Source organism: Sorghum bicolor, chromosome 5, assembly GCF_000003195.3.
Source record: "Sorghum bicolor cultivar BTx623 chromosome 5, Sorghum_bicolor_NCBIv3, whole genome shotgun sequence".
NCBI classification, from domain to species: Eukaryota; Viridiplantae; Streptophyta; class Magnoliopsida; order Poales; family Poaceae; genus Sorghum; species Sorghum bicolor.
In genome coordinates, this window is record NC_012874.2 from 15250044 (window position 1) to 15321737 (window position 71694).

The 71694-nt window shown below is 44.8% G+C and overlaps 4 protein-coding genes across 6 annotated transcripts; all 4 read left to right on the plus strand.

Annotated features, from left to right (window-relative positions):
• On the plus strand, positions 21348–25158 carry LOC110435587. Of its 2 annotated transcripts, XR_002453350.1 has the most exons (3): positions 21348–21928; positions 22053–24121; positions 24680–25158. XR_002453350.1 is itself a non-coding variant. In XM_021461279.1 (2 exons), exons 1-2 carry the CDS (start codon positions 21617–21619, stop codon positions 22074–22076), a joined length of 336 nt encoding a protein of 111 aa, XP_021316954.1. In that variant the 5' UTR covers positions 21348–21616; the 3' UTR covers positions 22077–25158. The 2 variants fall into 2 exon arrangements, 1 of the variants encoding a protein (XP_021316954.1); XM_021461279.1 differs by having other exon boundaries at positions 22053–25158.
• LOC110435586 lies at positions 43394–47203 on the plus strand. 2 transcript variants are annotated; one of them, XM_021461276.1, is made up of 2 exons: positions 43394–46187; positions 46733–47203. In XM_021461276.1, the coding sequence occupies exon 1, from the start codon at positions 43672–43674 to the stop codon at positions 44323–44325; it is 654 nt and encodes a 217-aa protein (XP_021316951.1). In that variant the 5' UTR covers positions 43394–43671; the 3' UTR covers positions 44326–46187; positions 46733–47203. The 2 variants fall into 2 exon arrangements, with proteins under 2 accessions (XP_021316951.1, XP_021316953.1); XM_021461278.1 differs by having other exon boundaries at positions 43394–43998; positions 44123–47203.
• On the plus strand, positions 53507–55466 carry LOC110435284. Its single transcript, XM_021460708.1, has 2 exons — positions 53507–54146; positions 54271–55466. The coding sequence occupies exons 1-2, from the start codon at positions 53811–53813 to the stop codon at positions 54292–54294; spliced, it is 360 nt and encodes a 119-aa protein (XP_021316383.1). The 5' UTR covers positions 53507–53810; the 3' UTR covers positions 54295–55466.
• Positions 60915–71226, plus strand: LOC110435885 (skin secretory protein xP2-like). Its single transcript, XM_021461981.1, has 5 exons — positions 60915–60950; positions 61027–61532; positions 61621–61955; positions 70800–70925; positions 71027–71226. The coding sequence occupies exons 1-5, from the start codon at positions 60915–60917 to the stop codon at positions 71224–71226; spliced, it is 1203 nt and encodes a 400-aa protein (XP_021317656.1).

A 71694-nucleotide genomic window follows, 5' to 3' on the forward strand; every position in this document is an offset into this window, starting at 1 on the left:
GGGTGCTATCTCCTCTAGCTTTGAGCAGGTACCTCAGTTCACGCCTCTCCGCTCTGGATTCACGCCTCAGTCAGCGACAACGTCTCAGCTTGAGTTGGACTCGTCGACAGACCCGCACCTTAGCTTCTCTTACAGTGCTCTGACTGGTGACCCTACGCCTCCACCCCTTCAGGCTCCTGCAGCTTTTACGGTTCCAGTCACCACTACAGAGCGTCTGTCGTCGTCCGTAGCATCGTCTGAGCAGCTAGCACCTTCTTCTACCGTGCCAGAGACTTCAGCTACAGCGACCGAGTCCGCGCCAGCCTCATCAGCAGGACTTGAGCAAGCACAGCCTGTGATAGCTTCAGTGCCTCCAGAGCAGACCCAGACTGCTTCGCCAGCACGTGCAGCTTGAGAGGGTCACTCCACCTCCTCCGCCTCGACGGCCGATGGTTCTGACGATGCAGCTCGCTTTGAGGCCGTGCCAAGGGACTCCACTGCTCCGCCTCCACCTCCGTCTTCTTAGATTTTTGGCGGTTGATGCCAAAGGGGGAGAGAGTCGTGAGTATGAGAGTTAGGGGGAGCTAGAGGCTAGAGAGAGTTTTTGGCTTTGATAGTTATTTTGATATACTCTTATGTGTGCTACTCCATCATGCATCACGTTTATCTTTATGCATTGCATTTGTGTGAGATACACTATGGTTGTGAGACATGACTTGTGCTTAAATTGTAATATCTTTATGTCATGTGTTTGGCTCATACTACCTTTGCTTCCACGTTTCACTCCGATGTTCTTATGAGCCATGTGTTTATATCCTGTTGCACTTCACTTACATATTTGGATGCAGGATGTTAGACTTGGCTGATATAAGCATGCCTAATCCCTTTGTTCTTATTGTTTCATGCTTATTGAAACCAAGTCATTTGAAAACCTCAACTTTTTTCATACTCGAGGTTATTGTCATCAATCACCAAAAAGGGGGAGATTGAAAGAGCATCTAGGCCCCTAGTGATTTCGGTGATTAATGACAATGTTGATTACTATGACTAACGTGTGTTTTGTAGAGGCAAAGTCATAGGTAAGGTCATGGTAATAGGTACTCGATGGACAGGGACGTACATGCCTACTTAATAGTGGAAATCGTTTCGGTTTTCAAAGGATGGATGGACATCGTCAAGACTAGACTAGGTCTAAGTGCCATATGGTGAAGAAGGGCACTTAGAGTAGTTTAGGACTTTGTTTTCCTTTTACCGTACTATTAAGAGGGGCTTTGATCTAGTAGCTTGACTTAGGCAAGGCTTTAGGTTTAGGTGTGGTGCACACTTGGTAAACCTAGCACTAGGCAGCTCAGAGATAGTCCTTAGATCGAGAGGAACCAACTTCGTTTTGGAGCGATCGCGTTTCGACGAAGTTAGGGTGCCCAAGGGGGCACCAGACGCTGCACCGGACGATCTGTGAGTGCGTCCGGTGAGGTCCTTAACCGTTGGGAGTTCTCGGTGCTTAGGGTTAGGCACCGGACGCTGGCACCGGACTCACCGGGCAGCGTCCGGTCCCACACCCAGGGAGGATGTAATCTTCCCCTGAGCACCGGACGCTAGCACCGAACGCACCGGGTAGCATCCGGTCTCATACTCAGGGAGTATGTAAAACTCCCCGGAGCACCAGACGGTGCCACCGGACGCTGAGAGTTAGCGTCCGGTGACCTGTCAGACGCAGGTACAGTTAGCCGTTATGGGGCACCGGACGCTCAGTGCAGAGCGTCCGGTGCAACATAAAGAGCATCCGGTGACCCCGTTTTCAGTGGAAAACGGTTGGCTGACCTTTGGACTTCGTGGGGAGTATTTATACTCCTCCACCTCGTCCATGAGAGGTCTCTTGCCCATTTGAACATCTGAGAAACTTGTTGTGGAGCAAGAGAGTAGCAAGAGCCTAGAGAGGATTGAGATTTGAGTGATTTCTTGAGAGAATCCTTCTCTAGTGAATTCCAAGAGTCAAGTGTGCATCCACCACTCTCTAGAGCCTTGTTTGGGTCAAGTGAGAGTTCTTTGCTTGTTACTCTTGGTGATCGCCATCACCTAGACAATTCGGTGGTGATTGGAGGCACGAAGACCGCCCGGAGTTCTTGTGGGTGGCTCGTGTCAAGCTTGTGAGCGGTTTTGGGCCATTCACCGCGACGGAGTGTCGAAGAATCAGCCCGTAGAGAGCACTTGGTCCTTGCGCGGACCAAGGGGGAGCAAGACCCTTGCGCGGGTGCTCCAACGAGGACTAGTGGAGAGTGGCGACTCTCCGATACCTCGGCAAAACATCGCCGAGCACTTTCTTCCACTACTCCTTTACATTCTAGCATTTACTATGTGTTTTTACATTCTTAGAATTGCCATGCTAGAATAGGATTCGAACTCGGTTGCAAAACTTTTATCCGGTAGCTCTCTAGGTCACACTAGGCACAAGGGGTTGAATTGGAGCTTGTAGGTTGCTTAAATTTTTGGAGAAGCCCAATTCACCCCCCCTCTTGGGCATCTTGATCCTTTCAGAGACATTAGCATTAATCATGAGGGCTTGTGTTATCATGCATAACATGATCATCAAAGATGAAGGATTCGTGGTCAACCATAACGAGCATTTTGATTATGGAGGTGACAATGTTAAGCCTGCTCGTGGCTGGCCAACTCGCACACTTGAAGAATATATTCAAGCGCATCAGTAGATCAGAAACAAAGACACACATATACAGTTGAAAGAAGACCTCATCGAACACCTTTGGAACCATCACCCAGATTTGTATTCGTACAATATTTGAAGTGTTAACCAAGACAAGTGCTAATATTTCTTAAATAATTAAACTAGGTTTCTGATGAATAAAGAATGTACTGAAATAAAATGATGACTAAATTAAACAAAGGTTCAGCTGAATGAAATATTCGTGAACTAAATATTGAAGCTCAAATGACATGAACTAGATTTAATTTCCATGACACCTAGCGAGAATATCCTTCTACATAATGTCAAGCCATTCACGCTGAAGCGTGTTGAGGGAGGTCATGTCCGCAAGTATAATTTCTTTCTCTTGCTTCATCAAGTCGGCTTCAGCTCTTTTTTCCTCCGCTTCAGCTCTTTTCTTCTCTAGCTCTAGCGATTGCTTGTCTAGCTCATATGACAACATAAACCTCTCATTCTTTGCCTTCTTCTTTTCATTGTCGGCCACCTCATTTTTTGCCCACATGTTGTCGATTGCTTCCAAGCAAGCTTTGCCACCCCCTCGCCTAAGGTTTGCTTTAGCCTTCTTCACTCCTTCGCCCCTTTTGCTTGCTCCAGTCTCTGCAGCAGCAGCAGCGGTGGCCTCCTTCTCATTGTTGGTTCCTTCCTCTTCCCTTGGCCAGGACACCTTGGTGGACTTCTTTTTGTTCTTGTTTCCTATTGCTGCTGCTTGTTTCTCCATCTATAGAAGTTCAATCCTCCTTGTTTTCCACTTGTCTTCCTCCTTAAGTATGTTCCAACAAGGCACAACACTGCACTTCTTCCCCTCCTTGTTGTCTACTCCCAAGAACACCTTGAGGGCAGCGGCAATCTGCACAAGTATGTAAATATAAATAGCAGTTACAAACAAACCAACCATGAAGTTAAAAATTCAACACATAGTACCTTGTCTTGTATAGTTGTATCACTTTGATTTCTATGTTCAATCCCTTCATAACACGAACAAAACTTATTCACTAGAGTTTGAATTGCGAACCATCTATGCAGAATTGAACTCTCCGTCCTTGGAGTTGTACCCTTATTGTGCTTCTCAAAGTTAGCATGCACCTTACCCCAGAACCCAGTACGGTTTTAGTTGGCCCCGTGGATGGGATCTTTGCTAGCAATCAACCATCCAGCGCAAATAAGCTCGTCTGCATCAACATTAAAATTTTTAGACCTCTTGGTCCCCTTGTGACCACGACTAGCAACAACTTCCACCTCTGGACTAGACTAAGTTTCTTGCTGAGTAATTGAAATGTTAAGGTCATCCAAACCAGAAACATGGTCATGTTGTCCGTCCAAAAGAATCCCCGACAAGAACTCTTCTCCTTCATTCTCCATGACTCTAACAACAAAAGAAAAATTACATCAAGATACATACAATCTTTCAGCAATATCATCACGGAATAAAAAAGTGCAGAGTCCTATATTATCTTTCAGCAATATCATGACGGTAATCGAGTGAAGGCAACAAGAACAGCAAATATGTATTACCAAGGAACTATATTATGGACTGCCATGATACAATAATCATCTACGGCAGCTGATCGCGATGGGACGAATCAAAATCATCATCAGCACTCTTCCTAGACGGATCAAAATCATCTCGGCAGCAGCTCATCAAGAGCTGATCGTGACGGGATGGGAGATCAAAATCATCCTTCTACGATCTAGGAACTGATCTCGTCACGAGCTGATCTCGTCAGCACTCTTCCTTAAACACTAATAGCGCCATGGCAGCAGCGATTAAGGAAGAAGCCCGCCTAGAATGTCTACGACCTAGGCGGTGACGGGATACAAACAAGGAAGATGAGTACCCTAGACTTCCAGCAGAGAACGAACATACCTATTCGCAACCTAAGCGGCGATGGGCTACGCCTCGGAGTCGTGGCTTGTGCTCGTCAATCGCCAGTGCCAGGACTCGCGTTCTGGAACCACATGACGAATTGATCTGGTCGATGGCAGGAGCTATCGATGAAATATACAGCGGCGTCGCGTGTGGGAGGGGATAGCTCGGGGAAATTTCACACAGCGCGCGGGAAGGAAGAGGGACGATGCGGGAGGCCAATGTGCGATGGAGTACACGCGTGTAGAAATACGCGCGTGGCACCCGACGATGGCAAGTGGAGATTTTTGGCAAACATGTTTAGCAAACTGTTGGAGAGGGTTTTTCTATTGATTTACCAAAATTTGTGGGATGGCAAGTGATTTAGCAAACTATTGGTTTAATTCCCAAAATTTTTCAAGATTCCCCATTACAACAAATCTTTGGACGCATGTGAGAGGTCCAAATGGCTAGAGAGGGTTTAATAGCCTATTTAAAATTCTACAAACTTCAATAAGCAAGTGTGTTAGTAAAATAAATGGCAAAGCTGTTCTAGCACTAGCACAACTAAGCTATGCAAGCCACCTATACAAGTCTAGCAAGAAAGCTAAACACTAAGTCACAACAAGAAAGCACAACTAAAAGTTATCTACACTCCTAAACAAGAAAGCTAAGCTAAACAGCTAGCAAGGTATGCAAGTAAATAAAGGGGTATGGGGTGATTGTTATACCGACGTTGTAGAGTAGCGATTTGACCAATCAATCACAGTCACAAGAGAGAATCGTCCGCAAGATATGATACAATATTTTTTACCGAGGTTCACTTGCTTCCCGGCAAGCTAGTCCTCGTTGTGGCAATACACCCACTTGATGGATCACGAGCTAATTGGCAATACAAAGCCAAACCCTCAGCGGGTGCCGCACATCCACTCACAAGATGGAGATCCTCCAAGCCACGAGCAATCCACTAGAGTAGCCAATTACGATCTCCCGCGAGGAAGGCTCAAGAACCCGTCACAATTCACTTGGTAAGCTCGAAACAATCTCCAATCACGAGCTCAACACCTCTGCTGCTCCAAGCCATCTAGGGCATCGGGAAACACCTAAGAGTAACAAGAAATCCGCAGAAAACTCAAGGATCAAGTGCCACTAGATGCAACTCTCAAAGCAATGCACTTGAATCCCACTCAATCTTACTAGGATTGGCAATCAAGCAAGGAGATGAGTGAAGGGAGTGTTCTCTAGCTCAAGGTATGTCTCTAGTAAACAAAAATGCAAGAGAGAGCCCCCCAAAGCCACCTCCTATTTATAAGCCCTCAACAAATATAGCCATTGGCTCTTTCACTGGGCTAAACTCGGGGGCACCGGACACGCCGTAGGGAACCACCAGACGCTCGAACTCTGCGTCTGGTGCTCTGATGATAGCCACGTGTCGTCCTTTCGAATCTCACGCGTTGATCTCTAACGGCTACTTGCAAATCACCGGGCACAGTCAAGTGAGCACCGACGCGTCCTGTGCTCACTAGACACGTACGCAGAGAGGGTTGCAAAACGCTTGATCACCGGACGTTGAGCACCGGACGCTCTCTGGCGTGTCTGATGCTCTCGCAGACTTGCTTGCTGACACCAACAACCACCGGACGCATGAACAGGAAACACCCTGCGTCCGTTGCAGTGCGTCCGGTGCGCTCGACTTACAGCGCCTGAGACTGACACCTCACCGGACGTGCAGGTACAGTGTCCAGTGCTGCCAACACATACGTCCAGTGCTCCCACAACTTCCCCAAGATTTCCACCGGCGCAATAGAAAATAAGTGTTTCATTTTCTCAAAGGCGCCGAACCCAAAACCCTCTCTACCCTAGGAACTCCACCTCCTTTGCGAATGTGCTAACACCACCAAGTGTCCACCATCAATATGCATGTGTGTTAGCAATTCATAAACATTTTCCCAAAGGAGTTAGGTTAGCACTTTACTAGATCCTAATGCATATGCTCAAGATATAGACCTAGTAGCACTTGATTCGAGAGATGACCGTGATTTCCCCTCTTGATAGTCGACTATCTATCCTAAACCCGGTCAAACACTTCTCTACTCATCTTATACCGGCAAAAGTAAAACTCTATGTTTATACCTTTGCCTTGATCTCTGTGGACTCTATGGAGGGTTTGACCCGCTCTAAACACGCCAACTTTATACTAGTGGTCATCGATTCCTTCACCAAACACGACCACTTCATTTGTCTCACCCATTTAGGGCGATGGATGTTGCTACGAAGTTGGCTCTTGCAAAATTCTAGTATAATTCATCTTCTCATTTGGCCTTGTTTAGATCCAATTTTTTTTTGATATAGCACTTTTGTTTGTATTTAACAAACATTGTCGAATTATGGACTAACTAGTTTTAAAAGATTTGTCTCGCGATTACAGGTGCAATTAATAAATCTTTTTATCTATATTTAATACTCCATGCATGTGCTGTAAGATTCGATATGACGAAGAATCTTGTAAACTTTTAGGTTTTTGAGGGCATCTAAACAAGGCCTTAGCGATTGGGCATTCATCTTTTGAAGCTCTATATGGATACCCTCCATGTCATCATCCCTTTAAAGCTATGGCCTTGTTTAGTTCTAAAATTATTTACAAAATGGACACTGTAGCACTTTTGTTTGTATTTGACAAATATTATCTAATTATGGACTAACTAAGCTTAAAAAAATTGTCTCATAAATTACAGATAAACTATGCAATTAGTTATTTTTATCTATATTTAATGTTTTATACATGTACCGTAAGATTTATTGTGATGGAAAATTTGAAAAAAAAAATTGCAAAATTTTTTAAAAACTAAACAAGGCCTATGTACGGATACCCTCCATGGTCTCATGAAGTTATGCGTCCCAAGTTCCCTAGATCCGTGACGCATGGCACAAGGGTCTCAGTCACCCACCTGCTAACACGAGGTTCCTAGCTCCCTGCCATGCTTGGTCCGCAGCGTGGGCTTACTAGACCGCCTGCATTGTGCACTCGTAGCTCAATCGCCGAGACTTCTGGGGCTTGTTTAGTTTAAAAAATTTTGCAAAATTTTTCAGATTTCCCGTCACATCGGATCTTTAGACACATACATAAAATATTAAATATAGATAAAAATAAAACCTAATTGTACAGTTTGCTTGAAATTGACGAGACAAATCTTTTGAACCTAGTTAGTCTATGATTGGATAATATTTGTCAAATACAAACGAAAAAGCTACAGTGCCGATTTTGCAAAATATTTTGGAACTAAACAAGGCCTAGGTCTTGTTTAGTTAGGCCTTCAGTTGGCATTTTTTTTTGAATTCTAGGTATTGTAGTATTTTTTTTTGTATTTGGCAATTATTGTCTAATTATGAACTAACTAAGCTTAAAAGATTTGTCCTGTAAAATTATAGGTAAACTGTGTAATTAGTTTTTGTTTTCGTCTATATTTAATACTCCATGTATGTGCTGCAAGATTCGATGTGACGGAGAATCTGAAATTTTTTTGGGAACTAAACAAGACATTACAATTTTTTTTACAAAATGGACATGAAATTTTTTTTGGAAGTAAACAAGGCATTACATTTTTTTTACAAAATAGACATCGTAGCACTTTCATTTGTATATTACAGATTCGTCTCGTAAATTACAGGCAAAGTGTGCAAAATCTGTTGAGCTCAAACGCCGAGACTAGAGCTTGTTTAGGTCTAATCATGGACTAACTAAACTTAACAAATTCGTCTCGTAAATTATAGGCAAAATGTGTAATTAGTCATTTTTTATCTATATTTAATGCTCCATACATGTGCCGCAAGATTTGATATGACGGAGAATCTTGAAAAATTTTACAAAGTTTTTTAGAACCAAACAAGGCCTTAGTTTGTGAAATTTTTTGACTTTGGCTACTGTAATATTTTCATTTGTATTTGATAATTATTGTCTAACCATGGACTAGCTAGGTTCAAAAGATGTGTCTTGCATATTTACGGACAAACTGAACAATTAATTATTTTTTATTTATATTTAATAGTTTATACATATATCTAAAGATTTGATGTGACGAAGAGTGTTTCTGGCCGCATGAGGCCCTTGGCTGATGTGTACTTGTATATTTCAACTTTTATGTATGAAGAAATCAACCTTTTTGGTTTTTGTGGCAATGCACAAAAATAATTACTCTCTCTATTTTAAATTATAAATTATAAGTCATTTTAAAAATTTTGAAGATTTAAAGAATCTAAAGTTTGACCAAAATTATAGACAAAAATAAAAAATTTGTGACATCAAATTGGTATAATATGACGAAATTTATGATATTAACTAAGTATAATGTATCATTAGATTATTAATTATATTTTTATATTATACCTATTTGATGTCATAACTTTTTAAAGTTTTTTTTATAAATTTAGTTAAACTTGAGATACTCTAACTGTTCAAGATTTTTGAAACGACTTATAATTCAGGACGGAGTAAGTACCTAATATACTTTAAAGTCTAAAATGTCATTTTACTTTATATATGCGTTGTTAAAAAATCCTAAAAATATACTAAACCATTGTACTAATACATCCAGCTATTCTCAATTCTCAATATCAATATGCCATTGTGGGGGTATAAACCCCTATACCCTTACGGCTGGACTTGGGCCAGGAGGCTTGGCCCATTACGAGACGAGTCCAAAGCTTGATCCGACAACCTGGAGTTCCGCGCAAGGAAACAAGATGTGGAGATCAAGCAGGATTCTGGTCGGTTAGAATAGGAATTGATATCGAATTATCCATGGCAATTGTAACCGACTAGGATTAGTTTCCAGATCTGTAACCCTGCCCTCCAGACTATATAAGGAGGGGCAAGGGACCCCCCTAGGACACATCATATTCTCTCAACACAAATCAATACGACCAGACGCAGGACGTAGGTATTACGCCAACTCGGCGGCCGAACCTGGATAAAAAGCTTGTCCGTGTCTTGCGTCACCATCTAGTTCGTAGTTTGCGCACCGTCTACCGATAAACTACTACCGTGGGTATACCCCAAGGTAGACTGCCGACTAGCTTTCGTCGACAGTGGCGCGCCAGGTAGGGGGTGTGCGTGCAACTTTTCCGGCGAACAAGATGGTCACGATCCCAGCTTCCGCGACCGTGCCCGAAGGCCTCACGTTCACCGTCGGCCAGATCACGTGGACGACGTGCAGCGGCGGCTTCGCGACCACGGTTCCGAAGGAGATCCAGATCCAATCTGAGATCACGCCGTCTCCGACCACACGCATGACGGCACCAAGCGCCCGACCACCGTTCCCACTCTACAAGGAAAAGGAGATCGACTGCTCGGACCTCCTCCAAGCGCTCGATCGCACTGACTCCAAGCTACTCGAAGTCTCCCAACTAATAGATGGAGTTCTGCGCCGGCCCGACCAAGCTGCTCGAGCGGATTTTTCGAAATCCCGCCGGCCAACTCGTGTCGCCACACACGAACGGCTGGGAACGTCCCTGACGATAACCTCAACCCCCTCAGGACGATCCGTCGAGCTCAAAAAGGAAGACTATCCTCGCGGCCTGAACAACTCGGCCTCTGTTTACTCACAGCATGTCCAATCCATTTTCAACAAGGCGGGTTGGTCGCCGACAAGGAACAATCGTCACCATGTCAACATGGTGACAATCCGAGAGCTACGGGACGGCCAGGTTTCCAGCACCAACTCAAGCACCGGCTCCGTCCCCACCGAGGTTATAAACACCGAAGACGAGGGCTACGACCTGGATTTTCCTTCACACCCTCCGGGTTTCGACCGATTCCCGATATTCCCCCCCCCCCGGCGAGGGGATATTGTGTTCAATGTCAGCGCCGACGAACCGGCTGTTGACGGAGAAACAGATGACCAGAGGCAACTCCGCGAACAGCGTAACGCCGATCGCGCCCGACGGCGTGCGGACGAGCAACGACAGATGCCACCAAGTAACCTCAACGATGCCTTTGACATGGTCGGGGACCAGCCAGTCTACAAAACGCCAAGCGCCAACGTGGCTGTCGCCATGGCCAACCTGGATCGGCTTCCTGACACCCCCGAATGCCAGGGAGTCCGGACCAGCATCCGAGCACACCTGATCGCCGCAATGGGACAGACAGCCACTCTGCTCAAGAGAGTCCAGGACGTCTCTTATACGGAAGCCGCCTCCGACCAGACTAATCGTAGCCAGGTCTCACCCAGCAGGCGTCACCGCAGCCGCTCCCCCGACAACCGTCGAGGGGACTCGCGGCGCGACGATGGTGGTCGGGACGCCGATGGCCGCCGCAAGCAAATTCATGGCATACGCGGCCAAGAAGAAGATCAACACAGGGATCTCCGCCACAACATCCCTCCCAAAGATGCCCGGGACCGCATCAACAGGCGCGCCGCAGAGAGAGCAGTCCACGAAAACCTGCGCCGCATCGAGTACGATGCGACCCACGGTCCTCCAGGCCTAAGACAGTTCTCCTCACACCTCCGCCAGGTCGTGTGGCCCCGCAATTTCAAGCTCGAAAAACTTAAAAAATACGACGGCAAGGAAAATCCAGAGAACTGGATCACTCTCTATGAAATCGCCGTCCGATCAGCGGCAGGAGATGAGCACGTCATGGCTAACTACTTCCCCGTAGTCCTCGACCAGGCTGGTCATCAGTGGCTTCTCGGCTTGCCCGAGGACTCCTTCGACTCTTGGGAAGAGCTACGCCAGGCTTTCATCGACAACTTCATCGCCACATGCGAGCAGCCCGGAAACAAGTATGACCTTGAAAGGATAAGAGACAGGAAGAATGAACCTTTGCGCGATTACATCCGACGATTCTCGGATATGCGCCTCAAAATCCCGAAGATTTCTCATGACGAGGCCATATCAGCCTTTATCAAGGGCTTGCGTTTCCATGAAGCGCTGAGGAACAAGCTGTTGCGTAAGCGCCCATCAACGGTAGCAGAGCTCCTCGCCACGGCTAAAAATTACGCCGATGCTGATGACGCAGAAAAACTAATCCGAGACGATGCGAGAGGCCCCGACCAGCCTTCCCGGCGAGATGACGGTCGTGGTCGCTACGACAACAGAAATCACCGCCGCTCTGACAACCGCGACCACCGAGAGGGTTGGGATCGGCGGCGCGACAGCCGCGACGACTTCAGAGGAAAGCGCCCTCGCGAATACGACCACGAAGTAAATACGGTCAAACGTCCCAATGGACGACGGGACTACCAAGACGACTACAACAAAACGTTGAAGGGACCGTGCCAGCTACACCCAAAGTCTAACCATACCATGGAAGAGTGCCGCGTCCTCAAAAGTATCTATACACGGCGGGCCGCCCAAGAGGACTCCGCCAAGAAAAATAACAAGCGCGACGGGCACGACCACGAAGATGAGGATGAGGACCAAGACAGGGACCCCCGACACCAATACGTCAGCCCCACCGACGTTGTCCACTCCATTTTCGGGGGCAAGGTCTCCACTGAGTCCAAGCGAGAAAGAAAGCTGTTAAAGAGAGCCTGCCTCAACATAGACAGCACGGACGGGCTGATCGCAGATCCGAAATTTCCCGCGTGGTCCCACAGGGAGATCTCGTTCAGCACGAAGGACCAGTGGGCCGCTATCCCAGAGCCGGGTCGTTTCCCACTGATTCTTGATCCCTGCATCAATAGCATCAGATTCGAGCGCGTGCTCGTGGACGGGGGAAGCTCCATCGACATCCTCTTCCGCAACAGCCTGCCCGCCCTCAAGATATCACCGACACAACTAAAACCTTACGACGCCCAATTCTGGGGGGTTTTGCCAGGTCAAAGTTCGGTGCCCCTCGGACAGATAACATTGCCTGTCCAATTCGGCACACCCGATCATTTCCGGACGGAGTTCATCAACTTCGTAGTCGCGGATTTCGACGGGACCTATCACGCCATACTGGGCCGCCCATCGCTGACAAAGTTCATGGCAGTCCCGCACTACTCATACCTAGTCCTTAAGATGCCCACGGAGAAGGGTGTCCTAACCGTCAGAGGCAACGTCTACACCGCGTACACCTGCGAAGAAGAAAGCTTCAAGATCACCGAGGCAATCGACCTCTCAATCCGCATGGCGGAAACAGCAAACCAAGCCGCACAGCTGCCTCCCGATCAGCTCCGATTACCTGAGCAGGAGACAGCCAGAAAGAACTCAAAATCCAAGGAATACAAAGAAGTGCGGCTGGTCGAAGGCAACCCCGAGAAGACAGCCCTCATCGGGGCTAACCTGGATCCAAAATAGGAAGACGCGCTCGTCAGGTTTCTAAGGGACAACGTGAGCGTTTTCGCATGGAAACCCGCAGACATGCCCGGTGTCCCACGAAACCTGATCGAGCACTCCTTAAATGTCTCGAAGACCGCAAGACCAATCAAGCAAAAACTGCGACGGTTCGCTCGTGACAAAAAGGAGGCTATTAGGACAGAAATAACACGGCTTCTAGCAGCCGGATTCATAAAAGAAGTGTATCACCCCGATTGGCTCGCCAATCCGGTTCTTGTACGCAAAAAGAATAATGAATGGAGAATGTTCGTTGATTACACCGATCTCAACAAACACTGTCCTAAAGATCCTTTTGGTCTTCCTCGCATCGACGAGGTGGTCGACTCAACGGCCGGATGCGAACTACTCTCCTTTCTAGATTGCTACTCTGGTTATCACCAGATCTCGCTAAAGGAAGAAGATCAGATCAAAACATCCTTCATCACACTCTTCGGCGCATACTGCTACACTACCATGTCTTTCGGACTTAAAAACGCCGGGGCCACTTATCAAAGGGCCATCCAGCAATGCCTCCACGACGAGATTCGCGATGACCTCGTCGAGGCCTATGTGGACGACGTGGTCGTAAAAACAAGGGACGCGAGCACCCTAATCGACAACTTAGACCGAACCTTCAAGGCACTCAATAGGTACAAGTGGAAGCTCAACCCCAAGAAATGCATTTTCGGCGTTCCTTCCGATCTACTGCTCGGCAACGTCGTCAGTCGCGACGGCATACGACCAAACCCTTCAAAAGTCAAAGCCGTACTCGACATGCGACCACCGAAGAACGTCAAGGATATTCAGAAGCTAACCGGATGCATGGCCGCCCTCAGTCGTTTCATCTCAAGGCTGGGAGAAAAAGGCCTCCCTTTCTTCAAACTATTGAAAGCGTCAGAAAAATTTTCTTGGACAGAGGAAGTCGACGCTGCGTTCACTCAGTTTAAGACCTTCCTCACTTCACCACCTGTCCTCACAGCGCCTCAGCCCAATGAAGACCTACTCCTTTACATTGCTGCAACCGACAGGGTTGTTTCCACGGCAATAGTGGTCGAGCGAGATGAACCAGGTCACGTCTTCAAGGTCCAGAGACCCGTTTACTTCATAAGCGAAGTCTTAAACGAGTCCAAGGCCAGGTACCCACAAATACAGAAGCTTATATACGCCATCCTGATAACGTCAAGAAAGCTGAAGCACTACTTCGACGGCCATCGAGTCCTGGTGACAACCAGTTTCCCTCTCGGGGACATCCTGCGCAATAAAGACGCCAATGGCAGAATCGTGAAATGGGCAATGGAATTATGTCCATTTTCCCTGGAGTTCCAGAGTCGCACCACTGTCAAGTCTCAAGCCCTGGTCGATTTCATTGCCGAATGGACGGATCTCAACGAGCCTTCCGTTCCCGATGTCTCAGACCACTGGTCAATGTTCTTTGACGGGTCCTTGAACATCAACGGTGCAGGCGCTGGGATATTGTTCGTATCACCCAACAAGGACAAACTCCGTTACGTCCTTCGGATCCTTTTTCCGGCGTCAAACAACGTCGCCGAATACGAAGCATGCTTGCATGGCATACGACTAGCCGTTGAACTGGGGGTCAAGCGCCTCTACGTCTATGGCGACTCCGCTTTGGTCATCAACCAGCTCAACAAGGAGTGGGACACAACCCACGAGAAGATGGATCTCTACTGCAAAGAAATTCGCAAATGGGAAACTAACTTCTATGGCATAGAGTACATCCACGTGGTCCGGGATAAGAACCAAGCAGCAGATGCGTTGTCAAAGTTAGGCTCATCTCGGGCCCAAATCCCGCGGGGTATTTTCGTCCAGGACATCCATGAGCCGAGCGTAAGCTCCCCCTGGTCGAAAAGCAACCCACCGAGGCAATGCTCATAGATGACGCCACTCCGACAACCGGCGGGCGTGACTGGCGTACCCCGTTCATCAAATACATATCAGACGGGACAGGCTTTCAGGACAAAACAGAGAACGAGCGCCTCATCCGACGATCAAAGAACTACATCCTGGTCGACGGAAAACTCATGCGGAAAAACGCAAGCTCCGAAGTACTGCTCAAGTGCATACCCCAAGATGATGGTATCAAGCTCTTGGAGGACATACACGCTGGATCCTGCGGCAATCACGCCGCATCTAGAACGCTGGTCGGAAAGGCTTTCCGAGCAGGTTTTTATTGGCCAACCGCGGTCGGCGACGCAGAAAAACTGGTTCGGCATTGCGAAGGATGTCAGTTTTTCGCTAAGAGGACCCACGTACCTGCCCATGAAATTCAAACCATCCCGTCGTCTTGGCCCTTTGCTTGCTGGGGGCTTGACATGATCGGACCATTTAAACCAGCCCCGGGCAATTTCAAGTTTGTCTTCGTGTTAATCGACAAGTTCTCCATGTGGATTGAATACATGCCCCTGGTCAAGGCAACCTCCGAGAAGGCTGTGGAGTTTCTCAATCAAATCATACACAGATTCGGCATCCCGAACAGCATAATCACCGACCTGGGCACCCAGTTTACTGGCACCACTTTTTGGGATTTCTGCGATGACAGAGGCATAGTCATAAAATATGTGTCAGTGGCACATCCACGTGCCAACGGTCAAGTCGAACGTGCTAACGGAATGATCGTTGACGCCCTAAAGAAAAGGCTGTACACCGAAAACGACAGAGCACCCGGTCGATGGATGAAAGAATTGCCGGCAGTGGTCTGGGGCCTCCGAACTCAGACCAGTCGACACACAGGGGTGTCTCCCTACTTCATGGTATACGGTGCAGAGGCGGTCCTGCCGTCTGACATACACTTCGGATCCCCTAGAATCGAGCACTTCGACCAGGCGACCGCCGACAACGCCAGAGAACTCGAAATCAATTGCATGGAGGAAAAGCGTTTAGTTTCATGTCTCCGAACAGCAAAATATCTCGCGGCAGTCAGGCGATACTACAACAGGAACGTCAAGGACCGTTCCTTCGTGGTCGGCGATCTGGTGCTTCGATGGAAAACAAGCCAGGAGGGAATGCACAAGCTATCCACTCCCTGGGAAGGACCCTTCGTGGTGACCGAGGTCACACGACCTACGTCCTACAGATTGGCATACCCAGACGGAACACGAGTGCCTAACTCTTGGCACATCGACAAACTGCGACGTTTCTATCCATAAAGTTTTAATGACTTTCTTTTGTAAGTATCTTATAATTTTTGATAATGAAATTCTCTATTTTTTGCCTATACCTTGTCACACACAGCACTCGGCAAAACTCCTGCAATGGATGCTCTTAGCGACAACCAAGACAAATACGGTGACACGTCACTCAGATATTTTTACAGCGCTCAAAACAACAGTCATGACAAAAAGTAAACTTTATTACAAACTTTACATACAAAGTTTACAATAAATACCCTGACGGGCAGACACTAGTCTATTCCTACAGACTACTTTATTGGCCTAGCTGCTCGGGCTGATCACCCGCCTGGCCCTGCTGCCCGGACGAAGGGGTCGGGGCCACCGGCGCCTGGCTGGTCGAGACCGCAGGCGTCGACCGCCCATCTCTAGCAACGGACGCGCCCGACAACTCCCTGGCCGACCTATCTGAGCTCGGCTGGTCTGGAGGAGTGGCCGTTCCGCACAGATTGATGTCGCCGATCACTGTCGACGACAAGTCCAGCAGACTACTCCGAAGCTCGTCCGCGTCCTGCGGGCCGACTTCCTTCGGGTACCCCTTCTCCAGCCTGCTCAAGTCGACCAGGGGGTAGTGGGCGCGCACCATGCTGAGGACGTGCGCGCCGGCAAACTCCCCGGCGTCTTCACAAACTGCTGGAGCCAGTCCCACGCCCGTTGCGCCTTCTCGACCGGGGTCAACTGCGGCGCGCGGGGCTGGCTCTCCGGGAGCTCGGGACTGATCAGGTCTAGGACCGGGGACACTCCTTTCCAGATCCTGCAACAGTTGACCTTCCAGGAGTCCCGGTCCTTGGTCAGATCGTCCAGGTGCTTTTTGGCGTTCACCTTGAGCACTGCAAACGAAACGAAGCGTTATTTTCGGCATAAAAAAGGGGCAGGCAGTAACCAACAAGGCGGCAACCATTACCAGATAGCTCCCGGTCTTTTCGACCCAACTCCTCTCCTGCTCGCTGCCCGGACTCCAGCGCACCGGCGAGCTGTTGGCTGAGCTGCTCCTTCTCTTGTTGGAGGCTCGCCACCTCCTCCTCCAAGTCTGCGTGAATCCTAAACTGGTCAGCAAAGCAAACTATACAAGTACGCGAAGCTGCTCGGAGCGTGTGACTAACCTTCTTGCAGCCGGTACTGGTCGGCCAAACGACGAGCGAGGTCGAGACGACGCTCCTTTTCGGCACTCATCTCGACCACCTTCTCCCCGACCTCCGCCCGCAACCGGTCTACCTCCGCGGCAAGGGCCTTGTTCTCGGCCATGACGCCTTCTATCTGGTCAAAGCACCGTTTCCGGTACTTCGCCGTTTTCATTGCGTCCTACAAAGCAAGCATATAACGACCATGCAAGACAAGGCAAAAGAATGTGCAGCAGTGCAAAAAGCCGCTTACCTTGACTTCGTCGACAAGGCGCTTGGCCGCGCGCTCCACCCTCGCGGCCTCTTCGGTCTCGGCGAGCTCCTCATGCCCGATAAAGTGATCCCCGCGTTGGCGCCACACATACACGTGTTGGCGGCCATCACGGGGACGACCCTCGATCTCTTCCACCTCATCATCGGAGGCCGCCCGGGTTTCCACCTCCTGTGCTGCGTCACCCCCGGTGGTGGTCCCAGGTATTACTGGCCCTTGGACCAGACCTGGGGAGCCCGCAGCAGAAGAGGCTCCTGCTCGGGGCGGCGTGGGGACTTCACTCCCCCCGGCAGGAGGAGCGGTCGGAGACCTTCCCTTCTCTGAGGAGTCAGTTGGGGGAGCCTCTCCAGCCCTGTTCGGGCTGCTTGTCGTAGTCGGTGCCGCGCTCGGGAGCCCCTCGGTGCTCCCAGGCGCGACTGCAGCTGTTGGCTGCTCTGTGGTCTGGGGGGCCGCATCCCCAGAACCGCGGGCAGGCTCGCCCGTCCCTTGGCTGGCAACCTGGCCGGGGTCGACATCCGACGCCGTACTACAGGAACAAAAGTCAAATTTCAAAAAAAAAATCAAAGAGGAGTCCAAAAATACGTAAGTCGAACACTTACAGGTCTGATCGACGGTGGGTGGCGGTGAACCTCCTCCTCGCCCGGCCGGTCGGCACCTGCGCCCCCGTCTCGACAACTTGCGGTGCAGGGGCGTCGCTGGCCACTCGATCAGTAGCGGCCGGCGCATTATCTGGGCGACCCCGGGGCCGTCGGACCAACGACGGCGCAGCCTCCTCGTCGTCGTCGTCGTCAACGATCCGCACGAGCCGACGACGCTTCGGTGCTTGGCTGCTCTCCGCCGGAAGATCCGCCGGCAAAGGATCTGCCGGCAATGGCCTCTTCCCCGCTACCCTCTCCTCGGAGGTCGGGATGGGGCGGGCTTGGTCCTCTTCACTGCTGGTGTAATGAGTACACCGAGCAGCGTCGTCCTCTGGCGGGTCTTCTCCCGCAGGATTTTCCATCCCCGGTGCCAGTGATACATACACTGTGCACCGGTCGACACCGCCGATCTGCAAAAGCAACAGAGATGAGTCAACTGCCGACGATATACGAATGCTAAAACAGAATCTGTTACATACCTTTGGTGCTGGTCGTCCTAACTTGAAGGCTTGCACCCGATCACTGCCACGGATGAAGCCTCCGTCCGCGAAGTTAAACAGCTCGTTCAACAGCTGTTGTACCTCCGCTTTCTCCAAGATCTCCGACCGCATCCTGGTCGGGTCTGCGCTTCCGGCATACTCGTACGCCGAGTGCACCCTCTTCTGGCAGGGCATCACCCGGCGGCAAATGAAGTTGCCGACCACGCCAAGCCCGTCCAGGCGCGACCAGTCGATCAGCTTCATGAGATCCGCCACTGGACCGTCGAACTCCGGGCGGTCGGTCCAGCTCGTCCTCTTCTCAGGAATGTATCCCACGTCGCAGAACGTGGAGCTGCCTGGTTCCTCCCTGATGTAGAACCACTTCCTGTACCATTCGGTCAAGGAAGTGTTCCATGGACAGTGCAGGTAGCGATTCTTCATTCCATCACGAAGGTTGAGGTATACTCCACCTGCAACCTTGGAGCCTCCAACTGCTCCCTTCTTCCTCAAGCAGAAAAGATACCGGAAAAGATCAAAGTGCGGCTCTATGCCAACATAGGCCTCGCACAGGTGGATAAAGGTGGAAATGAGGAGAATTGAGTTCGGGTGCAGATTGCAAATCCCGATCTCGTAATACAAAAGAAGACCTTGAAGAAAAGGATGAACAGGAACACCAAAACCCCTCTTAATGAAATCTTCAAATACGACGATCTCACCGGCACGAGGGTCGGGGTAGCTCTCCCCCTCCGGTGCCCTCCAGCCGCCGAGCTCCGGGCCGTGCAGAAGCCCCATATCGACGAGGTCACCAAGAGATTTTGTGGTGCTGCGAGACTCCTTCCACTCCTTGGCCATCAGTTCGGCCCTCTTCCTGGAGTCGCTCTTCGCCATTAGAGGTGCGAATGTGGGCTTGAGTTAGGAAGATGCAGGAGATTGGAGAAGATGAGAGCGGAAGGTTTGAAGGCAATGGCAGGGTAAGTGGTACAGGCGGACCTATTAGGCTCTTATCAGCCCGCAACTCCACCTCTCCCACTTCCTGTATTCTCGGGAAGTGGGCAGGCCATGCGGCGGACGCGGCGTTTCGGTTTACAATGATTATAGACAATTAATGCGGCGGATTTTTCGTACCAATTGATGGTTTCCTTTTCTCAAACCATGCAAAGGCGGTTGCACAAGTTGCCAGGCGCAACTTTTCATGCATCCGTCTGACACCCCGTCAGGAGGCCTCGTCACGTCAATTTTAACTGGGAAGATCTTTTCAAAAAAAAAACAAGACGACACATACGCCAGAAAGTCAACAATCCGGGGACTGCACCGACCATCGGGCATTCGACGCTCGGGGACTGGTCGCCCAGTCTATCAGCTCGGAATTTCAAGGACTGCGCCGACCACCGAGCACTCGACGCTCGGGGACTGGTCGTCCAGTCTATCAGCTCGGAACTTCAAGGACTGCGCCGACCACCGAGCACTCGACGCTCGGGGACTGGTCGTCCAGTCTATCAGCTGGAAGCTTTAAAGGACTGCACCGACCACCGAGCACTCGACGCCCGGGGACTGGTCGCCCAGTCTATCAGCTAGACGCTTTAAAAAACTGCACCGACCACCGAGCACTCGATGCTCGGGGACTGGTCGTACAGTACAGCGACACAGGATTCTAAAAAACACTTGGTGCTTGGTGACTGGTCGATTAATCTATTCAATTGCAGTCAGACTGGTAAATTCCACTTTTTAGACCTTGCTACAAGGTTCATACTTCGCCTTCCAGCAAGCTCGGGGACTACATCGGTACGATGCATCTGGCGATGCATCTCAGTTACAGAATTTCTTTAAGGACTTTTGTTTTGACCCTGGCACCACGTGCCTGCGTCACCTACTACGAGGCTCGGGGACTAAGTGGGCACACTTCACCTTGCGGTGAATTTGCTTGCTTTTTTGACGTTTATACCTTTCAAAAAAGTAAAGTGGGCACACTTCACCAGGAAAGAAATCTTTTTTGATTTAGAGCACCATGCATTCTTCGAACAACCTGCTTCTTTGAACCTGCTTCTTCAATATCAATGTTGATCAACTGTCTTTTGAGTTGGTCAAAATACCGTTGCAACTGTTCGGGCAACTTTCCTGAAGACGTCAAGCCTCACTGATCGAAGAAGCTCAAGACGGCGTGTTACACCATAATACATGGTGCTCGGGGACTAGCTGTGGGGGTATAAACCCCTATACCCTTACGGCTGGACTTGGGCCAGGAGGCTTGGCCCATTACGAGACGAGTCCAAAGCTTGATCCGACAACCTGGAGTTCCGCGCAAGGAAACAAGATGTGGAGATCAAGCAGGATTCTGGTCGGTTAGAATAGGTGATATCGAATTATCCATGGCAATTGTAACCGACTAGGATTAGTTTCCAGATCTGTAACCCTGCCCTCCAGACTATATAAGGAGGGGCAAGGGACCCCCTAGGACACATCATATTCTCTCAACACAAATCAATACGACCAGACGCAGGACGTAGGTATTACGCCAACTCGGCGGCCGAACCTGGATAAAAAGCTTGTCCGTGTCTTGCGTCACCATCGAGTTCGTAGTTTGCGCACCGTCTACCGATAAACTACTACCGTGGGTATACCCCAAGGTAGACTGCCGACTAGCTTTCGTCGACAGCCATACGATGATTTATTTACGGGTTACACGTGCACCCATTTAATTTAATTTATTTATTTTTGTAAAAAAAGACTCAAGGGGTAAAGACGGTAATGAAAAAAAAGCCCTCCCCTCCTTCCACTTCCCGCAGACACCAGCCGGCGCGTGCGTGAAGGATACGCCAACGCCACGAACCGACTCTCCATCTTCCCGGGCAATAAAAACCCAGGAACGCATCGCCGTCTCCTCCCCCGCTTCGAGCAATCGATCCCCAGAGTTTTGGAGTCCCGCATCCTGATCTCCATCTCCCACCGCATCTCCGCGCGCGCCCCATCGCGATTTCGGCTCCGCGGCTGCCTCGATCGATTCCCCCAAGGCCGCAGGTGCTCCCTCCTCGCTCGATCCCCACTCCTCTCGACTCGTCGCCCCTTCGGATCCCGTTGCGATGCTGAGCCTGCCTCCTCCGGCCCCACCCGCGGCGGCGGCGGCGGCGGCGGCGGATGAGAAGCGTCCCTCGCCGCCGATGAAGGTGACGCTGCTTTTTCCGTACGCCGTGGACTGCGTGTTCGGCGGCATGCGCCGCGCCTGGGGCATGGCTCTCGTGGGGCTCCACGTCGTGACCCGTGTCGTCAAGGTCGTCTCCTTCACGACAGACGCAGAGGAGGTCCGCTTCTTGGTACCGATCTTCCGCGGCTGGGTGTACCTCGGCATCGCCGCCGTGGTGCTCGTGACGTGCGTCGACATCGTCTACTACTTGGTGAGTCTGCTCTTTCCGTACGCTGTGTTCTGCGTGGTCAGCGGCAGAGGCCGCCCCAGGGGCATGGCTATGATCAGCCTCCACATTGTGCTCTGTATCGTCAAGGTCCTCTCTTTCCCTACAGACCCTGAGGTGGCCCGCTTCTTGACACTAATCTTCCGTGTGTGGGTGTACTTTGGCATCACCGCCATGTTCCTCATGACGTGCGTGGACATCGGTCACTACTTGTATGGTTTGTACGCCTTGATGTTCCATCCGCCACAGCAGCAGCTGGTAGCGGCAGAGGTGCTGCTCCCGCCTCCACCTCCGGAGATGGACATGTGCTAAATTTGGTCTGTGGGTTCGGTATGTGTTTGATTGCTGGCAACAGGTGCGTTTTCTAACCCGTTCTTCAGTCTCTGTTTTAGTTGCTTACAGGTGTTGCTGCTCTCCTAGCTCAAGGTACATGCCCTCCCCTTCCCGGCCCTATCTTTGATTCAGCACTTATAATGACGTATTGCTTAACTATGCAGCTATAAGTATCTGAAACATTAAGTGTTGAAACAGAAAATATCTTGATTTTAGGTTCCATATATAGTGTAGTTGTCTGTGGCCCATATGATTTGGTGCAGATTTCGCTGCTTGTGCTAGACATTCTGTTTTCAATTTGTTTAGGCACTACTAGAAATTGGAAGATGCTTCAGGTGCTTCTTGTTTAGTAGCTATTAAATGGTATGTTTTTTCAAGCCTCAATCTATCTTTTGTAAAACAATGAATCCACAATGTGTTCATACTTCAGTAGTTGCAAAGTGGGAGCACTCCAGTGAATTTATTACTTAATTGTTCTGGTATGTCTTTTCCTTGTTTATTACTTTCTGTATTTTGTGTTATTTGTGATAAACAGGCTTTCTTGATGAAAGGATCAAGTGGCAAGCATCAGTGAGAGCACATCACTTGATGGCCCGATCTGGACGTGATCATCACAGGGAAGTGGAGTAAAAGATCAACCTGTTGAGTGCCATGACAACAAAAATGCCAGCGTGCTAAATTAGGACAGAACTAAGTAGACCTGGAAAATACTGCGAACGAAGTGGGAGAAGAACCAAGTTTGAAGCTTTTAACTGGAATAGCTATTACTTTTGTGTAGTTCGAAGTTTCTCATTTGCAATAGCTACTTTTTATTTCATAGTTTGTTCAGTATCTTTAGGAAATAAGATATGGTTTTTTATATCTCTAAAAGAATTTCAGTTGCCATTGTCTGTCCTGGAGTAGTGCTAAAAATAAATTTGTTTGATTTCACATGGTCTCTTGTTACTTGGGTTTCTTTTGTTCTCTGTGTTGTTTCTGCTGGGTCTTTGTCACTCCTGGTCACCCAAGTGTGACCTCTGTAGTATATGCACAAAAATATTACTAGTGTTGAAAAAGGTCTGAAATTTTTTAAATAAATGGTACAGAACAATGGTTTGTATATATAGTTTAGTTACATGTTTTTTAGTATGTGACTGTACTGTGAAAATCGGACAATAGGCAACTAGCATCTGGTACTTCCATTGCAGGCTGATTGGGAAGTCTAATTGAATTGTGGTGATTGGCCTGATTGGTGTTGGGTCTCACACAGAGGCCATATGCGGCATGTGCCAATGGTTATGAGTTCCCTTTCTGCAAAATGGAACAGCTAAAGGATTTTGTTTTCCCTTTTTGTGCGCATAATAAAAAAATGAAATGAACTGACTATTAATACTGTTGTACTGTGTCACACTAATTCTGTTTTATGTTTTGGAATTAGCTAGTCACTTGATATATGTCAAAACTGCTAATCTGATAGGATTTTCTTGTTAGTGATATCGATAGCTAATCTAACATTTTGTTTGTGTGACCTTTTGAATTATTATTCAAGTCTCTGTTTATTTTTTACATGCTTATAGGTGTTGCTGCTCTCCATGCTCAAGGTACATGCCCTCCCCTTTTGGACCCTTTCTTTGATTCAGCATCTTTAATGTCGTAATTGCTTAATTGTGCAGCTATAATAAGGATCTGAAATCTGAAATAATAAGTTTTGAAACAGAAAATGTCTGGATGTTAGGTTCCATATATAGTTGTTTGTGGCCCATATGGTTTGGCACAGATTTCTTTGCCTGTGCAAGACTTCTGTTTCCAATTTGTTTAGGCACCAATGGAAACTGGAAGATCCTTAAGGTGTTTAGCTATTAAATGGTATGTTTTTCAAGTTTTGTTCAATCTATCTTTTATAGAACAATGAATCCACAATTCTTAGTGTTGTGGATGATTGACTTGCTCCTTAAGGATCTTCCTGGTGTAGGTTATCCTCTCTTCGTTGCTAGAATGAGCATTTTGATGTTGCTGCTCCTTGCGTTGCATTTCTGTTGGTGTTATATTATAGTGTGGATAGTTCTGTTTACAATTCTACTAGTGTATATTGCTTTCTTAGTTTCTTTTGCTAGTACAGTCATTGATTGGGTGCATTGCGCTATAGTTTCACTGCCATTTCTTAATTTTACAGCATGTAAATTCTTTTGTCACATGACCCATCTTTTAGCTGTGAAATTAAATGCGAGTGTGTTGATATATATACTCGGAAATGTACTTCATATATTTAACAACCTGACTTGACTACAAAAGATCATGAGTCCATGTTGAATTAGCACTAATAATCTGAACATTGTTAGAAGTGCAATCCTTTTCTAGAAATTATTTCACTTGAGAAGGATGCATTTACTTGCACCATTTACTTGGACCTGTCAACATATGTAGGATATCGAACGTCATAATGTTCAAGTGCACATTATGTTCAACAAGGATGAATGACCCGGTTCAGGCAGGTCTTCACCAACTACAACTGGAAGACAGATGCTCAATCATATACATTGTGGACATAGCATTGATGAAATACAGAGGCTAGATTCTTTGCTAAGACAGCCTGAATCCTATGATACAGATTCATTTTCTTAGTAGATTGTTCCCCTTTTATGGGAAAGCTAATGATTTCAATGTTGCTATGGGCATCAGAGGCCAACCATTGTACTATAGGGCATAGACATATTGTTTGAACCGCTTAATAGTTTTATCAGGCTTCAAAAGCCTCAGCTTGGAATGGTAGTATATATGTATATACCTGGCTCAATGGGCTTGCAGTACCATATAAATGGGAATTACAGCCGTACATGGACTGAGTGTGTTGTGTAATAAAAAAGTACTCCACATGTTATGCGTTGGAGTCTCTAATTAACTATGTGTATGACTTGAATTATGTGTTTGTTTTAGGAGATCCATTATATCAGTCTGCTGCTGCCTGTCATGCATAGCAGTGGCTAAAGATGAGGCAGAATCGATTGGTCTTCTTCTTGGGAGTGCTTATGATAGCTGTTTACACTAGAGTTGTTTGTATACAATGTACTTAATCTGGATGTACTTGGCTTGTATGTAGCGCTTCTAAATAGTAAATACTACTGGAAACAATTTCAGTCTTATTAGCATTTTATTTTCAATATGCGTATCGAATTCAGAGACCAAATTACAAATCAGTATGTACAGATTGTGTGTGGCCTACCTCTGAAAAACAGCTTGTCTCTGTCAGTGTGTCCCAACACACAAGTTAAGCTTGATCAGACTGAGCTTCCTGTGTATTGTGTACTGCTACGACAGTGTCAATAGGTCACAAATCTGTGTTTCAGGCCTCAAAAAGTAGTTTTCGCCTGATAGCAAGTGTTGGCATATGAAAGCCATATGGTTTTAGGACGATGGCACTGCACCAGTAGATGAATCCGTTTGAGTTAGGTCATAATTTGTTTTCAGAGTTTGAACAGTAACTATTGGTTTATATCACATTTAAACGTTCATTAGTGTGCTAGTGTGTTCTAGTATCTGATCCGAGATGCTTGTGGCTTTTTTTCAGCCAGACTAAAAAAAATTCTAGTAGTGACCTAGGTCACTTGTTCTTTCAGGGCTTTTAATATACTACCTCTGTCCTTGAAAGTTTTAACTTCTAGAGTTGTTTTAAGGTCTTGTTTAGTTCCGAAATTTATTAGTACGCTGTCAATTAGAATAAAAAAGCGTAAGGATAGGAGCATGGTCATTGCGAAGCATTGGAAGATAATATATAGTCGTCCGAGGATAAGCCATATATCATTCTGCGTTGGCAAGACATTGATCAAGATGTTCGAAAGTTGGAGCAGAGCTGAATCTCTTATTGATCCATGTGTACGCCGGTCCGCTATATCCAAGATCAATGAAACCATGCTGTTTGACAAAATCACAGAAAACATTAATGCGCCTAAGATCAGGTCTACCAGGACCTAATTTTTCATTGGGTACATAATATCATTCATATCTCCCATAGAGAACATAGACAATGTGCTATGACTTACAACAAAATCCAGCACACGCATCCATATGGTAGTAGTGTTAATGTGATGAGAGTCACCGTAAATACAAACTAGCCCAAATTGTTTCTGGTCTAGATTATTACTACACAAGGCAAAAATATAGTTTTGAGACTGATCAACTACCGTGAGACTGGCCTTGAGCAGGGATTACCAGCGCATTTATGGCATTAAAACGATTAATTAAAGAAGTACGAGATGTGTCATCTAGTTTAAAAAATAAAACATACCTATGACTTAGTAGAGGTAATTAGGCGGGCAAGATGTGTCATCTTAGAACTGCTCGGGGATCCGCCCGATCCCCGACAGTTCCATGCCAGGAGTGTCATGGCGTCCACGACGCCTATGCGGCTGGTGCTGGAGCCTTTTGAAGATTGAGGTCGATAACAAGCTGAGTAGGGCTGCGAGCCGTACCCTCGCTTTTACTAGTGTCACTTCATGGCTAAGCTGTAGAGTGGGGTTCACCATGGGGGAGAGCATGATGTTTTTCGTCACCCAGATCTAGTTCGCCGAGAGGAAGCTGGCGATGATCAGGAATGTGAGCCGTAGCCATAGTGTCGGTGCCGTGGGGCGACGTATGGCAAGGATGCATTGAAGTGAGAGATTGATGTTGCTGGGATGGCGTGGTGGTATGGCTTATTGGAGACGCGGGTTGAGGCCGAGGTGGAGAGGTGGGTATGGGGGTTGAAACCATTGGTGGATGAGGAAGCGTCTTGGTCGGGTGGCTTAGGCTCCATGGTGAGGGGGACCGGCAAGGAAGTATAGTCGCTTGCCATGGTGGAAAGGGATAGAAGAAGACGTAGAAAGGGGAGTACAAACGTGAATGACGAGGGCTCATCAGTAAGATATAGCATACCTCCTTCAAATCTAGATCTCAGGCTATTGATTGCCACCAATTGAAGCTACAGACAACCTAGAGCAGACACATTGAATTGCATGATAGGGAGATTGGGAGGAGATTTGGCGCAGGGGATTCAGCTTCCGCCACTACACAGGTCCTATTGTGTGGTGCCCACTGAGAGAATCAGCGGAAGGAGCCAGACCGCTCAGATCGGATGAGGATTGGCACACAGGATGATGATCGGAAGGATTGGGATGGATTATAGCAAGGGGAATCAAGGATTGCGGGGGGGGGGGGGGGGATTGAGTGGTAGGAAGGTAACTCATGGCATAACGGCCAATGCTACTCAGAGTTCTCGTGGTCTAGTTCATAGCCCAACCTAATATAAATCATCATGGGAAGAAAAAAGTACCGATACATAATAGAAATACAGTCAACAGTGACTACACACAGACAGGAACAAACATTGATTTGAAATGAACAAATTATAATGTTCCTTTTTTTAGAACACACTCTGCATTAAATCTGACAAAATAGAAGTTAGTAGTAGCAGCACTACAGACTCTGTCAGAAACTAAGCGAGGGTGCAAAGCTTTAGCATTTCGGAGTGATCAAGGGGGAGAGTTTAACTCCATTGAGTTCAAGCAGTACTGTGATGAGCATGGAGTCAAATATTTCACCACAACTCCATATACACGGTAGCAAAATAGCACTATTGAGCGATAGAAATGCACCGTAGTGGGAATAGCTAGATGTCTGTTAAAGAGCAAGAGTGTCCTTGTGAGTTTTGGGGAGAAGCGGTGTCAGCTGCAGTCTATTTACTAAGTCCTTGTTTAGTTCGTAAAATTTTTTGTTTTTGGATACTGTAGCATTTCGTTTTCATTTGACAAACATTATCCAATCACAGAGTAACTAGGCTCAAAAGATTCATCTCACAAATTACAGGTAAACTGTGCAGTTAGTTTTTATTTTCATCTATATTTAATGCTCCATGCATGCGACCAAAGATTCGATGTGATGGAGAATCTTGAAATTTTTTGCGAACTAAACAAGGCCTAAACCGAGCCCCAACAAAGAGCCAGCAAGAGAAAACTCCATGGCACGACCGCAAGCCCAAAGTACATCATCTTCGCACGTTTGGTTGCATTGCCTATGTGAAGATAGTTGAGCCTGGTAACTAAAATGGTGTTTGTGAGCTATAAAGCAGAACTAAGGGTTATGATGCCTAGCCTTGTTGATGTGGCATAGCTCGGCGCCATGAAACATAGCGCTGACATCAGTGCTAATGTCAAACGCTGTCCTCGCCATCATCAGCTTTGCTTTCGAAGCTGCATGCGCTTTCGAAGCTGCATGTCGTCTCGTTATACCTGCTCGTGTGCTCTGCATGCATGCACCACCTCACTCAATTAATGTTCACGTGCAGTGCATGCATGTAGGTAGCTAGCCTCATGGCAACTAGGCCTTAGTTCCAAATGTTTTTCTAAAATAGACATTGTAACATTTTCGTTTGTATTTGACAAATATTATCAAATCATGGATTAACTAGACTCAAAAGATTCATCTCGTAAATTACATGTGAACTGTGTAATTAGTTTTTATTTTTGTCTATATTTAATGTTCCATGTATGCGTCTAAAGATTCGATGTGATGGAAAATCTGAAAAATGTTGCATTTTTTTGCGATGAAAGAAGAATCATATTAGATAATAGTTGGGTACATGAATACATTACAAGCACTCTGGATTACACAAATATTCAGAAAAAATCATCTAAGTTATACCCAAGCTGTGAATAGCTTTAGATCTCAAAACCAAAATTTTTTGAGAACTAAACAAAGCCCTAATATGCTGTAGTGCATGTGAGAGGGTGGTATGGCACATGGAAAGCTGTGTTTTTTTTTGTCTCGGTGAAAATATATTGATAGAGCCTTGTATAGTTACATTTTTTTTGTATCTGATTACTGTAGTATTTTTATTTTATTTGACAACTAATATCCAATTACAGACTAATTAGGTTTAAAAGTTTCATCTCATAAATTATAGGCAAACTATGTAATTAGTTATTTTTTAATCTATATTTAATATTCTGTGCATGTGTTCAAAAATTCAATGTGACGGGAGAAAAGAAAAATTTTGGAACGAAACAGGGCTCACGTGACCATGCTAGAGGCAAGTTTGTTGCCGATTTTTTTTAAAGGGACGGTGGATTTTTCACAAGAGATGAAGAGACTTTTTACTGCAAATAAAAAGATAATACCGTGTGATTGATTTTTCTATGCGTGGGTCCGTTGGTTGATCAGAATTTTTTTCTCAGTACTGAAATTACAAATTGCGTCTATAGAAAATGTAATGAACAAAATCTTCTATTTTGATATAATATATATGCAATAATAGTCGCCTGCAATGACCTTGGTCATGTGTTGCAACTAGAAAAAAATACTCATGTGTTGCTACTGAAAAAAGTAATATCATAATAATTTAAATTTCAACATGTGTTGTACTGTAAACACATATTTTCAACATGTGTTAGTTCGCGATTTTTTTACTTTGGCTACTACTGTAGCATTTTCGTTTAAATTTGGTAATTATTATCTAACTATAGACTAACTAGGCTCAAAAGATACGTCTCGTAAATTTCAGGTAAATTATACAATTATTTTTTTATTTATATTAAATGTTCCATGCATGCATCCAAAGATTTGATGTGATGAAAATCTAGAAATGGCTACACTGATGCCCACGGGACGCAAGGCTTGCGTGGCCGCATGAGGCCATTGGCTGAGCTGTATTCCCTCTATATAGGGTCTAGATGTCGTTTAGGATAGCGATACGATCTACGAAACACAACTTTGACCTCTTATTTTTATAAAAATATTTAGAAAAAATGATATATGTATTTTTAAAGACAAATCTATTCATAAATTTTTGATATTTGCAAACTCAACAATTTAAAAGTTATTGATGATTTATATTCCAAAGTTTGACCCAAACCTTGTCCAAAACGATATCTAAATTCTATACGAATGGAGTACTTGTATATTTCAACTTTTATGCATGAAGAAATCAATTTTTAGTTTTTGTGGCAATGCACAAAATTAATTACTCGCTTCATTCTAAATTATAAGTCATAAGTCATTTCAAGAATTTTGGAGATTTAAAGTATCTCAAGTTTAACCAAAATTATAAAGAAAATATAAAAATTTATGACATTAAATAGGTACAATATGACGAAATTTATGATGCCAACTAAGTATCAATGTATCAATAGATTCTTTATTAATTATATTTTTGTTATGAAAGTGCATTTGTCCCCTATGTGGGTTTTGGTGTATTGATGACATCCAATTTAGGGACTAATGCGTTGTATTTGAGATTTGCTACAGCTACTAGTCTCATGAAAGATGCAAAGGTTCGACTTAAGATGAAATGGTATCCCCCAATCTTCGTTCGTGAGAAAGGCGTTGGAATCAATCTAGAGCTTAATTGTTTTTCTTTAATTTTGGGGATAGGTATGCCGTACTATCAAGAGGGATTCAAAAGTTGTTGGTTTGGCGAAGATAGAGTGCTCAAGTCTTTCAACTAAAACTTTTTAGAGACACTCTAGCACCTCTCTTGCACTTAGGTTTAACTTCTGTGACTTCTGGTGTCGGAAGTCCCGACGCGGGTCGGAACTCCCGACGTGCTGCGCGAGAACTGTGAACGTCGGAAGTCCCAACGTAAGTCGGAAGTCCCGACGTTGAGTTCTGCGCGCGCACATGTCGGAAGTCCCGACAAGCGTCGGAAGTCCCGACGCCAGAACTTTGGCTGGCTGCTCCCTCGCACGAGCGTTAGCAGTCCCGACCAGCGTCAGCAGTGCTGACGCGTCGGAAGTCCCGACGCTTGTTGGAACTTCCGACGTTGCCGTTTCTGCGCTGACTCAGTTTGCCTGTTGAACAGTTTTTCCCCGTGAGTGTCGGAAGTCCCGACACTATGTCAGAACTTCCGACGTAGACCTGAGCAGACTTTTCTCCCAGTAGTATAAATAGCTCTCTCTGTGTTTCTAACCGTTACCCACTCTTTCATTGCGACCATCCCTCAGACTAAACAGCTCCCAAGCATTCAAGACTCCCCTCTCCTCCTCCTCTTTGCTCCCAACTTCGATTCACCTTAGATTTGGAGTGATTGGAGAGTGGTTAAGTGAGAGCAACGTCTTGAGAAGCTTGAGCACTTGATCTCTTCGTCAAGCCGGCAGGTTTTGAGTTTATTACTCTTGGGTTCTTGGAACCCTAGCCGGCTAGGCATCGTCCAAGAGCTTCCATCTTGTGGAAGAGCCTTGGAAAGTTTGTATTACCCGGTTTTTCTTAGTGGAAAGCTCAAGTGACCTTTGTGGTTACTTTGAGGGAGGCAAGGAGGTGAAAGAGACTCCGACCTTGGTGGTCACCTCAACAACGAGGACGTAGGAACTCCTAAGTGGGGTTGCCGAACCTCGGGTTAAATCCTTGTGTCTCTTGTGGTAGTTTGTCTTAAGATCTACTTGTATTACTTGTATTTGCTTGTGCTTCAACCTCCTTTTAGGGTTTGGTCTCGATCTACGGTTTGGGGGACTCTTGGTGTCAAGGAAGGTTCTCAACATCCTCTTCTAACCACTAGAGAGTGGTGTTGTAAGTTGTGGATCTCACAAAGTTCATTTAAGCACTTGTAGTTCATTTCCCGTAGGTGTCGGAACTGCTGACAGTTTGCGTTGGAACTTCTGACAACGTCGGAAGTTCTGACCCAAACTGTCGGGACTTCCGACAGTTACTGACAAGTGACTTTGAGTTTTGTGTAGAATTTTTATATACGCCTATTCACCCCCCCCCTCTAGGCATTGTTTAGATCCTTTCAATTGGTATCAGAGCGAGGTCTTCTTTTAGCACTTTACCGTGTGAGAAGAAACAATGTCGGAAACCGAAAAGACACAAGAATTGGCTAAGGAAATAGCCAAAGAACTGTTGGCAGCTCAATCAAAGCTTTTTCAAGATGAAATGAAGAAAATGCAAGATGAGATGACAAAGTTAAAAGAAGAGCTGAGCAAGAAAGTTGATGATGCAATAGGTAGTAGGAAATCTGATGAGGGACCTAGTGGACACAAAGACAATGATAATGAAAGTGAAGTTGGAGGTAAAGAAGAAGGTCAGTCTACTCCAACATGAACTTTGATTTTTCACAGCTTATCAAGGCTTCACATCATGCTCCATCTATCAACCTAGGGAAACCTCCTCACTTTGATGGAACTAGATATCCCGATTGGGCCTACAAAATGAAGATGCATCTCATTGCCGCAAATCTTTGGGAAGTGGTAGATGTTGGTGTAACATTTCCCACTGAAGATAGAGAGATCACTCCGGAGGAAGCTCACACCTTTCGTCAAAATGCACAAGCTGTAGCTATTTTAGTTTCAAGTTTGGCTCCAGATGAATTCAACAAAGTGAATGGAAGAGAAGTTGCCAAGGATATTTGGGAAGTGTTGAAGACAGCATTTGAAGGTGACAAGAGTGTGAGAATGGGTAACATTGAGTTACTTCATGGTGAGTTGGAAAGATTTGTTTTCCTAGAAGGTGAATCCACTCAGGCTATGTTTGATAGGATGATGTCTTTGGTCAATCGGATAAGATCTATTGGAAGCACTGAATGGGATGAAAACAAGGTTGCTAGGAAGATCTTGAGAACCTATAGGGCAAAGAACAACATGCTAGCATCAGTGATTATGGAAAGGCCCGACTATGATTGCATGACACCTCAAGAAGTTCTAGCCAAGCTCAAGCATCATGAGTGCCTTGATCAAGATGCAATCAATGCACATAGTCAAAATCCTAGTGCAATGGGATACAACAAGAATGTAGCTCTAAAGGTAGAGCAAGGCCATGAACACCACAAGTCATGTCAAGAAAAGAAGAAAGTGAAGGATGATTCATCAAGTGGTGACGAAGATTCTGATCAAGAAGTTGCTTTTATCATTAGAAATCTCAGAAAGTTTATGAAGAAGAAGGGTCATCAAAAGAAGAAGAGGTTTTGCTATGGATGTGGACAGACCGGTCACTTCATAGCTGAGTGCCCAAATATGAAAGACAAGAACAAGTACAACAAGAATAATGACAAGAAGTACAAAGGAAAGAAAAAGGGTGAAGCTCATCTTGGTGAAGAATGGATATCCAATGATAGTGATTCAAGTGATGAAGAGAAGAAGAAGAAGAAAGGAGCTGCAAATATTGCCATCCAAAAATCCTCATCATCACTCATGAACCTCCCAAAGGCTTCACCACCAAAGCTCTTCCCCAACTTGGACTCCAAACCAAGCCTCTTCGCCAACCTCATCGACGATGATTACTACACTCCAACTTGCCTTATGGCTAAGGGGGAGAAGGTAACTACCTCATCTGAAACCTCTAGTGATGAATATGATAGTCATGATGAAAACATAGAACAACTTGAGGCATCCTTGATAAAGAAATTTGGTCATAAGGCCTTCACTAAAATAAAAAGTCTAATGAAGAAATTAGAGAAGAGGGATAGATGCTTAGAGATGAAAGGTGATATAATTGTGCAAGAGAAGGAAAAGAACCTAGCACTTGAAGCATCTATCGCCGAGGAAAAGACGAAGGTTGAAAAGTTGACCGTTGAATTGTCTTTAGCCAATGACTCAATTGGGAAATTGACTAAGGAACATTCCTCGGTTGATGATCAAGTAGCTAGCCTTAAAAATGAGAATAGTATAGCTCAAGAAAGCCTCACAAGCTTTAAGGAAAAATACCGAATTCTTGAGTTAAACTATAACACTCTTTGGGCTAGCACTTCGACTTCTCCTAAGGCAACCAAAGACTCTAATGTCTCCACTAGCAACGGTTGTAAAAGATGCTACAAAGTTGATGTAAATGCATATGCTACTAACCTTGTTGAGTTAGAGAAAAAGGACAAGGAAATCAATAGGTTGAAGATGGAAATTAAGAAGGGGTGTAAATGCCAAGAGCAATCTAAAAGGACTATATACAAGGCATTTAGGCACCCATCCATCAAGGAAGGACTTGGTTTTAATAGGTATGATGGAAAGGTCAATGGAAGAAACATTGTGAACGGAGTGCCTTGTGTAAAGTTCAACAAGGGTGTTGCCCTTGATGAGCTTATCTGCAAGGCAAACAACAAGGTTTATCTTCCGTTGATTCAACCTACAAACAACAAGGAAAGCAAGATAAAGCCATCCGAAGCTCCCAAGCCACAAGCACCACTTCCACGGTGCTATGCTAGTGACTATATGTGTTGTTAGGGCAAAGATAGCAAGATCGTGGTAAAGTATGTTGGTGCCCACAAGAGGAAGGAAATATTGAGGAGTGTCTGGGTGCCAAAACTTTATGTGACTAACCCCCTAGGACCCAAATCTATTTGGGTACCTAAAACACAAGTTTGATTTGTCTTGGTAGGAATACTCCTCCAGTGGAACAAGTTGGGTGTTGGATAGTGGATGCACCAATCATATGACCTGAGAGAAGGATATGTTCACATCATTCCAACCTAGTGGTGAACAAAGTGGAAACATTGTATTTGGTGACAATGGAAAAGGAGAAGTACTTGGTTTGGGTAAAATTGCTATCTCAAATGATAACTCCATTTCCAATGTTTCACTTGTAAATTCGTTGAGTTACAATTTGTTGTCCGTCTCGCAACTTTGTGAAATGAGTTACAATTGTCTCTTTACGGATAAGGGTGTGGAAGTCTATAGAAGGGAGGATTCCTCTATTGCATTTACGGGTCACCTAAAAGGGAAACTCTATCTAGTTCATTTCACATCAAATAGAGTAAAGCCCGAGACTTGTTTAATGGCAAAATCTAGCATGGGGTGGTTATGGCATCGCCGACTTGCCCATGTTGGGATGAGGAACTTGGCCAAACTTCAAAAAGGCGAACACATCCTTGGACTAACAAATGTTTCTTTTGAGAAAGATAGGATTTGCAGTGCATGTCAAGCGGGAAAGCAAGTAGGAGCTAAGCATCCCGCAAAGAACATCGTGACAACCGAAAGGCCTTTGGAGCTGCTACACATGGACATATTTGGACCCGTGGCTTACATAAGCATTGGTGGTAACAAATATGGTTTTGTGATTGTTGATGATTATTCACGTTACACTTGGGTTTTCTTTTTGCGTGATAAAAGTGAGGTCCAAGGTATTTTCAAGAAGTTTGCAAGAAGAGCTCAAAATGAGTTTGATGTCAAGATCAAGAAAGTTAGAAGTGACAATGGGACGGAGTTCAAGAACACCAACATCAAAGAGTACCTTGATAAAGAAGGAATCAAGCATGAGTTTTCGGTTCCGTACACTCCTCAACAAAATGGTGTTGTGGAGAGAAAGAACCGGACACTCATAGAAGCCGCAAGAGCAATGTTGGATGAATACAAGACTCCGGTGAACTTTTGGGCGGAAGCGGTTCACACGGCGTGTCATGCTATCAACCGCTTGTATCTTCACAAGAAAAGAGAAAAGACCGCCTATGAACTTCTAACTGGTAAAAAGCCCAAGGTGCACTACTTTATAGTTTTTGGATCCAAGTGTTTCATACTTAACAAAAAGTCCAAAAGCTCAAAGTTTGCACCAAAGGTTGATGAAGGTTTAATGCTTGGTTATGGTACTAATGAACATGGATATCGTGTTTTCAATAAAACCTCCAGTTTGATTGAAATTGCGGTAGACGTGACCTTTGATGAAACCGACGGCTCTCAAAAGGAGCAAGTCAATGTTGAGATTGTAGGTAATGAAGCAGCTGCACAAGAAGCTATCAAGAAGCTAGCAATTGGTGAAATAAAGCCCATTGAAGATGACGATGAAGAAAGTGCAGTGCATGTTGATCATGATTCTACCATTCATCATGGCTCATCCAATGAGCATGGTGAGGCTTCCGCATCAAGAATCAATGAAGATTATGGCAACAACGTGCAAGCTCAACCTCATCTTAATCTTGACCATACAAGTGAAGACAATCATCCACAAGATCATAGTCTTGGTCTTCCAATAGATCATGGCTATGATGATGAAGAAGATGATGGCCCCATTCAAAGATCAACTCAAGTGCCACATCCTAGAGTACATCAATCAATTCAGCGGGATCATCCCGTTGATAACATTTTGGGAAGCATTCGACGAGGGGTAACGACACGTTCTCGTTTAGCAAGTTTTTGTGAATATTACTCGTTTGTTTCTCCTTTGGAACCTCGTAGGGTGGAAGAAGCACTTGATGATGAAGATTGGATGATGGCCATGCAAGAAGAGTTGAACAACTTCACACGGAATGAAGTCTGGTCCTTGGTGGAAAGGCTCAACCAAAATGTGATTGGAACCAAATGGGTCTTCCGCAACAAGCAGGATGAGCATGGCGTGGTGACAAGGAACAAGGCAAGATTGGTAGCTCAAGGTTTTACTCAAATAGAAGGATTGGATTTTGGGGAGACCTATGCACTGGTGGCAAGGCTAGAATCCATTCGTATTCTACTAGCCTATGCTGCCCATCATGATTTCAAGCTATATCAAATGGACGTGAAGAGTGCATTTCTCAATGGCCCCCTATCCGAGTTGGTGTATGTTGAGCAACCACCGGGCTTTGAAGATCCCAAGTTTCCAAATCACGTCTACAAGCTCGACAAAGCACTCTATGGGCTTAAACAAGCCCCTAGAGCTTGGTATGATTGCTTAAAGGACTTCCTACTCAAGCAAGGGTTTGAGATAGGAAAGGCCGATGCTACCTTGTTTACTCGCAAAGTCAATAATGATTTTTTTGTGTGCCAAATATATGTCGATGACATAATATTTGGTAGTACTAATGAAGACTTTTGTGAGGAATTTAGTAGGAATATGACGAACAGGTTTGAGATGTCTATGATGGGTGAGTTGAAGTTCTTTCTTGGATTTCAAATCAAGCAACTCAAAGATGGCATGTTCATAAGTCAAACAAAGTACACCTACGATATGCTAAAGAAGTTCGACATGGACAAAGCCAAACCCATCAAAACACCGATGCCAACAAGTGGGCATCTTGACCCTGATCAAGGAGGAAAGGACATCGATCAAAAGGTATATCGCTCCATGATTGGATCCCTCCTTTACCTTTGTGCATCTAGGCCCGATATTATGCTTAGTGTGTGCATGTGTGCAAGATTTCAAGCTAGTCCAAAAGAATACCATCTAATGGCTGTTAAGAGAATCTTTCAGTATTTAGTGCACACTCCTAATCTTGGCTTGTGGTATCCCAAGGGCTCCACTTTCGAGTTACTTGGCTATTCCGATTCGGATTATGCCGGTTGCAAAGTAAGTCGAAAGAGTACCACCGGGACTTGCCAATTTATTGGTAGGTCTTTGGTGTCTTGGAGCTCTAAGAAGCAGAACTCCGTTGCTTTGTCCACCGCTGAGGCCGAGTATGTGGCGGCCGGTGCATGCTGTGCCCAACTACTTTGGATGAAGCAAACCCTCAAAGACTTTGGTTGTGAGCTAAACAAGATTCCCCTTTTGTGTGACAACGAGAGTGCCATTAAGTTGGCAAACAACCCTGCAAACCACTCTCGAACAAAGCACATAGACATCCGGCATCACTTTTTGAGAGACCACGAAGCCAAAGGAGATATCGCACTTCATCATGTGAGCACCGATAAACAACTAGCCGATATCTTCACAAAGCCCCTAGATGAGTCAAGATTTTGTGCTTTGAGGAGTGAGCTAAATATCATTGATTCTCGTAACCTACTTGATGTCTTGCACATAATTTGATTGATCTAGGTAGGAGAAAATTGTTTGCAAAGTTTGTTTGCTGTCTTTCAAAATCTAATTTAATATAGGTTTCATGGATGATTATAGTTATATAATGCTTGTTTGTCAGCTAGTCATCCTTGAAATCATTTGTGTCCATCATATTTATACCCCACTTTGCAGAGAGAGCTCAAATTCTGAAGTTTTTGGGTTTTCCTGTGTCGGAAGTCCCGACGTGCGTCGGGAGTTCCGACGTGGTTGCGGGCTGAGCCCTCAGCCGGGAGTTCTGGCTGGCGTCGGGAGTCCCGGCCAGCGTCGGAAGTTCCGACGTGAGCCGAAAGTCCCGACGCAGATCTCGCGCGCGTGCGGCAGACCTGTTTTGACTGGCTTGCCCCCCCCCTTTTTCACCCCGTGACCGCAGTCTTCCCCCCCCCCGCAGTCAGTTTCTTTCCCCCCCGCGCCTCCTCCTTCCCCATTCCGATCCAGATCTGCCGCCGTCTCGCTGGCCTGCTCGGTCGCGGTGCGCCTCCCCCCTCCTTCCGTCGTGGTTCGCGGTGGTGCGCCTTGCGTCCTCTCCGTTGTGGTGTGTTTCGCCCTTCCCGAAGCCCTGCGTGCGCGGCGTGTGCTGCTCCTCGTGCGCAGCGTGTGTGGCGGCCGTCTCTTCGGCCGGACGTCTTCCTCGTCGCGCGTTTCTTTCTTCCTCTTCAGGTGCTTTCCCCTCTCTCTTCTCTCTCTCTCTCCCGTGTCTTGGCTTTGGAGTTTTTCGACCTCGTGCGTCGGGGGTTCCGACGGCTGTCGGGAGTTCCGACTGTCGGGACTTCCGGCCTGTGCCGGGACTTCCGACCTCGCGGTCCCTTGCTCCATCGCATGTCTTCCTCCATCTTGTCTTCTATCCTTTCTTGTGTTTGCCCAGCGTCTTAGTTGTTCGTCGCTTATCTCGCAGTGATGACTCGTGGAAGCCCTTCTCGCCATGTTGAGAAGAGGTCCAAGACCAACCAGGACCGCTCCGCTGCCCCCCGCACCAAGGCTGTTCTCCCTCGGGCTGGTGCTGGTGGCTCTCGTCGTGTCGCTGCTGCCGCCGCTGCCCGTGCCTCTGGGCAAGGCCCATCGGCTCCGGTGGCAGCCCCCCCTCAGTCCTCGCACCGGGATCCTGATCCCACCGGGCGTGACACCGAGGTCGACCCTGCAGAAGAGGAGCTTGAGCGTGCTGGGCGGACTATTTCCGCTCAAGTGCGCTCCCTGTATGATGGGCCGGAGTGTCCCGTCTCCACGCTTGTCCCCTTCGACTCTCCGGCCCCCGTCGTGCGCTGCCCCGAGATTGCTCCCAACATGGGTGGTTGGGCTCCTCCTCGTCCGATTGATTTCCGCCACAACGTCTGCGACATCAGGTCCTTCCGGAGCCGCAACCTTTATGCTGAAGATGAGAAGGATCTCCGCCTTGAGTATCGCTTTTGGCACTACTTTCATTTCTACTATTATGATTCCATTCTTTACCGCAAGTCTCTTAAGAAAGGGAAGTCTCCGGTTATTCAAATGAAGTATATCATTGAGTACTCCCTTTCCTCCACCTTCAAAGATCAAGAGATTCGACAAATGGTGGAAGACTTGCGCAACATGGGTCTCTCTGGGCTGATGGAGCTTCACAGGCATTGGAACAATGAGGTGATTATGCAGTTTTATGCTTCCTATTTTCATGAGACTGACAGCGAGAGTGACACTGATGTTATTCACTGGACCACTGAGGGTCGTCACTACAAGGTTGATTTTGTCACCTTTGCTCGTTTGCTTGGTTTCAATGGGCATGATCGTCGTGCAGCGGAGATTACTGATTATGAGGATGTGGCTATGTCTGAGTACCAGTTTATGTATTTGGAGGGTTTTCCTGCTGATGGACAGACCGTTTATCTGAAGCCCTATTACTATGTGCTCAACAACATTCTCAGGCAGGTTTTGTACCCCAAGGAAGGAGACTCCACTTTTCTTAGGGATGATTCTCAGAAGGTCCTAGCTCGTTTTGGAGATGATTTCCAGAAGTTCTCGGTCAGCCGGTACATCTGGAACAGGATACATGATGCTTCTGAGGATCCGGTCAAGAACCTTCCATATGCTCCTTACATCATGCATGTCATTCAGCAGGTCTCAGGCATTCACTTTCCTACTGATGGCTCTAATCACAAGGTGTTGAGATTGGCAAATCGGGTCTCCGTCCAAGCAGCTAGGGCTTTGAAGGCTTGTGGTGCAGATCCTCCTCCTCGCCGTGGTGGTCCTTCCTCTGCTCGTTCCCGTCGTGCTGCTCCTTCGCCTCCTGCTATCTCCCGCTCCACCAGTTCTCAGCCTCTCACCTCCTCTGGCAAAGGCAAGAAGCCCAGCAAGTTCAAGTTTCTGATGACTTATATGTTTGGACAATGTTGTGCTAGTGCTCAGAGGCAGCATGATATTCAGGAGAGGCTCTATCGTCTTGAGCAGCAGGCTGGTGTTGTCTCTTCGCCCCCTCCTCCGTTTGTGCCTCCCAGTGATCCTCTTGCTCTTTATGATGAGGCTTGCCAAGCTTATCAGGATGAGGCCACTTCTCGCCCTCATGGCAAAGGTGTGGCTGCCCCTGAGGATGAGGAGTACCATGAAGAAGAACAAGATGATGATGATGATGACGACGACGATGATGATGACGGTGACGATGAGGACTTTGACATTGAGTAGTCGTTTCTTCTCTAGCGCGGCCTACCCCTTTTGGCACTTGTTGACAAAGGGGGAGTGTTAGGCTTTGATCTTTCATGTAATAAGCTAGATGTCGTGGTTGGTAGACTTAATAATTTCTTAGTTTGGATTATCTATGTCTCGTGGTGGTACTATGTGATGGACATCTTTATATTTGTTGTGTGAGTTGGATGATTGTAGGACAAGTTGTTAATCTTTTATCTATCTACGTTGTTTACTTGTCCTTGCCTCTTTTGTTTGTTTGTTGATTGAGTTTTTGTGATGGCCATGTACTTAAGGTCTATCTTGGTTTATTGGTCATCCTATTCTCTCCACTTTGTTGTGTGAATATAAACTGTCATTTTGCATACTTTTTCACGGTTATACTCTTGTTCACACTTGTTGCACCCCACGAAGTGCAAAATTTAGGGGGAGCTTGTTCTTTGATGTATGTTTCTTAAGTGATGACAATCACCATTGAAATTCAAATTCATGCATACATCAAGGGGGAGCTCACTGTAAATTTTGGACTTCAAAAGCTTTTTGACTTTCATTTGTAAGCCTAAACTTGGTTGTCATCAAGCACCAAAAAGGGGGAGATTGAAAGTGCATTTGCCCCCTATGTGGGTTTTGGTGTATTGATGACATCCAATTTAGGGACTAATGCGTTGTATTTGAGATTTGCTACAGCTACTAATCTCATGAAAGATGCAAAGGTTCGACTTAAGATGAAATGGTATCCCCCAATCTTCGTTCGTGAGAAAGGCGTTGGAATCAATCTAGAGCTTAATTGTTTTTCTTTAATTTTGGGGATAGGTATGCCGTACTATCAAGAGGGATTCAAAAGTTGTTGGTTTGGCGAAGATAGAGTGCTCAAGTCTTTCAACTAAAACTTTTTAGAGACACTCTAACACCTCTCTTGCACTTAGGTTTAACTTCTGTGACTTCTGGTGTCGGAAGTCCCGACGCGGGTCGGAACTCCCGACGTGCTGCGCGAGAACTGTGAACGTCGGAAGTCCCAACGTAAGTCGGAAGTCCCGACGTTGAATTCTGCGCGCGCACATGTCGGAATTCCCGACAAGCGTCGGAAGTCCCGATGCCAGAACTTTGGCTGGCTGCTCCCTCGCACGAGCGTCAGTAGTCCCGACCAGCGTCAGCAGTGCTGACGCGTCGGAAGTCCCGACGCTTGTCGGAACTTCCGACGTTGCCGTTTCTGCGCTGACTCAGTTTGCCTGTTGAACAGTTTTTCCCCGTGAGTGTCGGAAGTCCCGACACTATGTCGGAACTTCCGACGTAGACCTGAGCAGACTTTTCTCCCAGTAGTATAAATAGCTCTCTCTGTGTTTCTAACCGTTACCCACTCTTTCATTGCGACCATCCCTCAGACTAAACAGCTCCCAAGCATTCAAGACTCCCCTCTCCTCCTCCTCTTTGCTCCCAACTTCGATTCACCTTAGATTTGGAGTGATTGGAGAGTGGTTAAGTGAGAGCAACGTCTTGAGAAGCTTGAGCACTTGATCTCTTCGTCAAGCCGGCAGGTTTTGAGTTTATTACTCTTGGGTTCTTGGAACCCTAGCCGGCTAGGCATCGTCCAAGAGCTTCTATCTTGTGGAAGAGCCTTGGAAAGTTTGTATTACCCGGTTTTTCTTAGTGGAAAGCTCAAGTGACCTTTGTGGTTACTTTGAGGGAGGCAAGGAGGTGAAAGAGACTCCGACCTTGGTGGTCACCTCAACAACGAGGACGTAGGAACTCCTAAGTGGGGTTGCCGAACCTCGGGTTAAATCCTTGTGTCTCTTGTGGTTGTTTGTCTTAAGATCTACTTGTATTACTTGTATTTGCTTGTGCTTCAACCTCCTTTTAGGGTTTGGTCTCGATCTACGGTTTGGGGGACTCTTGGTGTCAAGGAAGGTTCTCAACATCCTCTTCTAACCACTAGAGAGTGGTGTTGTAAGTTGTGGATCTCACAAAGTTCATTTAAGCACTTGTAGTTCATTTTCCGTAGGTGTCGGAACTGCTGACAGTTTGCGTCGGAACTTCTGACAACGTCGGAAGTTCTGACCCAAACTGTCGGGACTTCCGACAGTTGCTGACAAGTGACTTTGAGTTTTGTGTAGAATTTTTATATACGCCTATTCACCCCACCTCTAGGCATTGTTTAGATCCTTTCATGTTATTATACCTATTTGATGTCACAAATTTTTAAAGTTTTCTCTATAAATTTAGTAAAGCTTGAGAAGCTTTAACTCTCCAAAATTTTTGAAATGACTTGTAATTCAGGACAGGTTAAGTACCTAATATACTTTAAAGTCTAAAATGTCATTTTACTTTATATATATACGTTGTTAAAAAAATTCTAAAATCACACTAAACCATTGTATTAATATATCCAGCTGTTCTCAATTCTCAATATCAGACCTTGTTTAGTTGGTGAAAAATTTTGGTATTGACTACTCTAGCACTTTCGTTTGTATTTGACAATTATTATCCAATTATAAACTAACTAGACTTAAAAAATTTGTCTCACAAATTACGGACAAACTGCATAATTATTTTTTATCTATATTTAATACTTCATGCATGCGTCTAAGGATTTAATGTGACAGAGAATCTTGAAAAATTTTGAGATTTTTGGTGAAGTAAACAGGCGTCAATATGCCATACGATGATTATTTATGGGTTACACATGCACCCATTTATTTTTTTTGTAAAAAAAAAGGACTCAAAGGGTAAAGACGGTAATGAGGAAAAAAAAACCCCCCGCTCTCCTTCTTCCCCTTCCCGCTGACACCAGCTGGCGCGTGCGTGAAGGATACGCCAACGCCGCAAACCGACCACTCCATCTTCCCGGGCAATAAAACCCCAGTAACTCATCGGCGTCTCCTCCCCCGCTTCCCAGAGCAATCCATCCCCAGAGTTCTGGAATCCCACTTCCTGATCTCCATCTCCCAGCATCTCCGCGCGCGCCCCATCGCGATCTCGGCTCCGCGGCTGCCTCGATCGATTCCCCCAAGGCCGCAGGTGCTCCCCATCCTCCCTCCTCGCTCGATCCGCACTCCTCTCGACTCGTCGCCCCTTCGGATCCCGTTGCGATGCTGAGCCTGCCTCCTCCGGCCCCACCCGCGGCGGCGGCGGTGGCGGTGGCGGCGGCGGCGGCGGCGGATGAGAAGCGTCCCTCGCCGCCGATGAAGGCGAAGCTGCTTTTTCCGTACGCCGTGTCCTGCGTGTTCGGCGGCATGCGCCGCGCCTGGGGCATGGCTCTCGTCGGGCTCCACGCCTTGACCCGTGTCGTCAAGGTCGTCTCCTTCACGACAGACGCAGAGGAGGTTCGCTTCTTGGTACCGATCTTCCACGGCTGGGTGTACCTCGGCATCGCCGCCGTGGTGCTCGTGACGTGCGTGGACATCATCTACTACACGGTGAGTCTGCTCTTTCCATACGCTGTGTCCTGTGTGGTCAGCGGCAGAGGCCGGCCCAGGGGCATGGCTATGATCAGCCTCCACATTGTGCTCAGCATCGTCAAGGTCCTCTCTTTCACCACAGACCCTGAGGTGGCCCGCTTCTTGACACTAATCTTCCGTGTGTGGGTCTACTTTGGCATCACTGCCATGGTCCTCATGACGTGCGTGGACATCGGTCACTACTTGTATGGTTTGTACACCTTGATGTTCCATCCGTCACAGCAGCAGCTGGCAGCGGCAGAGGTGCTGCTCCCGCCTCCACCTCCGGAGATGGACATGTGCTAAATTTGGTCGGTGGGTTCGGTATGTCTTTGATTGCTGGCGTCAGGTGCGTTTTCTAACCCGTTCTTCAGTCTCTGTTTTAGTTGCTTACTTACAGGTGTTGCTGCTCTCCTTGCTCAAGGTACATGCCCTTCCCTTCTCAGCCCTATCTTCGGTTCAGCACTTTTAATGCACATATTGCTTAACTATACAGCTACAAGTATCTGAAACATTAAGTTTTGAAACAGAAAACATCTTGATTTTAGGTTCCATATATATAGTGTAGTTGTCTGTGGCCCATATGATTTGGTGCAGATTTCGCTGCTTGTGCTAGACATTCTGTTTTCAATTTGTTTAGGCACCACTAGAAATTGTAAGATGCTTCAGGTGCTTCCTGTTTAGTAGCTATTAAATGGTATGTTTTTCCATGCCTCAATCTATCTTTTGTATAACAACGAATCCACAGTGTGTTCATACTTCAGTAGTTGCATTGTGGGAGCACTCCAGTGAATTTATTACTTATTGTTCTGGTATGTCTTTTCCTTGTTTATTACTTTCTGTATTTTGTGTTATTTGTGATAAACAGGCTTTCTGATGAAAGGATCAAGTGGCAAACATCAGTGAAAGAACATCACATGATGGCCCGATCTGGACGTGACCATCACAGGGAAGTGGTGTAAAAGATCAACCTGTTGAGTGCCATGATAACAAAAATGCCAGCGCGCTAAATTAGGACAGAACTAAGTAGAGCTGGAAAATACTGCGAACGAAGTGGGAGAAGAACCAAGTTTGAAGCTTTTAACTGGAATAGCTATTACTTTTGTGCAGTTCGAAGTTTCTCATTTGCAATAGCTACTTTTTATTTCATAGTTTGTTCAGTATCTTTAGGAAATAAGATATGTTTTTTTTATATCTCTAAAATAATTTCAGTTGCCATTGTCTGTCTTGGAGTAGTGCTATAAATAAATTTGTTTGATTTCACATTGTCTCTTGTTACTTGGGTTTCTTTTGTTCTCTGTGTTGTTTCTGCTGGGTCTTTGTCACTCCTGGTCACCCAAGTGTGACCTCTGTAGTATATGCACAAAAATATTACTAATGTCGAAAAAGGTCTGAAATTTTTTAAATATAAATGGTACAGAACAATGGTTTGTATATATAGTTTAGTTACATGTTTTTTAGTATCTGACTGTACTGTGAAAATGGGAAGTCTAGCATCTGGTACTTCCATTGCACGCTGATTGGGAAGTCTAATTGAATTGTGGTGATTGGCCTGATTGGTGTTGGGTCTCACACAGAGGCCATATGCGACATGTGCCAATGGCTATGAGATCCCTTTCTGCAAAATGGAACAGCTAAAGGATTTTGTTTTCCCTTTTTGTGCGCATAATTAAAAAATGAAATGAACTGTCTATTAATACTGTTGTACACTTGTACTGTGTTTTATGTTTTGGAATTAGCTAGTCACTTGATATATGTCAAAACTGCTAATCTGATAGGATTTTCTTGTTAGTGATGTTGATAGCTAATCTAACATTTTGTTTGTGTGACCTTTTGAATTATTATTCAAGTCCTCTGTTTATTGTTTACATGCTTATAGGTGTTGATGCTCTCCATGCTCAAGGTACATGCCCTCCCCTTTCGGACCCTTTCTTTGATTCAGCATCTTTAATGTCGTAGTTGCTTAATTGTGCAGCTATAGTAAGGATCTGAAATCTGAAATAATAAGTTTTGAAACAGAAAATGTCTGGATGTTAGGTTCCATATATAGATGTTTGTGGCCCATATGGTTTGGCACAGATTTCTTTGCCTGTGCAAGACTTCTTTTTCCAATTTGTTTAGGCACCAATGGAAACTGGAAGATCCTTAAGCTGTTTAGCTATTAAATGGTACGTTTTTCAAGTTTTGTTCAATCTATCTTTTATAGAACAATGAATCCACAATTCTCAGTGTTGTGGATGATTGACTTGCTCCTTAAAGATCTTCCTGGTGTAGGTTATCCTCTCTTTGTTGCTGGAATGATCATTTTGATGTTGCTGCTCCTTGCGTTGCATTTCTGTTGGTGTTATATTATAGCGTGGATTGTTCTGTTTACAATTCTACTAGTGTATATTGCTTTCTTAGTTTCTTTTGCTAGTACAGTCATTGATTGGTTGCATTGCGCTACAGTTTCACTGCCATTTCTTAATTTTACAGCATGTAAATTCTTTTGTCACATGACCCATCTTTTAGCTGTAAAATTAAATGCGAATGTCTTGATATATATACTCGGAAATGTACTTCATATATTTAACAACCTGACATGACTACAAAAGATCATGAGTCCATGTTGAATTAGCACTAAGCATCTGAACATTGGTAGAAGTGCAATCCTTTTCTAGAAATTATTTCACTTGAGAAGGAAGCATTTACTTGGACCTGTCAACATATGTAGGATATCGAACGTCATAATGTTCAAGTGCACATTATGTTCAACAAGGATGAATGACCCGGTTCAGGCAGGTCTTCACCAACTACAACTGGAAGACAGATGCTCAATCATATACATTGTGCACATAGCATTGATGAAATACAAAGGCTAGATTGTTTGCTAAGACAGCCTGAATCCTATGATGCAGATTCATTTTCTTAGTAGATTGTTCCCCTTTTATGGGAAAGCTGATGATTTCAATGTTGCTATGGGCATCAGATGCCAACCATTGTACTATAGGGCATAGGCATATTATTTGAACCACTTAATAGTTTTATCAGGCTTCAAAAGCCTCAGCTTGGAATGGTAGTATATATCCATATACCTGGCTCAATGGGCTTGCAGTACCATATAAATGGGAATTACAGCCGTACATGGACTGAGTGTGTTGTGTAATAAAAAAGTACTCCGCATGTTATGCGTTGGAGTCTCTAATTAACTATGGCCTTGTTTAGATGCATCCAAAACTTTACAAGATTTCCCATTACATCGAATTTTATGGCACTTGCATGGAACATTAAATATAGATAAAAAAGATAACTAATTGTACAGTTTACCTGTAAATCACGATACAAATCTTCTAAGTCTAGTTACTCTATGATTGGATAACGTTTGTCAAATAAAAACGAAATTGCTATAGTGTCAAAATTTAAAAAGTTTTTGGATCTAAACAAGACCATGTATAACTTGAATTCTATGTTTGTTTTTGGAGATCCATTACAGTAGTCGCTGCTGCCGCCACCTTTGCTGCATCGCCTGTCATGTATAGCAGTGGCTAAAGATGAGGCAGAATCGATTGGACTTCATCTTGGGAGTGCTTATGAGGCCAGTCTCAGTTATCCGTTTCAATACACTGTTTCCAAAACAAATCCGCTGATAGGACATCAATAAAACGAATAATGAAACAACCTCCACAATGCATGAGTTTCACCTTGACGTTTCCTAGGCTGGGCAAAGCATTTAATTACTGCAAAATGATTAGATCACATGCAAGATGGTGAAACGATTTAGCCCTCAGTGGGTATTTCATCCCGTTTCACCGCGTGGGAAACAACGCCCACGGAGTTTCACCATGGTGAAATTACTTCCTTCTCTCTCCTCATCATTTCATGCAAAAAGTATAGTTTTGCTGATACGACGCTCTAATAAATATGCATGACATCCTGATGAAACCCCTACTGAGACTGGCTTGATAGTTGTTTACACTAGAGTTGTTTGTATATAATGTACTTAATCTGGATGTAATTGGCTTGTATATAGCGCTTCTAAATCGAAAATACTACTGGAAACAATTTCAGTCTTATTAGCATTTTATTTTGAATGTGCGTATCGAATTCAGAGACCAAATTACAAATCAGTATGTACAGATTGTGTGGCCTACCTCTGAAAAACAGCTTGTCTCTGTCAGTGTGTCCCAACATACAAGTTAAGCTTGATCGGCCCTGTCTTTGTCACAGACTGAGCTTCCTGTGTATTGTGTATTGCTACGACAGTGTCAATAGGACACAAATCTGTGTTTCAGGCCTCAAAAAGTAGTTTTCGCCTGATAGTGTTGGCATATGAAAGCCATATGGTTTTAGGACGATGGCACTGCACCAGTAGATGAATCCGTTTGAGTTAGGTCATAATTTGTTTTCAGAGTATGAACGGTAACTATTGGTTTATATCACATTTAGTGTGCCAGTGTGTTCTAGTATCTAATCCGTGATGCTTGTGGCTTTTTTTTCAACCAGACAAAAAAGATTCTAGTAGTGACCTCTAGGTCACTTGTTCTTTCAGGGCTTTTAATATACTACTTCTGTCCCTGAAATCTTCAACTTCTGAGTTGTCTTAAGGTCTTGTTTAGTTCCGAAATTTATTAGTACGGTGTCTATTAGAATCAAAAAGCGTAAGGATAGGAGCATGGTCATTGCGAAGCATTGGAAGATGATATATAGTTGTCCGAGGATAAGCCATACATCATTCCACGTTGGTAGGACAACGATCAAGATGTTTGAAAGTTGGAGCAGAGTTGAATCTCTTATTGGTCCATGTGTACGTCGGTCTACTATATCCAAGATCAATAAAACCACCTTGTTTGACAAAATCACACAAAACATTAATGCGCCTACGATCAGGTCTACTAGGACCTGATTTTTCATTGCGGTGCATAATATCATTCATATCTCCCATAGATAACATAGGCAAGGTGCTATGACTTACAACAAAATCCAGCACACACCCATATGGTGGTAGTGTTAATGTGATGAGAGTCACCATAAATACAAACTAGCCCAAATTGTTTCTGGTCTAGATTATTACCACACAGGGCAAAAATATAGTTCTAAGACTGATCAACTATAGTGAGACTAACATCCTACTTCCAGATTAACCAAAGGCCGTCAGATTGGCCTTGAGCAGGGACTACCGACGCATCTATGGCATTAAAACGATTAATTAAAGAAGTACAAGAAATAGAGGAAATTCTAGTTTAAGAAATAAAACATACTTATGACTTAGTAGAGGTAATTAGGTGGGCAAGATATGTCATCTTAGAATTGCTCAGGGATCCGCCCGATCCCCGGCAGTTCCACGCCAGGAGTGTCATGGCGTCCGCGGTGCCTATGCGGCTAGTGCTGGAGCCTTTTGAAGATTGAGGTCAATAACAAGCTGAGTAGGGCTGCGAGCTGTACCCCTACTTTTACTAGCATCATCACTTCATAGATAAGCTGTAGAGTGGGGTTCGCCGTGGGGGAGAGCATGATGTTTTTCGTCACCCAGATCTAGTTCCTCGAGAGGAAGCTGGCGATGATCAGGAACATGAGTCGTAGCCATAGTGTCGGTGCCGTGGGGTGACGTATGGCAAGGATGCATTGAAGTGAGCGATTGATGTTGCTGTGATGCAGTGATGGCGTGGTGGTATGGCTTATTGGTGATGGGGGTTGAGGCCGAGGTGGAGAGGTGGGTATGGGGGTTGAAACCGTTGGTGGATAAGGAAGCTTGGAGGGCGCATCTTGGTTGGGTGGCTTAGGCTCCATGGTGAGGGGGACCGGCATGGAAGTATAGTCACTTGCCATGGTGGAAAGGGATAGAAGAAGACATAGAAAGGGGAGTACAAAGGTGAATAACGCGGGCTCATGAGTAAGATATAGCATACCTCCTTCAAATCTAGATCTCAGGCTATTGACTGCCACCGGTTGAAGCTGTAGACAGCCTGAACTGCATGATAGGGAGATTGGGAGGAGATTTGGCGCATGAGATTAGGACTAGGGGAAGCAGCTTCCGCCACTGCACAGGTCCTATCGTGTGGTGCCCACTGAGAGAATCAGCAGAAGGAGCCAGAACCGCTCAGATCGGATGTGGATTGGCACACAAGATGATGATCGAAAGCAGTGATGAAGCCAGCAGGGGGGGCTAGGGGGGCTCCAGCTCCCCCTACCGCTGCTGGTTCAGGAGAATTTTTAGTGCTCTCCTTCTAATTTTAGACACAAATTTATAAGGTAGGGTGGGCTGAACATTTTATTTTTTAGATATATTTTGTGAATTTCATTATTAATCTATATTTACGAGGAGTAATAGTAGAGCTAAGTTAATGTAGAACTTTTGTTCAGCCCCTCCTAAATTTTTTTCTGGCTTCGTCCCTAATCTAAAGGATTGGGATGGATTATAGCAAGGGGAATCAAGGATTTAGGGGGGATTGAGTGGTAGGAAGGTAACTCATGGCATAACGACCAATACTACTCAGAGCTCTTGTGGTCTAGTTCACAACCCAACCTAACATAAATCATTACGGGGAGAAAATAGTACCTATATAGAATATAAGTACAATCAGCAGTGACTGTACACAGATAGGAATATATATTGATTTGAAATGAACAAATTATAATGTTTCTTTTTTTAGAACACACTCTGCATCAAATCTGACAAAATAGAAGTCAGTAGTGGCAGCACTACAGGCTCTGTCAGAAACTAAGCGAGGGTGCAAGCTTCATGCATTTCGGAGTGATCAAGGAGGAGAGTTTAACTCCATTGAGTTCAAGCAGTACTATGATGAGTATGGAGTCAAACATTTCACCACAACTTCATATACACCATAGCAAAATAGCATTGTCGAGCGATAGAAACGCACTGTGGTGGAAATAGCAAGATGCCTGTTAAAGAGCAAGAGTGTCCTTGTGAGTTTTGGGGAGAAGTGGTGTCAACTGCAGTCTATTTACTAAACCGAGCCCCAACAAAGAGCCTGCAAGAGAAAACTCCATTTGAAATATGGCACAACCGCAAGCCCAAAGTACATTATCTTTGCATGTTTGGTTGCATTGCCTATGTGAAGATAGTTGGGCCTGGTAACTAAATGGTGTTTGTCAGCTATAAAGCAGGAACTAAGGGTTATGATGCCTAGCCTTGCTGATGTGGCATAGTTTGGCGCCACGAAACATGACGCTGACCTCAGTACTAATGTCAGACGCTGTCCTCGCCATCCTCAGCTTGCTTTCGAAGTTGCATGTCGTCTCATTATACCTACGCCTTGTTTAGTTTCAATTTTTTTTCCAAAACAGACACCGTAACACTTTGGTTTGTATTTCACAAATATTGTCCAATCATGGATTAACTAGACTCAAAAGATTCATCTTGTATATTATAGGTGAACTGTGTAATTATTATTTTTATCTATATTTAATGCTCCATGCATGCGTCTACAGATTTGATGTGACGGAAAATCTGAAAAATTTTGCAAAACTTTCTAGGAACTAAACAAGGCCCTAATGTGCTGTAGTGCATGTGAGAGGGCGGTATGAGCGCATAGAAAGTTGTGTTTTTTTGGTCTCGATGAAAATATGTTGACAGGGCCTTGTATAGTTAAGCTTTTTCGATTAGTATTTTTATTTTATTTGATAACTAATGTCCAATCATAAACGTTTAAAAGATTCATCTAGTAAATTATAGGCAAACTATGCAATTAGTTATTTTTTAATTTATATTTAATACTTTGTATATGTGTTTAAAAAATCAATGTGACGAGGCGAAAAGAAAAATTTTGGAATGCGAGGCAAGTTTGTTGCCGATTTTTTTTAAAGGGGCGGTGGAATTTTCACAAGAGATGAAGAGACTTTTTACTGTAAATAAAAAGATAATACCGTGTGATTGATTTTTCTATGCCTGGGTCCGTTGGTTGATCAAATTTTTTTAAGTACTGAAATTACAAATTGCCTCTATAGAAAATGTAATGAACAAAATCTTCTATTTTGATATAAAATATATGCAATAATAGTCGCCTGAAATGACCTTGGTCATGTGTTGCAACTAGAAAAAAATACTCATGTGTTGCTACTGCAAAAAGTAATATCATAATAATTTAAATTTCAACATGTGTTGTACTGTAAACACATATTTTCAACATGTGTTAGTTCGTGATTTTTTTACTTTGGCTACTACTGTACTATTTTCGTTTAAATTTGGTAATTATTATCTAACTATAGACTAACTAGGCTCAAAAGATACGTCTCGTAAATTACAGATAAATTATACCATTAATTATTTTTATTTATATTTAAATATTCCATGCATGCATCTAAAGATTTGATGTGATGGAAATCTAGAAATGGCTACACCGATGCCCACGAGACGCGAGGCTTGCCTGGCCGCATGAGGCCCTTGGCTGAGCTGTACTTCCTCCGTATAGAATTTAGATGTTGTTTAGGGCAGCGATACATCTCCGAAAGACAACTTTGACCTCTTATTTTTATAAAAATATTTAGAAAAAAATAATATATGTATACTTTTATGAAAGTATTTTTCAAGATAAATCTATTCATAAAATTTTTACATTTGCAAACTCAACAATTTAAAAGTTATTGATGATTTATATCCCAACGTACGAAGGGAGTACTTGTATATTTCAACTTTTATGTATGAAGAAATCAATTTTTTAGTTTTTGTGGCAACACACAAAATTAATTACTCGCTCCATTCTAAATTATAAGTCATAAGTCATTTCAAAAATTTTGGAGATTTAAAGTATCTCAAGTTTAACCAAAAGTATAAAGAAAATATAAAAATTTATGACATTAAATAGGTACAATATGACGAAATTTATGATGCCAACTAAGTATCAATGTATGAGTAGATTTTTTATTAATTATATCTTTGTATTATACCTATTTGATGTCATAAATTTTTATAGTTTTCTCTATAAATTTACTAAATCTTGAGAAGCTCTGTCTCTCTAAAATTTTTGAAACGACTTATAGTTTAGGAAGGATTAAGTACCTAATATACTTTCAAGTCTAAAATGTCATTTTACTTTATATATGCGTTGTTAAAAAATCCTAAAAATATCTAAACCATTGTATTAATATATCGCGCCGTTCTCAATTCTCCATATCAGGGTTTGTTTAGTTGGTGAAAAAATTTAGTATTAGCTACTGTAGCACTTTCATTTGTATTTGATAATTATTATCTAATTATAGACTAACTAGATTTAAAAAATTGGTCTCACAAATTACAAACAAACTGAGTAATTATTTTTTATCTATGTTTAATATTTCGTGTATGCGCCAACGATTTACTGTGACAGAGAATTTTGAAAATTTTTGGGATTTTAGGTAAAGTAAACAGGTCTCAATATGCCATACGATGATTATTGTTTATATGGGTTACACATGCACCCATTTATTTTTTTTGTAAAAAAAGGACTCAAAGGGTAAAGACGGTAATGAGGAAAAAAAAACCCCCCGCTCTCCTTCTTCCCCTTCCCGCTGACACCAGCTGGCGCGTGCGTGAAGGATACGCCAACGCCGCAAACCGACCACTCCATCTTCCCGGGCAATAAAACCCCAGTAACTCATCGGCGTCTCCTCCCCCGCTTCCCAGAGCAATCCATCCCCAGAGTTCTGGAATCCCACTTCCTGATCTCCATCTCCCAGCATCTCCGCGCGCGCCCCATCGCGATCTCGGCTCCGCGGCTGCCTCGATCGATTCCCCCAAGGCCGCAGGTGCTCCCCATCCTCCCTCCTCGCTCGATCCGCACTCCTCTCGACTCGTCGCCCCTTCGGATCCCGTTGCGATGCTGAGCCTGCCTCCTCCGGCCCCACCCGCGGCGGCGGCGGTGGCGGTGGCGGCGGCGGCGGCGGCGGCGGCGGCGGATGAGAAGCGTCCCTCGCCGCCGATGAAGGCGAAGCTGCTTTTTCCGTACGCCGTGTCCTGCGTGTTCGGCGGCATGCGCCGCGCCTGGGGCATGGCTCTCGTCGGGCTCCACGCCTTGACCCGTGTCGTCAAGGTCGTCTCCTTCACGACAGACGCAGAGGAGGTTCGCTTCTTGGTACCGATCTTCCACGGCTGGGTGTACCTCGGCATCGCCGCCGTGGTGCTCGTGACGTGCGTGGACATCATCTACTACACGGTGAGTCTGCTCTTTCCATACGCTGTGTCCTGTGTGGTCAGCGGCAGAGGCCGGCCCAGGGGCATGGCTATGATCAGCCTCCACATTGTGCTCAGCATCGTCAAGGTCCTCTCTTTCACCACAGACCCTGAGGTGGCCCGCTTCTTGACACTAATCTTCCGTGTGTGGGTCTACTTTGGCATCACTGCCATGGTCCTCATGACGTGCGTGGACATCGGTCACTACTTGTATGGTTTGTACACCTTGATGTTCCATCCGTCACAGCAGCAGCTGGCAGCGGCAGAGGTGCTGCTCCCGCCTCCACCTCCGGAGATGGACATGTGCTAAATTTGGTCGGTGGGTTCGGTATGTCTTTGATTGCTGGCGTCAGGTGCGTTTTCTAACCCGTTCTTCAGTCTCTGTTTTAGTTGCTTACTTACAGGTGTTGCTGCTCTCCTTGCTCAAGGTACATGCCCTTCCCTTCTCAGCCCTATCTTCGGTTCAGCACTTTTAATGCACATATTGCTTAACTATACAGCTACAAGTATCTGAAACATTAAGTTTTGAAACAGAAAACATCTTGATTTTAGGTTCCATATATATAGTGTAGTTGTCTGTGGCCCATATGATTTGGTGCAGATTTCGCTGCTTGTGCTAGACATTCTGTTTTCAATTTGTTTAGGCACCACTAGAAATTGTAAGATGCTTCAGGTGCTTCCTGTTTAATAGCTATTAAATGGTATGTTTTTTTCAAGTTTATGCTCAATCTATCTTTTATAAAACAACTTATCCACAATGTGTTCATACTTCAGTAGTTGCATTGTGGGAGCACTCCAGTGGATAGAAATTTGTTACTTATTGTTCTAGTATGCTTTTCCTTGTTTATTACTCTCTGTATTTTGTGTTATTTGTGATAAACAGGCTTTGTGAGGAAAGGATCAATGAGAAGGACCAGTCGTGCTGAAAAGATTTGCTTTGTCTTGCCTACCTGCCGAAGTAAAGATAGAGGACAAATGGTGGCAAACATCAGTAAAAGCACATCACTTGACGGAGCTGAACGTGACCATCACAGAAAAAGTGGAGTAAAAGAGCAACCTGTTGAGTGCCAAAATGCGATCGCGCTAAATCAGGACAGAACATGTAGAGCTAGAAAATACTGCAAACCAAGTGGGAGAAGACCCAAGTTCGAAGTTTTAACTGCAATAGCTATATTTCATAGTTTGTTTAGTATCTTTATTAGGAAAGATTTTGAATAAGATATGGTTTTTTATGTCTCTAATAGAATTTCAGTTGCCATTGTCTGTCCTGGAGTAGTGCTATAAATAAATTTGTTTGGTTTCACATTGTCTCTTGCTACATGGGTTTCTTCTGTTTTCTGTTTTGTTTCTGCTGGGTTTTTGTCACTCCTGGTCACCCAAGTGTGACCTCTGTAGTATATGCACAAAAATATTACTAGTGTTGAAAAAGGTCTGAAATTTTTTAAATATAAATGGTCCAGAACAATGGTTTGTATATATAGCTTAGTTACATGATTTTTAGTATATCTGACTGTACTGTGAAAATGGGACAATAGACAACTAGCATCTAGTACTTCCGTTGCACGCTGATTGGGAAGTCTAATTGGATTCTGGTGGTTGGCCTGACTGGTGTTGGGTCTCACACAGAGGCCATAGGCGACATGTGCCAATGGCTGTGAGATCCCTTTCTGCAAAATGGAACTGCTAAAGGATTTTGTTTTCCCTTTTTGTGCGCATAATAAAAAAATGATAGAAACTGACTATTAATACTGTTGTACTGTGTCACACTAATTCTGTTTTATGTTTTGGAATTAGCTAGTCACTTGATATATGTCAAAACTGCTAATCTGATAGTATTTTCTTGTTAGTGATGTTGATAGCTAATCTAACATTTTGTTTGTGTGACCTAAACCCTAAACCCTAAGACAGCCTTCACCAACTACAACTGGAAGACAGATGCTCAATCTTATACATTGTGCACATAGCATTGATGAAATACAGAGGCTAGATTGTTTGCTAAGACAGCCTGAATCCTATGATGCAGATTCATTTTCTTAGTAGATTGCTCCCCTTTTATGGGAAAGCTGATGATTTCAATGTCGCTATGGGCATCAGATGCCAACCATTGTACTATAGGGCATAGGCATATTATATGATCCACTTAATAGTTTTATCAGGCTTAAAAAGCCTCAGCTTGGAATGGTAGTATATATATGCATATACCTGGCTCAATGGGCTTGCAGTTGCAGTACCATGTAAATGGGAACTACAGCCGTACATGGACTGAGTGTGTTGTGTAATAAAAAAGTACTCCACATGTGCGTTGGAGTCTCTAATTAACTATGTGTATAACTTGAATTCTATGTTTGTTTTAGGAGATCCATTATAGCAGTCGCTGCTACCGCCGCCTTTGCGATTGGACTTGCATCTTGGGAGTGCTTATGATAGCTGTTTACACTAGAGTTGGTTGTATATAATGTACTTAATCTTTATGTAATTGGCTCGTATATAGCACTTCTAAATAGTAAATACTACTGGAAAATTTCAGTCTTATTAGCATTTTATTTTGAATGTGCGTATCGAATTCAATTGCCAAATTACAATTCAGTTTGTACAGATTATGTGTAGCCTACCTCTGAAAAACAGCTTGTGTCTGTCAGTGTGTCACAACACACAAGTTAAGCTTGATCTGTCCTGTCTTTGTCACAGACTGAATCTCCTGTGTATTGTGTACTGCTACAACAGTGTCAATAGGACACAAACCTGTGTTTCAGGCCTCAAAAAGTAATCTTCTCCTGATAGCAAGTGTTAGCATATGAAAACCATATGGTTTCAGGATGATGGCACTGCACCAGTAGATGAATCCGTTTGAGTTAGGTCATAATTTGTTCAGAGTTTGAACCGTAACTATTGGTTTATATCACATTTAAACATTCATTAGTGTGCCAGTGTGTTCTATACCTGGTCCATGATGCTTGTGGCTTTTTTCAACCAGACTGAAAAAAATTCTAGTAGTGACCTAGGTCACTTGTTCTTCCAGGGCTTGTAATATATATATAGTATAAATCACATGGATACATGTAACATGCGAGAAGCACCAAATTCAAAGAATTGATGTCTCATGGCACTACAATGCTTTATATAGGAATTTCTCAGCTTCTTACCTTGCCTGCCAGAAACTAGCTAGCCGTTGAATCGTCGATCCAATACCCAGACTCATCCAATCGTATATATCAACTCGGAGAGAAGAAGACATCTCTATAATTTAAACAGGGTTGAGTGTCCTCTTGACTTTTATATATTTCAGCTTCAAATGTAACATGATCTAGTAACCACGCAGATAGATGCCAGTGAACTTATCAAGAACTAATTAAGTACTCCTTCCGTTCCAAATTACAAGTCATTCCAAGAATTTTAGAGAGTCAAATCATTTTTAAGTTTGACCAAAAATATAAAGAGAAATATAAAGATTTATGTCATAAGATAGGTACACTACGAAAATATAGCTAACAAAGAATCTAATGATACTTGGTTGGTACCAAAAATATTATTATTTTGCTATATAAATTTGGTTAAACTTGAAAAATTTTGACTCTCCAAGATTCTTGTAATGACTTATAATTTGGGACGAAGGGAGTATCAGTTAACTGACAGAGCTAAAAGCATCAGAATTGCATCAACAACTATTCCGTTCAACCGTTGCGTTGTGTTGCTAGGGAAAAGCTATGCAACACGACACGGGTACATGAGTTCTTGAGTAAAATTCAACCGTGGTCCTCAAAGTTGTCTGCAGGTGTTATCTAGACCCGAACTCAAAAAATGCTTTTTTTAGCTCCCTTAAGTTATAATGGGTCTGAACTAGCTCCAAACACCCAAACCACTATCCTCATGACAAAGATTTGACAGTTGGTACCCACATGTCAGATACAAACCTCCACCATAACAAGTATAAGTGTCACTGTTCTTGTGGCTATGCTCCGTCCGAGTTGTTCTTGTGATGCTTACTACTACATAAAACTTAACGGAGGCGGACAAAAGACATTAACCGAGACGGGTAGGCCAACTGCCTCGGACAAAAGTTTACGGTTAATAGTGGCCTATCCAAGGCGTTTTGATGCCCACCTCAATTAGTAAAATAAAAACAAAAAAAAAGAAAAACCCGTGGATGAGCCCGGCGAGCCCATCCACGCACCGTCACCGCCGCTCACTGGATCCACCGCTAGGGTGCAGCTGTCGACGAAAGCTAATCGGCAGTCTACCTTGAGATATACCCACGGTAGTAGTTTATCGGTAGGCAGGTGTGCAAGCTACGAACTTGATGGTGACGCAAGACATGGACAAGATTTTTATCCAGGTTCGGCCGCCGTGTGGGCGTAATACCTACGTCCTGCGTCTGATTGTATTGCTGTGGATTGTGTTGAGTTGAGATGAGTTGTCCTAGGGGGTCTCTTGCCTCTCCTTATATAATCCAGAGGGCAGGGTTACAGATCTAGAAACTAATCCTAGTCGGTTACAATTGCCATAGATAGTGCGACATCAATTCCTATTCTAACCGACTAGAATCATGCTTCATCTCCACGTCTTGTTTCCTTGCGTGAAACTCCGAGCAGTTGGATCAAGCTTCGGACTGTCTCATGATGGGCCAAACCTCCTGGCCCAAGTCTAGCCGTAAGGCTATAGGGGTTTATACCCGACAGCTAGTCCCCGAGCACCATGTATTGTGATGTAACACGCCGTCTTGAGCTTCTTCGACCAGTAAGGCTTGACGTCTTCGATAAGCAGGAAAGTCGCCCAAACAGTTGCAACGGTATTTTAACCAACTCAAAAAACAGTTGATCAATCATCGACATCGAAGAAGCAGATTGTTCGAAGAATGCATGGTGCTCTTAAACAAAAAAGATTTGTTTCCTGATGAAGTGTGCCCACTGTACTTTTCTGAAAAGTATAGTCTTTCAAAAAGCAAGCAAATTCACTGGAAAGTGAAATGTGCCCACTTAGTCCCCGGGCCTGGTAATAGGTGACGTAGTCACGTGATACCAGGGTCAAAAAGAAATCCTTCTTAGAAAAAAGAAAACTAAAATGCATCGCCAGATGCATCGTACCGATGTAGTCCCCGAGCTTGCTGGAAGACGAAGTATGAGCGTTGTAGCAAGGTCTAAATAGTTAAAATTACCCGATTAAACATTATGCAATTGGGTTTTCCAGTCTCCAAGCATATCACACTTGTTTGCAGCCGAGGAAACTGACCAACCAGTCCCCTAGCATGCTTGGTGTTGAGCGAACTGGTCGACCAGTCACCGAGCATATTATGCTCGGTGGTCGGTACAGTCCCCAAATTGTCGATTGGGCGAACTGGTCGACCAGTCCCGGAGCATATTATGCTCGATGGTCGGTACAGTCCCCAAATTGTCGATTGGGCGAACTGGTCGACCAGTCCCCGAGCATATTATGCTCGGTGGTCGGTATAGTCCCCAAATTGTTGATTGGGCCAACTGGTCGAATGACATGCTCATCTTTGTGAAAAAAAATCGTATCGCCGCATTAACTTGCGATGTGACGGAGGATCCTGCCATCTTGTCAGTCTGCCACATAAAAAGGGGTGCTTGCTAACTGCACAGCCGCTCATCGCGTGGATCAAGAAAAGGAAACCAACAGTCATGTAGAAAGGCCACCAAATTAACTGCGATAATTCTTGAGAACCGAAACGCCACAACTGCCGTAAGATCCGCCCACTTCCCTAAAATGCGGGAAATGGAAAAGGTGGGTTTGCTGTTTATAAAGGACCCGAAGTTACGTCCCTGCTCTTTACCCAACAGTTGCATACTAGTCTCCTATCTGTGCCACTACTGCCTCCTGCCATCATCGTTCTTAGCGCGCCCAATCACTCGACACCCAGTTCAAAGCTTGCCCTGCTGCAGTAATGGCGAAGAGCGATTCAAAGAAAAGGGTTGAGATGATGGCCAAAGAGTGGAAGAAATCTCGGAGCAACACGAGGTCCCTCAACGACCTCATCGGGATGGGGCTTCTGCACAACCATGAGCTCGGCGGCTGGAGGGCACCAGAAGGAGAGAGTTACCCCGACCCCTGCGCTGGTGAGATTGTAGTCTTTGAAGATTATTTCAAGAGGGGATTTGGGGTTCCAGTTCATCCTTTCCTTCAAGGTATACTTCTTTACTATGAGATCGGGATCTGCAACCTGCACCCGAACTCTATTCTTCTTGTCTCCACCTTCATTCATTTGTGCGAGGCCTATGTTGGGATAGAGCCGCACTTCAATCTCTTCCGTTACCTATTCTGTTCGAGGAAGAAGGGAGCAGTTGGAGGCTCCAAGATTGCAGTTGGAGTATACCTCAATCTTCGCGACGGGATGAAGAACCGTTACCTCAGCTGCCCATGGAACACCTCCCTCATCGAGTGGTACAAGAGGTGGTTCTACATCAGGGAGGAGCCGGGCAGCGCCACATTCTGCGACGTTGGCTACATTCCCGAGAAGAGGGTCAGCTGGACAGATCGGCTAGAGTACAATAGTCAGGTGTCAGAGTTGATGAGTCTGATCGACTGGTCCTGCCTGGATGGACCAGGGGTGGTCAGGAATTTCCTCGCCTGACGAGTGATGCCCTATTAGAGAAGGGTGCACGCCGCATATGAGTACCAAGGCGGGCAGGATTCGACCAGGCTTCGCCCAGACAACCTTGAGAAACTAGAGATCTAGCAAAGAATTAACGAGCTGTTCAACTTAGGCGACAGCAGCTTCGTAAGAAGCGACAACCAAATGCATGCCTATAAGCTGGGTCGGCCAGCTCCCAAGGTAATTGTAGTCTGTTTAGAATGTTCCAAAGGCGTGACATTCTTATACTAATTACTTGTCGTACGTTTTGTTGTAGATTGGAGACGTGGACCGAGCAATAGTGTACGTGTCCCTGGCGCCCGGTATGGAGCCTCCGGCCGGGGCGGATCCTCCAACGGTCAACGCTGCTCGATGTGACCAATACACCAGCAGTGACGAGGAGGGGAGCCGTCCAGCGCCGACCACCAATGACAGGGTGGCCAGCAAGAGGCCAATGGCTGCTGAGCCATCTGCAGTAGAGGCAGTGCCAGCAGCTGCAGGTCCCATAATGGGCCAGGGGTCGACCTCGGACACTCGAGCGCCCAAGCGGCGCCGACTTATCAGAATTGTTGATGATGACAACGAGGAAGAAGAGGCGGCCCCAACTTTGGTCCGCAGACCCCGCAGCCGCCCGGATGTCGCCCCGAGCGACGGAGGTTGGGTTGCCGGAGATCCGCCTGCCGCTCACGTTGAGCAGGCGCGACCAGGGGCGGCCGAGACAGCAGCGACGACCGGGAGAGCTAGGAGATGGTTCTTCACGGCGGCGCACCGAAGCTCCGATCTGTAAGTTCATCAAGAAAAGTCTCTTCGCTCTCTCTTTTTTACGAAGTTTGATGTCGGTATTGTAATTTGCATTAACTCTTCTTTGTAGTGCTACCTCGGATGTTGATCCTGGCAATGTTGCGGGCTCGAGGACAACTGAGCCAGCAGCTGCCGATCATAATGCCGCAGAACAGACCGTTCGCGAGCAGCCCGTGGAGCAGCCCGCCGTTGTGGCTGTGGTGGAGGTCGCCGAGGAGAACCCGACCCAAGACAAGGCCAGGGCGAGCACTCCGACAAGGGGCGATGAGACCGTAGGGACACCTCCCCCGAGCAGCATGGTGGAGGAGGAAGACAAGGTGCCGTCCCCTTCTCCGGCTGAAGAAGGGAGGGCCCCAACTCCAGCCCCAGCGGAGGCTTCCATGCTGGAGGGCTCCCCTAGCCGGGGTAAGGGTCCTATGTGTTGATATTTGGTAACGCAATTAGAAAATGATCCGCAAGCGCACGGATATCGGTGAGCATTTCACCCGGGAGGTTTTCCAGAGTATCGTATTTATATTTTTACCACTGGGAGAAAGGGTGCATCTGACTAACCAAATCTATTGCTACTATCCCTTTAGGCTACAAAGAATGTCTCTCGATGTGAGTGATGTATAGAGAAGACTGCAACCGTAGTCTCGTTCTAATCTTGGTAAGGATGATCTACTGTTCTATTGGGGAGGCTCACGGAATCTAGACAACACAAAGGATGTTCGACCCGCACCTATAAACCTACCCGTCCTGCTAACGAGATGTGATCTGCAAAGGTAACTCGGAAATGTCACGTTCCTCGCTACTACCACGGTCCAGCTAGTCAGGGGATATCTATGAGTACCCTAGCCTAAACACCACGTTTACGCTAGCAAGTGATTACTCTAATACTCAACCGGAAGAGGATTAAAGTAAACTCATAAACCAAAGAACAATAAAACAAGAACTTACTAGTATTAGAAGTCGAATTACTGAAGAATCTTAGAAGCAAGCCTCGGGTTAGGAGACTTGATCCCGTAGGTACAACTCGGAGTAGACACCGACAGGCCGGCCTTCCTCCGATCCACACCTCCACTCTATCTCTCTCAATCTAGTAGAAACTAGAAGATCTATTTCTACTTTACATTGGATGCTAAGCCTAAAAAGAAATATTATTTAGAGAAGAGGTTTTCCTTCGAGGGCACCCCTCAATCTCTATGATAATTTCTTGTCTTCTCCAGGGGCCAGGGGCCTTGCTTATATAGTCCTCCTCCTCTGTGCGTTTTTGGTTCAGCAGGCGATGTGGTACTAAACTTTCCACCATATCTCATTAAAATGCACATAGGCCTTAATGGACCAAAATCTGATTTGGGCCTAATTAATCCCGCAGCTCTTTTATGTGGAGTCCTTCTTTTATTAATATCTTTTGATTCCAAACTCCAAATATAGCAAGTAATATATGCATTTCGATCAGCTCGACGAGATTTTTGCAATGGTGTACTCCATTCTGTGATTGGTGGAAACACCTGGGTGGGCGCCCAATGGGGGTGGGCGGGCGCCCTGCCCCCGGGCCCGTTTGCCTTCTCGTTCGTTCCCGTGGCTTCTGGAGTCTTCTAGATGATAGAAAATTGTGCGGCACATTAATATCTCTATGTAATTCCGACGTGTGGGCCTTTCTTCCATATTTCCTGATAACCCCCTGTAGAAATAGACAAACACCAAAACTCGTGGAATTCTGTCAGATAAAACCCTAAGTCTGGATGTTGGTTGCATTTGGATCCTTTTTTTTATTTATTTGATGATTATATTTGGTACTTAAGGACCGTCAACAACTCCCCCAAGCTTACCTCTTGCTCGTCCCTGAGCAAGGATGGACTCAAGAGTTTCTGCAGTGGTTTTATGCCTTAAAGGTACACATGCATTCAAGCAAGATCTCATCTCTGTGTTAAGACTTAAAACTTACTCATTTTACCTTTCACCATGGGGCTTGTAACCGTCACTTGTGTCTTGAGCAGTTAAAAGATAGAACGGTCAAGTCAAGCGCCATGTCTCTTATTCTTGATCAGCTATAGCTCTGGAGTTTTTGTAGATTTTCAAATAAAACTCAGAGTTTCCTTATATGATTCTCTCAAATCTCTCTTTTGTGGTATTTCTGGATCCTTACCAAGGCAGTAATGGTATATGCCTTCTCTCAAAGTATGTGGTATTTTTGGTATAATGCATAGTGATATTGCCTTCTCTCTCACCCTACTCTAATAAGGTTCTGATATGTGGAGCTCATAGGTGGAAGACAGCTAATACATACTTACAAGACATTTATTGCATAGTCAAACCATGGATCCAGAGAAACAAGTCAATAAGTCAAATCAAGATGTGCATGTGTGGCGAATGAATGGTGTATGGTGATGATGGTGATAATGATGGTGAAAGTCTAATTCTACTTTTGCTCTTTTGAGGGGATACATACCTTTCTTGCACTTTGAAGCTTTTTTGGGGAGAATGAGATGCTCTATATTTTCTTTTTCTTTCCTCTCAGGCGGGTATCTTGTACCCCTAATTCTACTGCCGGACACTTGTCCATTTTTACCTCTCGTCTCACTTTTTTTTTTCTTTCGAGGTTCCGGGCACTTGCCCCTTTTTATTTCCTCGTATTTTTCCTCGTATTATTATTATTATTATTTTTTTCTTTTTTTTTAGAGCACTCATCTCCTGAAAGAATGTAGCAAGTGGTAGTAACCAAAATAACTGGAGCATTTATTTCACAGGGAATAACAGAGATAGGAAAATATTTTTGGCTATTCTCTCCTGGATAGGAGTAGAATACTTTTGGGTGGATATATGTGGATGGTACTTCCGGAGTAGAAGTAGCATGTATGAGTGAACGTGCAAGTGAATCTTGATTTTAACCACATGACAAGCTCCTAAGGGTATACACAGCTTGACCACACTCAATGCTCATAAGCAGTAAAAAGTAAATGTGTGGCTCAAAGTCTAATAAGCATGTATATATGGCTGTGGTAGGAATTTAAACTCTCATCATATAGGAACTCATCATGTGTTATTTTAAAGATTTTTTCAAAGATAAAATTCTCTAGAATTCTAGCATCTCTAGGAACAGATAAACAGCAGCTCAACCTTCCCATATCATATCCGTTAACGACTTAGACTTTAGATCAAGTACTCTTCCCACAAGTTCAAGTTTAGAGCAAATCTTACTTCATAACAGTCATGCCTAAACTTGAGAGAGATTTCAATTTTAAGAACTAGTCATGGCAGAGCAACTATTCATCATTTCCATGAGAGAGCTTATCATGAGGGTTCATAGCAAATTTTCTTTATTTATTTATTTAGCAAACTAAGCAAAGATATATATATAAAAGCACAAAATCTTTATTTGGGTTTTTTATAGTTTGTGTATTTTAATATTCTAACATAATATAAGTATAAAGATAGGTAGAAATACTTAGCGAGACAAATGGGGGTGCTCTCCCCCAAGCTGAATTTTGACGTAATTTCTTCTGATGTAGCTAGCAGGTGATGGAGGTGTATTTGAAAGTCGACAGCACCCCGACAGCGATTAGGATGTCCTCCGTCTGCTAGTCTTCTTTGATCCTTGAATTCTGTGGAGCTCAAATAGACAACAAAGCTTTGTGGAACTGGTTAAGTGTTAGCATAAATATCTAGCCTTTATCATGTTGAGCCTCCTCAATATTACTTATTTAGCAGGATCATGCACTTATTATTTTTATATTTTTATTGTAAGATGAAAACTTATTTATTTTATTTTTATGCCACCACAGTAAATGTACTTATGGGTTTTATGCCATGAGCATACTCACATGGGGCTTACTATTTTTTAACATTTATTTTCTTTTCAAGATAGCATGAACCTGATTAACTAAGCAAACTATTGAATGGAAAAGGATAACTACCAAGTTTACCTCTTGGCAAGGCGTTCGGTATTTTTAAGTCCTCCGAACGGGACTCTACGTTTTCTTAGTCGTCCTGGGATTCGCTAGGTGGCGTAGTCGGTGATTCCGGCGGCGCCTCTTCGTCGTGTATAACTATCTTCTCTCTCCACACCTGACTCGGTGCTACGGTCTCCTCAAGACAGTTCTGTTCAAGCCGTATGTGTTCAGATCTTATCACTTCTCCTTCGTAGTCTACCCATCCGTCCTTGATGATCTGCCTCCTCTGGTTGCGGTTGCGTTGTCTTCTTGTCCTGACCTGCTTAGAATCTTCAACTATATAGTTAGAATTATTAAAGTAGTGGCGTACCTTCTCAGAGAGGAAGTGCATGTGGACTTCTCCGGTTCCAATATAGATGATGGCTTTGATAGTGTTGAGGAACGGTCTTCCAAGGATGGTGGGTGGATCATACTCGTCTTCTCCCATGTCAATGACCTGAAAATTTTCTGGAGCTGAATGTATGCTGGTTGTAGGAGCATGGTTCCATGCAGGAGCTGATAAGTGACTGCGGCCATTATGTTGACATCAGATCCGGTGTCGTAGAGTGTCTTCTAAAAAGAGTATCTGTTGATTGTGCACTCAATACTTGGAACACCAGGGTTGTCCTTCTTGACCAGGAATGGCGACTTGAGTCGACGATCTTGACCTCTTTGAACTGCAGTGACCATCTTAGCTGACTCAGTCCACATTTGCTTGTTCCTGTTCCTCCTGTTGGTCCTCTTCCTTGGCTCATGTCGGGTTTGCTCTGATGCTTGTGTAGTCTTGTTCTTGAAGGAAAGTCTCCTTCTTCCCCTTGATGTAGAGACTGATCTTGGCAGCATTAGCGTAGATGACTGCTCTGGTGTTTAGGAATGGCCTCCCTAAGATGATGGGTGCCCTCTCCTCAGTACCAGTCTCTATCACCACGAAGTTTGTTGGAGCGTACAAGGTACCAACTCGGACACAAAGGTTCTTCAATATTTCCTTTGGGAAACTAAGTGTCTGATCTCTATTGTGTTTGTGCTCGTAGATCCCGGTTCTTCACTTAGTGGAATCTGGGAGTTGTAAAACTCCTCCATGTTTTGTTTGAAGTGTACCTATTCATGGAGACAAGGCAGAGATCAAGTGCATGGGCCCTGTTGGTGGAAAACACCAACAGAACCAAAAGTGTATTTGTTCTTCTCTAACCTTAAGCATAGTGAGCAAGGCAAAGTTGATGGATCATGAGTGTAGCATTTAAAACATTTGTTAGATCAGATGGCTCAACCTAATGGAAAGATAATCTATCTATATTTATGTTTTGTTTATATCTTCCAAAGATTGAATGTGCAATACTTTAGCTTATATGATTAGGAGTGTGGGATCACGAAGGTAGTACTAAGAACAAAGATTAAAGGACTAAACATGTTGAATTAATTAAGTTGGTTAATTTGGAGTTACAGATCATACATGTTTGTCTCTTTATTTTATGTGAACGCCAAAACCAAGGAGAAACTTATAAAAGCGACAATCAAGTACTTTAAGATGTTATTGAAGAGTGATGGTATAGTATCACCTTGTGGAAGCTTTCCTTTCTTAGCGGTTGTGCATCGTGTTTGTGGCACCCTCCATGAATCATCTCTTATGAGCTACGTCTTTCTTGTGTAAATTGTTAAACTTCATGTGTCACTTTCTTCATCTCCAATGTGAGTTTATCTCAGGACTTCCCAGGTTGATATTGAAAGTTCTCCTGCAGGGGTTAGTCCCACAAAATATACCAATATCTACTCAAGCAGTTTTTAGTTCAGTAACCAAACTAGACTCCATGTCTAATCAGATTAAGGAAGGCTATTTAACCTAAGCACCACGCTTAATTTAAATGCCATTGGAAGTGTGTCCAGTACTTCCAAACTAACACTTACTAGGATAAACAAAGGTAGCATGATGGCTTTTATAGAGATCTACTCAAGTGGAGATGAAGTAGTGTGATTAGTATTTAACAAATTGAGCATGTCTCAAAGGTAAGGACAACCAACATAGCAGCATGGCAAAGGATGTTTTATGTAAAGTACTCCCCCAAGCTTGAATTTTTGCAAAATTCAAGATTGGATGAATTTAATTTAATGTTGCATGATGATTGGTTGGGCATACCTTGTGCTTGTCATTCCTCGGATCTTCTTGCTCCAATCCTAGAAAGGTTAGTGACACGAATACCCGAAGGAATATTTCTACAATTATCTTTATATGCTCAATACACAAGGCAATGTTGCAAATAATTAAAAGTTCATGTTATGATCTGATAACTGCTTGTTTTAGGACACTAAGCTTGTCCTTGGGAAACCATCAATTAACTCAGCGAGATCTGCAATATTTATTATAGACATATGCATCGACAACCGCTCTTTTAAAGTTTTTATAAATAGAAAAGAAGAGAGGGTTGGAGATCTCAAATGTGGTAATGTTGGAGAGACTAATTGATTGGGGAGATGTTGCATATGAGCATGGACTTGGTGAGGTATTTATGAAATAACTTCCATGCTCACTGTTGTTTCTCTCATTCTCAAACTCCAAGGATGATTCTTCATGAATGCTTAAAATTCCTCTAGGATTGTCTCTCAAGTTTGTTTTATCTATCCATTCAATGGTGATAGCACATGGATTTTTAATGCCCTCTAGCCATCGATGTTGCTCTTCTCGATCCTCCTTCTTATGCATGGGATGTCTAGAGAGATTCATAGGATTATCGGGAGGTTCAAGAGAAAGAGCACAGTAGAATTTATTAAACTCTAGGATGGATTGGATAGCCGAATTATGGGATTGAAATGTTTGGAAATCGGTTATTGAAACTTCCTCTTCTTGTATGGGAGATGATTCCTTCTCTATCTCTAAGATTTTTCTATGAAGACTAGTACAAGAAGGATGTCCACGAATGAAGACATACCTTCCTTTACTAATAGATAAAGAAAGAAGGACTCTACCAAAGGTTATATGATTAAGACCAATGTGAAAATATTTAGGAAAAACATGGTCTTGTAGGGCTAGGTCTAAACCAGAATTTATAGAAAGATTAACAGATTCCCTAGGTGTAGCTAAAAGTGCATTATCTTCTTGATTAAAAGATAGGACCTCGGCTATAGAAAAGGGTTGGTTTTGACCTATTGCAATCAACTCCGGACACAAATCATAATTAGGGGCAGGACGTGTTGACTCCCATGGTCTATGGCTGGTCTCCGAAGGTGCAAAGAATACAATAATAGGTATGGAATTTGAGTTATCCATAAAGATAAAAATAAATAGATAAAAGAATAAAAGTATAAAAGTATAATACAAGATAATAGCAAGATTCAAAGTTATCTCAGCAAACCGTCTTTCTCCCCGGCAACGGCGCCAGAAATGCTTGTTGATATTTGGTAACGCAATTAGAAAATGATCCGCAAGCGCACGGATATCGATGAGCATTTCACCCGGGAGGTTTTCCAGAGTATCGTATTTATATTTTTACCACTGGGAGAAAGGGTGCATCCGACTAACCAAATCTATTGCTACTATCCCTTTAGGCTACAAAGAATGTCTCTCGATGTGAGTGATGTATAGAGAAGACTGCAACCTTAGTCTCGTTCTAACCTTGGTAAGGATGATCTACTGTTCTATTGGGGAGGCTCACGGAATCTAGACAACACAAAGGATGTTCGACCCGCACCTATAAACCTACCCGTCCTGCTAACGAGATGTGATGTGCAAAGGTAACTCGGAAATGTCACGTTCCTCGCTACTACCACGGTCCAGCTAGTCAGGGGATATCTATGAGTACCCTAGCCTAAACACCACGTTTACGCTAGCAAGTGATTACTCTAATACTCAACCGGAAGAGGATTAAAGTAAACTCATAAACCAAAGAACAATAAAACAAGAACTTACTAGTATTAGAAGTCGAATTACTGAAGAATCTTAGAAGTAAGCCTCGGGTTAGGAGACTTGATCCCGTAGGTACAACTCGGAGTAGACACCGACAGGCCGGCCTTCCTCCGATCCACACCTCCACTCTATCTCTCTCAATCTAGTAGAAACTAGAAGATCTATTTCTACTTTACATTGGATGCTAAGCCTAAAAAGAAATATTATTTAGAGAAGAGGTTTTCCTTCGAGGGCACCCCTCAATCTCTATGATAATTTCTTGTCTTCTCCAGGGGCCAGGGGCCTTGCTTATATAGTCCTCCTCCTCTGTGCGTTTTTGGTTCAGCAGGCGATGTGGTACTAAACTTTCCACCATATCTCATTAAAATGCACATAGGCCTTAATGGACAAAAATCTGATTTGGGCCCAATTAATCCCGCAGCTCTTTTATGTGGAGTCCTTCTTTTATTAATATCTTTTGATTCCAAACTCCAAATATAGCAAGTAATATATGCATTTCGATCAGCTCGACGAGATCTTTGCAATGGTGTACTCCATTCTGTGATCGGTGGAAACACCTGGGCGGGCGCCCAAGGGGGGTGGGCGGGCGCCCTGCCCCCGGGCCCGTTTGCCTTCTCGTTCGTTCCCGTGGCTTCTGGAGTCTTCTAGATGATAGAAAATTGTGCGGCACATTAATATCTCTATGTAATCCCGACGTGTGGGCCTTTCTTCCATATTTCCTGATAACCCTCTGCAGAAATAGACAAACACCAAAACTCATGGAATTCTGTCAGATAAAACCCTAAGTCTGGATGTTGGTTGCATTTGGATCCTTTTCTTTATTTATTTGATGATTATATTTGGTACTTAAGGACCGTCAACACTATGATACCCGTTACCGTGGCTAGGTGTAGCACAGAGGGCGAGGAGGCCCAGGCGGCCTCCGATGACAAAGTGGAGGAAATCTAGGGGCGTCCCCATGATGGTTGCCAACACATTTACATATGGCGCCATCGTGGGGACCACTGGGCCGGCCACGAGGAGATCGCCGAGACTGAGGAGGCGGAGAGGGTGGAGCACGCTGCCAAGCCGCTCGTCAATGAAGTTAAGGTGAGCGGTCGTATGCTCTGCTGTAGTGTATATATATATACCATGGTTTGTTCATTGTGTGGTATGCTTGATTTCCGCAGGACGCCATGAAAACGGCGAAGTACCGGAAAAGGTGCTTCGACCAAATTGAGGGCGTGGTCACTGAGAACAAGGCCCTGACCGCAGAGGTGGACCGCCTTCGGATAGAGGCCGAAAGGGAGGCGGCCGAGAAGGCGGCTCAGGAAGGGCGTCTGCTGGACCTGACTCGGCGACTAGCCGATAAGGACCGTGAGAAAAGGGGTAAGTCAAGTGATCTGAGCAGTTGCAGTTAACCGCGTGGTCGGTTTTGATGACAAACAATTATTGCTTCAGGTCTGGAGGAGGAGATTGAGCATCTCCAAAAAGAGAGGGACCAGCTCGACCAGGAGCGTGCCTGTGCGCTGGAAAGCGAGCACGAGGTTGGCGAGGAGCTGAAGACCAGGAGTCGGGAGCTGGCCGGTAAGATCTGTTTGTCCTTTTCGACCACCAAGTTCTTTTTTTATATTGCCATAGTATTTTGCTGACTGTTTGCTTTCTTTTTTCCTTGGAATTGGTCATAGTGCTCAAGGCCAACGCCAAGAAGCACGTCGAGGACCTGGTCAAAGACTGGGACTCCTGGAAGACGAATTGCATAAAGCTCTGGAAAGGAGTTGCTCCGGTGCTAGATCTGATCAGCCCCGAGCTTCCCGAGGACCAGCCCCGCGCACCGAGGCTGACCCTAGTCAAGAAGGCACAACATGCGTGGGGCTGGCTTCAGTAGTTCATCAAGGATGCCGAGGAGTTTGTTGGGGCGTATGTCCTTAGCATGGTGCGCGCCCACTACCCCCTGGTCGACCTATCTCGGCTGGAAAGGGGGTACCCCAAGGAGGTCGGTCCGAAGGAGGCGGATGACCTTCGTGTCGGCCTGCTCGACCTATCGTCGACTGTGATCGGCGATATAAACCTTTGCGGGACATCCACCCCACTGAGCAGCCAGGGTTAGATAGGTCGGCCTGCGGTATCGACCAGCCAGGCACCGGTGGCCCCGACCCCTTCGACGGCGCAAGATACCCGTGCGGGCGAGCAACCCGAGCAGTAGGTTCGTAGAGTAGTCTATAGAGATAGACTAGAGACCGCCCAGAGGGGTGTTTACTGTAAACTTTGTTTGTAAAGTTTGTAATAAAGTCTGAATTTGAGAACCATGGTTTTAAGCGTTGTAAATAAGTTTTTTGAGTGATATATCACTGAA

Excerpts from the sequence above, each read along its gene's own strand:
- LOC110435587 (XM_021461279.1), top strand. The coding sequence starts at position 21,617 with ATGCTGAGCCTGCCTCCTCCGGCCCCACCCGCGGCGGCGGCGGCGGCG. Across the intron at positions 21,929-22,052 it reads TCGACATCGTCTACTACTTG|ACCCTGAGGTGGCCCGCTTC; the intron begins GTGAGTCTGCTC and ends CTTTCCCTACAG.
- LOC110435586 (XM_021461276.1), top strand. The coding sequence starts at position 43,672 with ATGCTGAGCCTGCCTCCTCCGGCCCCACCCGCGGCGGCGGCGGTGGCG.
- LOC110435284 (XM_021460708.1), top strand. The coding sequence starts at position 53,811 with ATGCTGAGCCTGCCTCCTCCGGCCCCACCCGCGGCGGCGGCGGTGGCG. Across the intron at positions 54,147-54,270 it reads TGGACATCATCTACTACACG|ACCCTGAGGTGGCCCGCTTC; the intron begins GTGAGTCTGCTC and ends CTTTCACCACAG.
- LOC110435885 (XM_021461981.1), top strand. The coding sequence starts at position 60,915 with ATGCATGCCTATAAGCTGGGTCGGCCAGCTCCCAAG. Across the intron at positions 61,533-61,620 it reads GCGCACCGAAGCTCCGATCT|TGCTACCTCGGATGTTGATC; the intron begins GTAAGTTCATCA and ends TCTTCTTTGTAG. Across the intron at positions 70,926-71,026 it reads CAGGAGTCGGGAGCTGGCCG|TGCTCAAGGCCAACGCCAAG; the intron begins GTAAGATCTGTT and ends AATTGGTCATAG.